Source organism: Ixodes scapularis, unplaced genomic scaffold (assembly GCF_016920785.2).
Source record: "Ixodes scapularis isolate PalLabHiFi unplaced genomic scaffold, ASM1692078v2 PGA_scaffold1__304_contigs__length_218370807, whole genome shotgun sequence".
Lineage (NCBI taxonomy): Eukaryota > Metazoa > Arthropoda > Arachnida > Ixodida > Ixodidae > Ixodes > Ixodes scapularis.
In genome coordinates this window covers 15,528,372-15,600,460 of record NW_024609846.1, presented here as the reverse complement: position 1 = coordinate 15,600,460, position 72,089 = coordinate 15,528,372, and the positions used below count along the sequence as shown (strand labels likewise).

The 72,089-nt window shown below is 45.7% G+C and overlaps 1 protein-coding gene across 1 annotated transcript; it reads left to right on the top strand.

Moving 5' to 3' along the window:
- Nucleotides 1-17,725: 17,725 nt before the first annotated feature.
- Nucleotides 17,726-57,802, top strand: LOC121836174 (chymotrypsinogen A-like). The gene is made up of 7 exons (XM_042290995.1): nucleotides 17,726-17,798; nucleotides 29,081-29,261; nucleotides 41,323-41,452; nucleotides 50,357-50,492; nucleotides 53,782-53,895; nucleotides 55,971-56,158; nucleotides 57,581-57,802. Exons 1-7 carry the CDS (start codon nucleotides 17,726-17,728, stop codon nucleotides 57,800-57,802), a joined length of 1,044 nt encoding a protein of 347 aa, XP_042146929.1.
- The last annotated feature ends 14,287 nt before the right edge of the window (nucleotides 57,803-72,089 follow it).

Here is a 72,089-nt window from a genome sequence, read left to right as displayed (position 1 = left end):
AAGAAAAAACGATGTACCAGGCGCGGACAACCATGCAGAGGTCTCTCTTTTCTAGCAGCGAGCACAAATTATTGAAAAACTTTAGCAGACTATTTTTTCAGGCCACGCTATATTTAGCGGGAGCTCGCGCTGCGACTTCGATGTATTTTCTTAATGCGCGCGCCTGAAGTGGCAGCGGGCCTTTGAAAACGATTTACAAAAATGCCCTGTTGTGTGCCTAACTCGCAGAACATGATGGCCAGAAAAATGTATGAAATTCATATTTAAACATTACCAACAATCACCTGAGGTAAGACGGCATCAAGGGTGGCTTCAATAAGAAAAAGTTTTAGTGAGTCGCCTTGAGCCACTTCGATAACCGTACGGTCCTACCCTACAACGAAATGTAAGCTAGACTCGCTGTTTACATTCATTATCGAGTACGGATATGAAGCGAAAAAAACAATATTAAACCACTTTTTGACGAGTCTAGAGTGTCGTGTTATGGTTTAACGTTGCTTGTATTTTACCATAGCACGGGCCGCCTCTTCGAAGTATTTGTGGTGTCTCACAGAAACCAAATCAAAAGCAGACAATTTATTTTAACGTGACACAGAATTATATTTAACATTGTAAAAAAAAACGTTTAGGTACCCTACGCCACGCAGTTAGCACGAAGAAACGATCGCCGGCGTTTCACACTTTTTTTTTTCTTGTTAGAAGTGAAGGATGTTTACGAAACTGTTAATGCGAGAATCCAACCTAAGCGGTAGATTTTCGTGCGAGCCAATACATGGCTGCGGAAATTAGCAAAAAGGGCCCATAGGCGCCGACTACGGGGGGGCATCGGGGCTCGTGCCCCCCCCCCCCTGGCGAGATCCGGGAGAAGGGGCAGAACCTCCCACCGGGCCATGATCCTCACGGACATGCTGTTTACGCGCCATGTAACGAGCTTCTAATAGTGGCATGTAAACAAAATAACGCCCACGTTGCCTTTTTTGACAAAATACATGGGAAATGGAATCCCAGCGTGCTTCCATTAGCTTCAATCTCCAGTTCTGGCGAAAAGCTAACACGCAGCAATCCCCCCCCCCCCCCCCCCCCTCGGGAAAATGGAAAGTCTACGCCGCTGCCCTACGCCACGCAGTTAGCACGAACAAACTATCGGCGGTGTTGCCCACTTTTTTTTTCTTGTTAGAAGTGAATGATGTTTAGGAAACTGTTAATGCGAGTATCCCAGCTAAGCGGTAGATTTTAGTGCGAGCCAATACATTGCTGGGGAAAATAGTAAAAAGCGCCGACGTCGTGTTTGCGCTGACAGTGTCGCGTAATGTACGCATACCGCTGCACAATCAACGCTAACGGAATGAACCGGTAAATTGAGTGGCCCCCCAAAAAGTGGTGTTATTTTGTTTGGTTTTTATCGTTGAAACGTTGTTATTTTTTGTACAAGCAATTCCGTAAAGAGTGCTTCCATCGGGCACCAACTTATCAATTTGTTCTTATACACTAAATTCTGCATGGCGCTTGCGTAAAAATGTCAATATTGCGTTCGTGCCAGCTGTTTCACGCACAGTAAGAAGACCCGTTCATTGCTCGAACATTTAAACAAGGCCTTTCTTACGCCAAATAGACATTTTGCCAGTACGCTCCATTACTGGAGGTTCATAAAATAATCTACGTTGTTTATTTGGAAGAAAGGAAGTGGTGGTGAAGGGGAGGGCGAATTGAATACAAAAGACGACTCTAGGGAACCTCGAACTTTGTAAATATTTCCCACAACCTATAATGCTGAGTTAATTAAACCCCTATTGCTTTGTCTATTTCAGAACTTGTTAAAAGTCGCGCTCAAGGCCAAGACCAACGAAAAGTCGGATGCCCCTGTTTATTTGAGCAAGAAGCGTGTATATGCGAGATAGAACTGAAAAAGCACACGAGTGTAACCGTAGCAATCTCCGACCAAGCCTGAACCTCACTTTTTCTGAAACCATGGAGATGACTGCTTTTGACGACTTGATAAAGCAAGCCAAAGCCGTTAATAAGTGTGATTTGTTGTCAGCTGTGATAATCAAGGCGCTGCGACGATCTCTTGAAACCTTTCATCTATTAAAACAAATTGTGTAATAAATCCACTGCCATATTATGCTGAATTGCGCTGATTTTGTAGCGGTATGCGTGCATTACGTGGCATTGTTAGCCCGAACGCGACCTCGGCGCTTTTTACTATTTCTGCCAGCAACATGTATTGTCTAGCACTGAGCTCTGCCACTTAGGTTGGATAGTTGCATAAGAGTTTTCTAAACATCATTCACTTCTAAGAAAACAAAATGAGAAAGACCGGTGATAGTTTGTGCGTGCTAACTGTGTGGCAGTATACCTAAAATGTGTTTGCAATGACAAATTACAAACGCGTTTCATATTAAAAAAAAATCGGCTACATTTAATTCTTTTTTTATGTTTTAAAAATACTTTAAAGGGGCAGCACGTGCTATAGTACCGATTTAAACAACGTTGAACTATAACACAGCACGCTTCTATAGCCGCACTCGATAAAGCATGCTCACAGAAAGGTTATAGCTTATATATTGTTGTAGGGTAGGCTAAAGAGCTAAAGACGATACACTAAAACTTTTTAGTATCGACACACACCATTTCTCACCTCAAGTGGTTGTTGGGATGCGTAAATATAAATGTCATCTACATTCGTTGGCCATCATATAGTGTGAGTTACGCACACAATAATTTGTGCTCGCTGCTAGAAAACAGACCTAAAACAAGATGCCCGCGCCTGGTACATCGTTTTCTTTTCGATCGATCCCAATTTGAGGCAGGTTTGAGCGTGATCAGCCGTTTTTTTTTGAAGATGGATTGTTTTGGGAAGATGTAATCTTATCCTTACATATTCAGGAAGAAGAAGTTTTCGTTTCGGGCGGACGTGATTTTCTCAACGCTCCACCAAAATCAGTTTCTACATTCCGTTCGGGGGGTGTCAGCCCCCCAGCGCAACCCCAATCATCGAGGAGAATGCCATGGGCAATCAAGGGACCCTCGGATACCGACTCTGAACCTGGCTGGGTCCATATCGGCAAATTCAGAAATCGAGGAGATGGAGTCAGCGGTAAGCCTAACATCTGGCACCTGCGGGCCCCAGACCCCGGCGAATGCAACGCAGTCACCGACGTCCGATGTCACGACTATTGACATACAACTTGACACGGGACTTCTCAGGCATCAGGGAATTTCAAAAGAAGACGTAGGAAGACTGATAACTGAACTTCTGGTCCACTACGCGCAAGGCACGTTGAATCTAAGAAGCGCCATTCCACAAGACGTCCCAAAAGAAGGGACAGCGACCCAGCCAACGCCCGACTGCAAAATGGTCTACCATCCACCTTCGAATGATTTCCCGGCACTGAACGACCCGCAAGGTAAAACAAACGCATCTCTCGGAGTGTCGCAAGCTACGCTTGCCGGTGAAGGAAACGGCTTTTTAGACCATGTTTCCCAGCTAGACAATTGGCAAGTGAGCAGAAACAAGCGTCGACGCAAACGAGCTACGACGCCAACAGAAAATCTAGATGTGAAAGCGTCAGATGAGACCGAAGAAAAAACAAAAGGCCAAGCACCTACACAAACGGTGGTACTCAAGCCTATATGCCGCGAGGATGTCAAAACATTCGAATCAAGAGAGATTAAGAATGCTGTAGAAAAAGCGGGAATTACGTGCGAGGAAGAATATAGGATACAAATCCAACCCAAGACGAACACGATCGCAATAACCACACGCAACGAACAGACGACAGAAAAACTCCTTAAAATCACAGAACTGAACAAGAAAGACAAAGCATACGCCCTGCGGCCATACAAAGCCATGGGAAATAATCACAGTAGAGGGGTAATTTATCTCAACGGAGATGCCAGTAAAGAGACCCCCGAAACTCTGTTAGCCGATCTGGAGTGCCGGACGGCAAAAGTCGTTTACGCAAGGCTTATGGGAAAAAATAGCAATACTGTAGTCATCACCTTCGAGGGCACCCGGCTGCCTAGAAAGGTGGTCTTCTCTAGATAAATCTTCAACGTAAAACCCTACAGACCAAGACCGATAGTGTGTTATAACTGCCATGGCCTAGGTCATATGACCGACGTCTGCCCCTGCCACGAGCGTCGATGTGGATCTTGTGGCTACATCCACGAAGAGGATATGGAGGACTGCAAAAGGGAACCGCAGTGTCGAAATTGCAACGAACCCCATGTCGCTACGAGCAACGACTGCCCCAAGCGCAAGATTCCAGGGAAGAAATCTTCACAGCTATGACAACCACTGCGACCGCAGAGGACCAGCTATGCGGATGCGATTAAAGTAGTCGATTCGACACAATCCACGGTCAAAGTCAACAGTTGTGACCCGAGCGGTTCACAAGAACGGGCTTCAACGGACTGGGTTCCAGACTGGGCCAAGATAATCGCCAATGAAAACAAGCCAAAACAGCAGCCGCAGCTGACTGAAACGAAAGAGAAAGACACGGCACGGGTGGACGAACGGCACGCTACCAAAGCCAACTGAAACGAATAGAAACCAAGGTAGACACAGGATTCGGCGTCATATTCCAAGTGCTAGAAGAAATGCGCAAAGACGTATTTGAACTGAAAAAAGACCTACTGCCTGGACGCTAGAACCCAAACGATTGGACGGACTATCACAAAAAAAACCCGGATCACTCAATGGAATTGCTCCTCTTTCCAGGCCCGAGGGGCAGAACTTAAGCTCCGCTTTGAACACCAATCCCCGCCTCAGGTTTTACTTCTACAAGAGACCAGAACGCCCCACATGACGTTACCGTGCTATAACTTCTACACCGTACCTACAATACGAACGCGTCCTAGTTATAGGGAGAAGTGCCCCATGGAGAAAAAAGGCTGGGCAGCTGTGGGTGTGCTTAGACACATCCCTCAGGAACAACTGGACACATCAAAACTCTGCTCAGAAGAAAGAGAGGTGGTTGCGGTTCGCCTTAAAAATGGCAAGCAGCGACTTGTGGTGGCCTCAGTCTACATTAGACCTAAGGCCAAACCAGAAGAAGGAGAAACAAAAAGCTGGATCCGCGATCTGTCAGAGCTGGCCGATAAAGATCAGCTGGTCATCGGAGGTGATTTTAATGCACAACATAGGAATTGGGGTTACCGTATTAACACCAGGAAGGGTAGGGACATCGCCGAAGCCATGGAGGAGATTGGGCTCACACTACAAAACGAAAGTGGTGTTAGGGCCAGGCTAGCCAAGCAAGCCCGGCAACATGACACCACTCCTGACCTAACGTGGGCCTCAAAGTCCCTGCCTATCCGATGGACTCCATGGAGGGACAATCTAGGCAGCGATCACTACCCCATAGATGTTACCGTAGAGCAGCATAAGGACGGCAGGACCAAAGAAGCACGACCGATCATCCGATGGAACCACTTCAGGGAGATACTACTACAGAACCTTGACGAGAAAAGCAGCTTTGAGGCAAGCATCCAGCAGGTGAGGTCAAAGGCTAGAACCACAGTCATGGTCAAGCCTGGAGACCCAACACCAGACATGCACCTCTTAAACTTGTGGGCTAGCAGACTGCAGGCCTTGCAACGTTTCAGAAGGAATAGAACCACACGACACAAGGTTAAGCTCAATCTAGCGTCGGCAAGAGCAACCAGGTACAGCAAAGAACTCAGCCGACACAAGTGGAGGTCTCACTGCGAGTTTTTTTATGCAAGAACAGGACTCGGCCAGGCCTGGCGCACGTACCGCGGCTTGGAAGCGAAGAAAAGACGCACAAGAAATGCAGCGCAGAATCTTGCACTTCGGTTAAACATAACGGAAGACGAGCTTGCCACCCAAGCCGCTCAGCTAATCTTCCCTCAGGCAAACCTGCATGACAGAACGATGAGGCACAACCGGAGAGGTTGGAGGGTTCGCCCGCCGAAAGAACCTGGCATGGATGAAGCGATCAACATGGGTGAGTTCCCAGAGGCAGTGCACACGACCAAAACGAACAGTGCACCTGGGCCAGACGGCGTCACTTATACGGCTCTCAAGAACCTCCCGGCTGCAGCTAAATAGAGCTTGCTTGAACAGTACAACCGAATATGGGATACAGGGGAGCTGCCCAGCCACTGGAAGCTGTCCTTGGTCACACCTATACCCAAGCCAGGAAAACCGCAAGATAAGATTGAAAACTTCAGGCCGGTCTCACTGACATCCAACGTATGCAAAACGATGGAGAAGATAGTGCTGCGTAGAATTCAGTGGTACCTGGAGACTTACGACAGACTTGATGACAGGCAGACTGGTTTCAGGGAGGCAATGGGCACCCAGGACAGTCTAAAACTCCTTTACGAGGAAGTGATGGCCGACAAAGATGCGATAGACCCAAGGCTTATTGTAGCGCTGGATATAAAAAAGGCATTTGATGAGGTTCCTCACTGGGCAGTCGTTCAAGGTGCCAAAGGCTGTGGTATGAGGGGTAGAACGCTTCGGTTTATACGTAGCTTCCTCACAGACAGAAAGTTTCAAGTGAAAATTGGAAAAACAAGGGGACAATATATGTCCAACAGCAAGGGGGTCCCGCAAGGGGCTGTAATATCACCAACCCTCTTTAACATGGTGATGGCTGGTCTTCCAGCCAGACTCAGACGCGTTACGGGCCTTGGATTTACTATATATGCCGACGACATCACCTTATGGGCAAAGGGAGGAGCAATGGCTAACCAGGAACAAACCATGCAGCAAGGGATAGATGAAGTCCTCGAGTATCTCCAGAATGTCAGCATGCAAGCGTCGCCTGAAAAGACTCAATTCATGGTCGTGGCCAGGCCGAGAGATCATCGAAAAGGCGTCGCGGACCAAGTAGACTTACACATCCAAGGACAGAAAATAAAGAGAGAAAATCAAATAAAGATACTCGGCGTGACGTTCGAAGAAACCGCCCGCAGTACGAAATGGTTACCAGCTCTAGAAAAATCATGGGGACAGACTCTAAAGCTCGTGCGAAAAACGACATCCAAGTCCTGGGGAGCCGATGAAGACAAAATCAGGATTTTGACAAACGCGCTACTAACGGCTAAGGCGCTATATAGCTGTAATTGGCTCAATCTAACCAAAACGGAATGGAAGCGATTAGAGCGACTAAATCACCGCACCATGAGACTTGTCACAGGACTTCCCAATTATACAGCCCTGGAAGACCTAAAGAATAATGCAGGAACGAACCACACTCAAGACCGGGCGGAGGTGCAGAGCATAGCGCACTTTCAAAGGCTTGAGAGAACGAACCACGGCAGAAAGCTACTTGAAAGCATGGGCTACGAGGCAGAGGGGAGACTTCCATTGGAAGACCCGGCACCATCGTGGCAAGACACAAACATCGTTGATCATCGACTCCTGCCTAGGGCGCATAACCAAGGACGTATAGCACGATCGGCAACACAACACGCTAAGTGGTGCGACGAACACGCGCACGAAGAGGAAATCAGATACACGGACGCATCTAAGACTGACATAAACACGACCATGGCTTGGATCGACCCCAAGACAGGGAGAGAAAGCACCACGAGACTACCGGAGAACTCCTCCGTGCGCGAAGCAGAACTGAGGGCAATCCTTGAAGCGACCATCGAATACTGAAAAATACGGAAGGACCAAGGAGAGCGAGAATTTTTACTAATTCACAAGAAGCACTCCGGGCGTGTCGAGACAGCAAACCCAAAATCAGAACGGCCAAGAGAATTAAAGCGATTGCCAGAGACCTAAAAGCGAAGGGCATTGTGCTGACATTAGAGTGGATTCCGGGCCATGCGCAGATTCCCGGGAACGAGTGGGCTCACCGAGTCGCAGCGGAGGCAGCCAGCAGCAACAGCTCCGCGACAGGCTCAACCACTCGGGAGGACAACGAGGAAACGGAAGACCCTGTGGAGCAGGCCGCACTGGCAAGACAAGCTAGGAAAGCCTACCTCAGGGGACTCGTACCGAGAGAGGAAGACCCACTACCAAATGGATATCGAAGATGGGAAGCGACCAGACTTCGCAGAATCAGAACCGGCACTGCACTAACGCCCGCCAAACTGGCAGCCTTTGGGCTACTGGAGGAAGAAGACCCTATCTGCAAGGCCTGCAGAGAAAATAAGGTGGCAGGTATCAAGCACTTACTGTGGGAGTGCAAAGGCCTGGAAGACCACAGAAAACGGCGTGGGAAAAATTACCCGCTCAGGACGAACCAAGGAGGCTTAGCGACTAGACTCACCCCAGAGGCCAGGAGCAGCACCGAAAGGCGATCCTAGTCTCCCTGGTTGAATTCATCAGGGAGTATGGGGTTCATCAATTCATTTAATAGCACCATAGTCATCCACATCCCCTCCTTATAACCCTCCATCCCCACCCCCTCGTCTCAGAGCACACCACTCATAGACGGGAATCCTATCATATAAAATAAACATGTTCTCTCTCTCTCTCTCCTACATATTCAAGTCACCACATCTCGCGCATGTGTGTGGAGCTCCTTGATCAACCGAGAATATCTATGAAACGTTCCTTCGATGGGTGCAGCAGGGATGCACCGCAGCTCCCATGTATGCGTTTACTTTGCCACGAGCTAAACCGAAGAACTTCGACAGCTCAAATTCGGTGACTGCGAGGGCGCAGCCTTGCAGCTCCGTAAAACCTACCCCCGAGGGGCTAGGCTTGGCGAGAGCCAAAAAAAATAGGGCAGATTACGCGATAGGAGCTGAAGATACCTGTAAGTCACGAGGTCGCTGCTGCCGCACCATCACCCGTCGCTCTGAAAGGGGATTTTCTCGGCTTATCCTCTCAGAAGAAGCCGGCGCAAAAGGGGACATTTCCCCTCGCCTCCCGGTGCTACAATACAGAAAGAAAGAGGGCGAGGAGAACTTTCCGCCAGGCGGAAGAATATTTCTGCACGTCCCTCTTTAAGTCAACGATCCATGTCGGAAAGAGAATGCGTGGTATGGAACGTGGTTATACACGCATTTGAGAATTTGACCGCAGCGCCGTCTCGTCTATAAACGTTGAGCCAATGCACGTAAAGTTTAAAGCGATTATATAAGTATTTGACCGCAGCGCCCTCTCCTGTATAGACGTTGAGGGACCATATGCAACGTTTCATCCATTTCATTCCCAACTCTTGAGTTACTACCACATCTCAGAGACCCCTACTCGTCCCGCAGTCGTGGCAGAGTGCTTAAGGCGATGGACTAGAAGTCCATTGGGGTCTCCCAGCACAGGTTCGAATTCTGTCAACTGCGGAAACATTTCTTTATTCTTTTAAGAATACATATGGGGTGGCAATCGATGTGAGCACGGACACCGGACGGACAAGGCTAGTCCCTGAGGAGCTTCGCCCCTAAAATTGTGCTCCAAACTGAGCGCGTAGGTGTCGCTCATTACTTTCAAGTATTCAAGCAACATATGTATGGCCCCTGTGAACATGTGGAAAAGCAACTAAGCAACTGCCAATCATTGATTTCTATTGTAGTAGACTCGATCGCGGATAGGGAGCCCGGCGGAGGCACCACTGGCGGTCATTGCTTGACACCAGACAATAGACCCTTTCCTAAATTCCGCCTATCCACTTCTATAAATATCATCATCTAAACGTACATCATCCGTGCATGCTAATGGCGGCATTCGATGGCTGAACAGGCAAGACTTTGAGGATGGACACCTCAACATTCCAGACGTTAGTTCGTGTGGTTCGATGTCAAGGAGACGGGACGTATGAAATTCTATGCACTCTGCTTTTGAAGGTGTCATATAAATCCTTGAAATGCTCAGCTTCGGCACGCCCAGGCAGCTCAAGACAATTAAATGTAAAGAATTTTTTCCAAGGCTTTACTCAACGAAACACCTCCAGACCGAGTAGCAGTTTCTTCACTTCATCGGAACTGAAACAAATCGACAAATATCTACAGCGAAGAACATCGTAACTTCCGTAAGTCTACCCTTGACTAATAGGTACTAGATTTTGAGCACCATTAGCATACACAAATTTAGACAGGTAGTGGAGTTACTTGATGGCATTGAATTTGTGACAAGGTCTATTGGCAACGTGCGCGATCGAAAGCGTCGCTGTGGTCGGCTTGCCAGGATTGGCCGAATGCTGACTATGAAGTCAGCAAAGGATTCATTATCGACGGAAATAAGAGGAATAAGAGAGCTTTAATTCTGACGGTGTTGGCAGTGCTGCTTTGAGAGCGCAGTGATTTCAGGCTTCCACCATGCAAGTTACAAACACCCTCAAGCTTGTTCTTTGGAAGGTAATGACCTCACGAGACGGAACCATATGAGGGCGCCACCAAAACATCTCGCCGCTAATACACGGAAGTCTATGGGAGAAACAGACTCAAGTAAGAATATTGAAGCTTGTACGCTGTGCTCGAAGGCGAGTATTTTATGTTATGCTGCTAATATTATATTGGATGTTTGGAGATCGATTCTGTATCTGTAAAGTGAGACAACGCCGAATAAGAAAATGAAATGTGCCAGAGCACCATCACTGTGCCGGCATCGCACGCTCCCGTTGCTCAATAAATAGAGAGTTTTAGTAGATCGTGTTTTCAGCTCACGCTATTTGTAGCGGGAGCTCGCGCTGCCACTTCGATGCATGCTCTGAAGCGCGCGACCGTAGCGGTCGCGGGCCTTTGAAAACGATCTACTAAAACTCCCTAATGACCCGTTCAACAAATGAACGACACGCTCTAAGCTTTGGTTCCTGACAAAAGCCCTCACTGAATTTCGAAGCAAAAACTTGCACCAGAAGTACTCCGGACAAGCGCTTGAAACGATGCGAATGCCCCGAGTAAAGGTCTTCTAACTTATCCTTTGCTAAGCTCTGATGACTTCGCGATCACGAATGACTGCACATTGACCCTCGCAACCCTTGTTTCAATGAACCGTGTCACAGTTTACGCCCAGCAAAGTCGGAACCCTCGACTCTCAACCACGAAATATTTATATGAAAATAATTGGTATTCAGGGCTTTTGATATTTGCGCCCAGAATATTAACGGTGATTCCCGGAAAACACGATTAAAGTTACATTGTCACAAAAAGCTGCTAAGGTAAAGAATTGCAGATTTCACCGTTTCCACCTCAAGGCCGGTTCACACATACAGCGAAGCGCTAAGTTAGCGCGTGCGCGCTGCAAGGAGCGCTCATGCGGCGCTTCATAGCGCGTCATGTAGCGCTCGGTCAGCGTTTCAGAAGCGCTCTTTTAGCGCTCTCCCGCTCCTTGTGCCCTGCTTGCTGCTGCGGATTAGCGCGTGCAAGGCGATTCCGTTGTTGTTGTTTTTCGTTTGGCATTGAAAGACGAGGAAGTAAAAGAGCCACCCTTCAAGCAAGCGGTCGGGCAGATGATCCAGAGTCATGGACTTTGAGCGACTAATTGATTGGGTACGATGTCATCGATTTATATTCGACACGCGTGACCCTGGTTTTAAAGACACGCAGTTACAAAATAATCAGCTTTGAAAAAACTCTCGTCCCTCAGCCTGGGAACAAGGCTCGCCATGTACCCGTCGGTATCTCGGCGGCAAAAGATTTCGCGCACCCAGAAGGCTTTACTGTGCATGAAGTCGTCTACACACATATGCACTAATTGCGTATGTAACAGCATTTGTCGCGTTGCTATTTCAGCGTCCCACATGTTCTCCATAGTGCTGCTGATGCACCCAACAACAGGAACCGGAACCGCAGCCGCACGCGGGAATCTGCAGCAGTAACCGCGGTACAAGAAGCGCTAACACGGCGATACCAATGCGCTAACAAGGCACTACTGAAGCACTAACAAAGCGCTTCAAAACACTAATCGCGCGTAATATTAGAAATAAGTCACGCGCCAGAAAGCGCCACAGGAGCGTTCCTTGGAGCGCTCACGTAGCACTAACTTAGCGCTCCGCTGTATGTGTGAACAGGCCTTAAGAGTATCATGCATTAGCTAGTGTCAAGGGATGACTGCCGGTGTTTGCACTCGACCCCAGAAAGACCGCCTCGATCTGCGTTCCAGCCCACAACAATGGAGATGAGTGCTACTGAGAAACGCTTCGACCGCGCCCATGATGCGGGTGTGGCGGGCGCTCCGCGAGCTTGCAATACTGCGAACCCAGAACAATGGCAACGGCGGTGCAAGCCTTCCACCTCCAAACCAAACTCATGACAATACAAAGATCCCACTCAAGCGCGCATTGCAAAAAATGTTAGGCATTGTGTTATTGTATTCTTGCTTCTCACTAGATTGTTTCCTCTGAAGAAAACAAGTGATAAACAATATGAGTTGAACAAACAAGTTGCAAGCTTGCTTCGTCGTCTACAGAAGGTTTCTCGATATTGTAGCGGTTACAGAGGAACTCCCACGATTTGTCTAGCTACCTAATCCAAAGGCATCATCTGAATGTTAGATCAGCTGAATCCAAGATAGACGAACGCTTGCTCGTTTTCTAGTCATGTATATGTTCGTTTGATGTTATAATGTTAACGAAAACTTGGTACAGACATGAAACTCATTTTTTTTTATTCTCCCCCAGTATACTCATTTTTATCAATCGTGATTGCGTGCGGCGGGGGGGGGGGGGGGGGGGGAGGTTTGCTATGCTTCTTTCTCGCGTGATGAATTTAAAAATTGTTCTTGAACATACATTTCTTGTGGATGACTATATATTAGTGTCTTAAAAATGAACTCATATTTTTTCTTTTATATATCGTCCGCCCTGCGGAAATTTTGTATGATTTCTGACATTACCAGATAAATAGCTGTGTCGCGCAAATGAAAGCAAATATGTCAATTTTGTCGTTGGTGATTTAAATATTAATTTGTTGAAAGATACTTCCATCAGTGCCGTCTTGTTATTGTTCTTAACAGCGAACAACTTCGTTTAAATGATTACTCATCTCACGCGCACTACACTTTCCACATCAATGTCAACTGATCGTTTTATGACAAACTATGAGAAGGAAAAGGTCAAGGCTTGTGTAATAAGTTCAGATATTAACGCCGATCTGCCCATATTTCTGCTATAGCTGACGCAACACGAGAGGAACATAAGCGTGACACAAATTCTCTGACTGTCCAGACGTTCAGTGATTATACCTAATATAATTAAAAGTAAAATCTCACCCTTCTGGCCATTCAAATCAAGGGTGTCAGAAAATGCCAACATTTGTTTGCTCTAGTGACGGCTGACTCCTGGTTAGTACAGTTGGTGCAGCCCTTCGCGAGTCCAGGAGAGGTCCTTGGTCGCTTCCTGCACCTGGTGGATATTTTCAACGGCAACAAGTCGCCGAGAAGGCGAGAAGCGCGCTCCATTTCAGGATAAGTAAATTTGTTCATGCGTCAATCTACTACGCCTAGAAATTTCCCGTGAATTATTTTATGCACTTCATTTCTCCAATTGTGTGCAGTGTTAAAAAGGGTAATAAACGTTATGTTTTCAGGTCAGTGGGTAATTCCCGCTCTAGTGAAGCACTTTCTACAGTCTTGCACTCACGCCCCTACCTCACAGGAAGTTGAAAAACACCTTCAACAAAAAAGCAATTTGTTTGACTTAGGTGCGATTTCTCGTACGTAAATTGACCTTATATAATTTCAATCGCTTTACCTTAAAATATTGATTTCTGCTTTTCAGTGCGTGTACAGTCGTATAGTCGGCCAACTGTTGAGCTGGAATTTTGCAAGGCGTGCGAAATGTGCTCATCGTTACAGACTCACACTCGCATTTATTTAAGTACTTCTTAAGGTCATAATGGGGCATTTCATAAAGATGGGATTGTAAAAAGAACATTTCAATATTTATATAACATATATCAACGCGAAATATATTGAACCACTCTGAAGCGATTATCCAAAGATAAATTTACAAGAGCTAGCGAGAAAACTATCGCACACACATTGGAAACGTTCAAAAGAAAAAAATCGCAACTGCTGCTGGAAAACAAGCGCTAAACAGGCTTACAAGCATTGATTTATAGTGCAGATCCACGCAGCAGTCACATGAAGTAATCGTGACCGTTGTCGTTGGAGTTATTTCACTTGTTGTTGTTGCAGCTGTTTCACTTGCCAACTCATTCTAGTCAGTTGGCGTCAGGAAAAATGGGAAACCTTTTAACAAAACGATATCTAAAATTTGTTAGGGGAGTCATGACAACAAAATGTGAGCGGGTGGTAGGATGGTAACCTTGACAAAACTTGGGTGACCCATTGAAGATTTCAAGCGAATGGGATACCTAGAGATATCATCTCTGATGGACTCTATAAAAAAGGCCGTCATAGAACACTACCTTTGCGGTGATCGAACTTCATATCCTATATGTAAAAAACCCCGGGTCAAAATGACGAGGCCACATGTAGTCAAAAAGCCGTTTGACAGAAGTAACTACCTGACAGCCCAGCCCCTTCGAGTAAGGCCTAGCGAACAGCTCGACATTTTGGCGGAGTGAGAGAATAGGGCGCATATTCCTATTTGTCGTCTTCCACGTGCCATCTGACAATGTAAACCTCCATTTCCAAACTCTGGTACTGTACCTATCTGTACATACTATGTACACATAGCTACGGGGGGGGGGGGGGGGGGCATCGGGGCTCGAGCCCCCCTAATGAAATCCCGAGGGGGGGGCAGCGCCCCCCCCCCCCCCCTGGGTCTGGGCCATGATCCTTACCGAGACGCTGTTTACGCGCCATGTAACCAGCTTCTAATAGTGGCATGTAAAAAAAATAACGCCCACGTGACATTTATTGACAAAATATATAGGAAATAGAACCCCAGCGTGCTTTCGTTATCTTCAATCTCCAGTTCTGGCGAGAAGGTAACGCGCACCACAAGCCCCCCCCCCGTACGCCGCTGTACGTGCATGCTAAGTAAGTACGACAGTGGGTGCGCCCGAATCGCCGCGACTGCCCTCAAAGGCGTTTCGCTAGATTCACTGCATATTTACAGCAGGCAGAGAACGCCGCCACAAAAAATCGTCATACAGGAAAAATGGGCAGGGTGGCTTCAATGAACACAACGTATGCATGTCGTAAATGACGATGAATCGCTGTGTACACTTGTGGTAAACCTGGGGATTCAAAGCGTTTGGCCCAGGTTGCCCCTCCGACAATCGTCAGTGGTCATCTGCACCGCGAGGGGGCCAAGGACAACTGGCCACGCGAGCGGCGGTCAGCCGTTGATGAAGGACCATCGCAGCGGATGCGCGGAGGCTTTTTGGGATCGCGGCGCGGGCGATAACGGTGATTGAAGGTCCTCGTGTTCTTGAACCGGTGTGCCTTCTCACTCCCCGAGGCGGGTAGCAGCAAGGGAATTCCCACACTCTCTAGGCTCTTTCGATTTGCCTGCACTGCCTGCACCGGCGAAGAAAAGTGTAGGGAAGTGTACTTCCGGTATGTGTCTTGAGATACGACCGGAAGTACATCTCCCTACACTTTTCTGCACCGGTGCCGGAGATGCAGGTAAATCTAACTAAGCTGCTGTGGACACCTACCAAAAGCGTTGCACCTGCACCGACGCTACCAATATTTTATTATTTTTCGAACGCTCCCATGCTTGCTCTTTCCCCCGCCGACATGAGTTATCGATTCGCGCGCGTGTATAAACCTTTCCTAAAAACGCTCCTAGGCCGCCGCCATTTTGCTGATGCTAATGCGGCTGGTGCGACTCTCGCGCCCTCTATCAGCTAGAAATTTTCTGCACTCTCTTGGACTGTGAAGACCCGCTCAGCGCGGTTCTCTACCTACGTTTTTGCGGTTTTGCATTCGACGTTTCCTCGCCCTGTTGAAAGTTTCCGCTTAATATTATTATGAGTACTGCGTACTCTTTCTGTGTTATCTTCCATTGTGAGAAATAAGGCTGGTAAGTGCCTGCAATTCAAGCTTTTCTGCTTTACATTCACGGGAAACGAAGGAGGTGAATGACGTCGAATGACCCTCGACGCTATTTTGGGAACATTGGTTTCCCCCTCTTACAGATAATCCGCGTAGAATCCTCAAGTAGTCTCCAAAATAGCTTTCCGGGTTGGGGTGGCAAACGGATCAGTCGCGTTCGTTCCCTTGCCTTGGTGTGGTTCTGAAAAAAGAAGGCCCTCCCCAAAACGTGCCCAAAACGAAGTCATCTCGGATTTCGTCCAATCGTCAAGATGTGACTGTCGCCAACTGTGACTGTGTTATTTGAGATCTTTCTCAAATAAATTATTTTCGGATGGCGCTGTATCGTGTGGTACGTACGATATATTGTTCAAATGTTAACACTTCCTCAATTATATGTCCGGGTTCTGTCCATCGGTAAACACATATTTGTGGGCGTGAAAAATGCATGCCTTTCAGCCCTCTTCTGTTGCAATTTATTTTTGACAGAAAAGCACTTTGTCATTTCACACGCGGCGAATCCTGCAGTTTCAAAACTTATCGTAAGAAAAAAGAAATACACAAATAACTAGAACTATATATTCCAGTCGCATTCGTTACGTACCCAAGAAGAATAGTTTACAGTTTTTTGTTTTATTTTTGCTTTTTTGTTTTTTTCAATTGTGGTACAATTCTTTCTCAATGTCCTCAGAAAAATACACGTACCATGAAACACAAAATATAGCGGGAAAAAACGAGAATTTAGCCGCCAGCAGTGTTTGAAACTGCGCATACGCAGGCTGCGCCGGTTGAAATCACAGTCCGCTCGGTTAGGGTTAGGGGGGACGCCGGTGAGAGTCTAGCCTCAAACTCAGTGGCTGGGCTCGAAAACGGTTTGTCTGGGGTTGAGTGTTGTTTGGAAAGGTGCATACCTGCACTTGGCAGGCCTTGGACACAGAACGCGGATCCAGGTAGCTGGGTTGCACGATTATTACGATTGTTGTCGAACCGATGACGCCAGCTGCTTCAGTTGCTTCTGTAACACATTAGATACACGTCAGCTTAATTCTCAGCTTCTTCAATTATCCGGCAGTATGCGCCGCCTGGTATTTATGCACCATCTTCTTAGAGTGAAATTTCTAGAGTAATCGCTCCATGGCTCTAAAGCAAACAAAAATAATTAAATAACTTGTGATACGATAATTGTTCATGAAACGTTCATTAAAAAATTAAGTCAATGTTGGTTTTCTTGTAAATAATGGTCTTCTGTGCATAAAAGCATATTCAAGTCAGTTTCGAAATTTCCATACGAAAACTCACATTTGCGTGGATTTGTGCGACGGTTTTCATATCGGTTAGAAAGAAAAACATTTATTTTATAAACATTACATATATAAATTGACAAACAGTCAAAATAATTACGTTCGCATTCAGAGAACACGTCAACCGGCATTGCATATTTTTTTTATTTCTTTACTGAGATATGTCAATTCCATGGCTAATTAGCAAGAGGTAGTTTATATGGTTTCTTGCGTTGTTAAAATTTCGCAACTTGTAGATGGGCGTACGCTGGAAGCTTCTTCGCGTGGTAGGTTGCGTAGCCAGTCAGCTGCAACTCCTCGTTTATTTTCTTCTTATATGCTGTGTGGCCTTTCCTAAATGTCAGTTATTTGTTCACCTCAGCCTTTTATTTTTATTTTTTTTTTTTGCACTCGCCTTGAGTAAACCAATGTCATTTGAAAGTGAAATGCCTCACGTCAAGACATTTAACAATGACGAAAGAGACAAACAATTGTATTTAGAGCTGTTTGCTTAAATAAAAGGGCAAAGCGTGCTTGAAGCGCTCCGCCTTTCGAGAGAAGCCGTAAAATGAAAGCCGACGTCTTGATCCTGATTCTTTTCTACTTAAGCCACAACTCCGCATCTTCTCCACGTTCAACCGGTATGTATCTAGCATGCGTTAACGAAATGTAACTGAGATGTAGCGCGTTTTCACTACTAGAGTTATACAAACAATTGTAAAGTTCAAGATTATACAGCTACATTGTGCTTAATATGCTATACTCAGCGTATTTCAGTTGGATTTTGTTTTGATCTAGAATGTAGACCCCAATAGGCCAAGTCGATGGGGTAATTCCCCATAAGTATCTCGCAAGCAAGTTCAACTAAGAATTATTTTCCCTAATTAGGAAAATGCTCTTAACATACGGGATGAGTAGCCGGCACCATCAAACATCAACGCAGGAATTTTGTACAGTTTGTAGTTTCACGTACAAGTACTATTGTAACATATTGTCACGGTGTGAGGCGAAGAAATGATAAATAATTAACTGAAACGAAAGGTATATCGGCAAGCTTTAGCTAAACAAAATAAAAAGCCAGCGCCGAGACAGACGAAAAGCGGGCGGTGATTTCTCCGCGTAACAGAAAGCGAGAGAAAGCGAATCTTCTAGAAGTCCGTGACCAAGCGTTGCTTTTCGGCCCCTGCGCCCATTATCCACTTTTTTTTTAAAGCGCATCGTCCCAATTCAACGCGGAAGAAAAACAAAAATGACTAATAAAAAAAGGTGGTGAGACAGAGAGTGAGAGAGAGAGAGAAACCAGTTTAGTGAAACGCCAGTCAATGAACGTCCCGAGAGAAGTCCATTTCCCCCGTCGCCCCTAGCCGTCGGCCGGAATGCCTCAGGACACAACAACAGCAAGGGCTTGACCAATGATCTCCTGCTGGACTTTGGGGTCTGGGCTGCGAGCAAAGTCTCCCAGGATTCTAGAGTGCGCGAGCTATCGTACTTAGCCGGACATCTCCATACCATGTGGTCCGAATTCGCTGCCTCATCGCTAAGTTAGCACTTTGACCTGAATACATCTGGATGCCACTTGCCGTAGAGTACGGGGTTGGTAAATATTAAATAACCACGTCTGTAATTTCCTCCACATAACCTCCTCTTTCTCAGTGAGCATTCTGTCGCTCCCAGATAAATTTGTCGGTTTAGTCTGCAGTATAGTGATTTCCTGATATGCGCGCACATCCTCTCTGCTGTTGATAGTTCCGGGCACTTGGGTGGTTCCGGGGGTCGACCGGTAAGTGAAACTTCGGCCGACCGAATGAGCCTCCTCGTTCTTTCTAAGTCCCTGGTGAGCTGGTGCCCCAACGAACAGAACTAGCTCTCTGGATCCTCCTTAAATGTTTAATAAACACATGGCAGTCTCCGTCACCCTCCTCGATTCTTAATTTCTCACAGCGTATTTGGAGTCGCTGATGACCACCTTAACCCACCCTTTGCCTGACAGCCAAGGCTATGGCCACTTCTTCAGCTTCTACCGTCTCAACGCTACTGACTGTGCAGCACGTCACCGGAGTGCCGTATTCCCTAACCGCCACGGTCGCCGTGTGCCGCTTTGCTCTCATAATCTGCAGCATCCGTAGATAGGACGTCCTGTCGACCTGTATACATAGCTTGTGATGCCTCTGCCCTGTCTTTACGTCTGCCTTCGTGAAACGCAGGGTTTCTGGGTGGCGGAGGGATTCTTATCTTCTCCCTGATCTGTCTCGGTATGTCTCTTCAGGGGACTTGCTCCTGCTTGGGCACGTAGCCGCAGTCTAGAAGTTTCCTCCCCGCTTTAGATCCGAGTATCCTTTGATGCTGCGCGGTAACGGCAGCCTCAATCAGCTCTCCGAGAGTGTTCGATGCCCCTAGCCTCAGAAGTCTGTCGGTGGACGTGTTTGAGGTGAGTCCGCACGGCGCCTTGACACTTTTCCTGATATTGATTTTAAACTTGTTCCTTTCCACTCCGTTTAGTTGGAGGTAGGGTGCGACGTACACTAGCCTATTGATTGCGAAAGGTTGCGCGTGTCTCAAGAGACTCGCCCCCTTCATCCCAGCGTGCCTGTTCGCTATTCGTCTGATGAGACGACCCATCTGATTTGCATTGGCTTTTAATCTAGCAGGCGTTGTATGATTCTTCCGGTTCGCCTGCATCCTTAGCCCGAGGACGCGGATACAGACGACCGCGGAGATCTCTTCGCCTCTGACGTACTAGTGGATGTCCGGCTCGCGCTTTTGTGAAGCCGCCGTTTTCCGGGGGGCATGAGGAACAGTGCTTTCGACTTTTCTGTCGAACATTTGAGTCCTTTGGCTTTCAGGTACTCTTCGATGATATCAATGGCACTTTGCAGGGAAATTTCAATTTGCCCGTAACGGCCCTTTTTTATCTATAATGTTAAGTCATCCGCGTATAAGGTGTGGTTTAGATTCTTAATTTCCCCGAACTGTTTGGGGAATCTCAACATCGCAATCTTAAAGAGGGTCGGTGATAACACCGAGCCCCGCGGCGGCACCCTCTTGTTCAGTTTAATGTCCTCAATAGACACTTCCCCTATCTTGAAAGTGGCTTTCCTATTCATAAGAAAGTCCGTGATGTAATTTTACACTCTTTTACCGACCATTGAGTGAGTCAAGATTCTCCAACATCGACTGGTGTCTCACGTTGCCAAATGTCTTTGCCACATCTAACCCCCCCCCCCCCCCCCCCTCGCTTTCATGTCTCGCGTTTGCTTCATTATAATTTGCTATTTGAGCTGCAGCATCACGTCGCATGCCGACAGCTTTGCTCGAATACCGATTATGGTGTCCGGATAAAGCCCATTTTCATCCATCTACCTACTCAGCCACGTCTGAACGACGTGCTCCATAAGCTCACCCACGCAGGAGGTGCGTGATATCATCCTGACGTTGTTGAAGCCCAGTTTCTTCGCCGGGTTAGGAATGTAAATAAGGTTTGCAAGTCTCCAGTCCTGCGGTATCGTCCCGTTCTACCAGGACTCCTGCATGTACGCTGCGAGGTTGGCGATAGACCTGTCGTCTAAATTACAGAGAATTCTGTTGCTCACCCTGTACGGCCCAGCCACTGACTTAGACCTCAGCTGATTAATCTCAGCTCTGCCCTCAGCCAGGGAGATTGAAATGTCTAGTTCCGAATTCTCTTGCCTCCGTTGTCGGGGAGGGGTTAAGATCCAGCGGGATTGAGGTACCTGTTCCGAAATTTCACGTGTTCATTCTTAGTTTCGTCAGATTGATACGCCAGTCTTTCGCCCCTGTTGTTTGTACACTGACTTTGCGCTATCCGGATCTAAGAGGTGGCGAACAAGTTGCCAAGTGTCCGCGGTACTCAAAATCCTCCCCGTGTGATCGCAGACGTCCCCAATTTTGCTTCGCGGGTGCGATTGCGCGCTCTTCAATTCCCTTTTTAAAGCCGCTATCTGTGTTTTGATATTCCGGTTCCATTTTTTTGTCATTGCCGGTCCTGCAACCCTTTCTTTGTGATCCAGATATCCATTAATCTCTTGTCTACCGCATCGTCGTCCCTTTCGGTTTTCACGGCACGCTTGCGCGTGAAGTCTCTAAAGTTCCAGCGCCATGCCCTGTTTTAACTGGATCTGTAAGACATGACTGCCAATTAGCAGATCCAGCCGACTTCCTAATACTTGTTGGGTGAGCTGTCCATAAGCCGATCCCTCTGCTCAGCTGCCTGGTCCCTTTTCTCCTAATTCTTCCTAAAGTTCTTCAGTGAGTTTATTATCCCCGTGATGCAGTCGCTCTGAGAGATTCTTATCTCGCTGATGGAACTGCTCTGGGAGAGTTTGAAGCATTCCTAAAATGCGTTCCTCAAAGGCTTTGCGCCATTCGTTGTCCAGGCTATATTTGGCCTCAAAGTTTGCCTCCAAATTCACTATATTTAGGTCTATCACTGTCTCTTTGTCCTTATCTATTTTGGGTTTGTCCACGTTCTCCGCCCTCTTAACCGGTGGCGGAGCCGCACTCTGCTGCTTTGTTTTTTTTTACATTTGGCTCCGGGACTTGAGATTGTTTCGCAGGTCCTGTATAAGGCTTAAAAGCTATTTGAAGCTCCGCAATCTACCTTCTCATCGCCACGAGCTGTTCTTAAGCATGCGATTTTCTGCCTTAACCTTAAACATTTCTTCAACGCGTTTATCCTAGAAGGCCCTGTCTACCCAAACCACTTTTCGGCTCGACGACTTGGGTCTCGCTGGGTTGTTTAGGGCAGCACCTCCGGTGGTCCCCGCAGTCCCGGGTTCGGCCTTCTGTTGCTTCTCTTCTTGCCGTTGCGGCAACCGCGGGAAGGAATCCGATCTCCTTCTCGACACACTCTGGTTCTTTTACTCACTCCTGGATCTCCCCTCATGCTTTTCCCATCTGCTCCTCCCCACTTCGGCCTCCTTTGCCTTCCACTCTTCCTCTTCCCCGCGCAGCTTGGTTTCCCATTGCCTCTTCAGTATCGCCTAACGGGTACTGAAAGCTTCTTCGCTTTTGCGGTCAGCTGCCAAATTAGCTTTACCGCACAGCTTAAACTTGGACTCGTATACGTGATCTACGGTGGGGCTGCCATTCCCAATCCCCGACCATTAAATTGGGCGCGGACGCATACGCCTGATCTGTGTCCTAACTCGCCACATCGGCAGCACATCTCGTAGCGTTTACTGCAGACCACGCGCTCCAGGGGTACACCGTAGCAGTACATTCACATCGACACTGTCTCGTGTTTGAAGGTTACGATTGCCGAACTGGAGTTGCCCAGCTTTTGAACGCCTAGTATCGGTGGGTTCTTCGGGTGTCCAAAGGCCTCCCTCAGTTGCTGTATTGTCAATCTCAGGTCGATGCCGGGTGCCCCAACCCGCCCGTTGTCCTCGTGCGGCGCGAGGTACGCCGTGATTTCGTAGTCGTCGTCGTCGATCTTGACAGACCTAATCTTCCAGCACCCCATGTCCGGGGTGCTGGAATTCAGGGTGCTTTTCTTATTGCCAGCAATCAGCGCGTCCTCTGCTTGCCCCTTAAGCAACGGAATTTGCACTGCCATGCGCACCGCCGCACTCAGCCTGGCAATCGGAACTTTTGCGAGCGCCAGCCCGTTCTTCGGCCGAATAAGTTTCTTGTAGTCGGTCGCCGGTAATCGCGGGAGATGCAACGCAACTGAATGCTCCGCGACATTGTGCCCATCTTCTTATACGCGGCGTTCGCCTCCCCCGCCATCTTCATGCTCTCCCCGAAATCGGCTCCGCGACCTGCCCTCGCGTCGCCATCTTGGCATCTTCGCCGTTCGTCTCTCGCGAGGTCCTGCAGCTCTCTGACATGTTTTCCCACTTTCGTGACCAATCCGCGATTCTCAATTCTTCGGGAGTAATTTCGGTACCCTCTACAGTGACCTCCATGGTCATCGTGCCTCCACTACGGGGTTCCGAAGCGAGGGCCGGGAATTTCAGCCGTCGACAAGCCGCGCGTTCGTTTACCGCTAGCGTTAGGCTTACCTAAGCGGAACACATGGTTGACACAAACATGACCGTAAAATTTTCAAACGTCCACTTACAGTAGTAAAAGAGTTCTCCAGATGGACCCTTGTGACTTCCGACAGGTGGTCGTAAACATTATTTATACAAATCGGCACAATTTCCATTAGACGAAGCAGCTTTTACGGATCCGACGTGAGCCACGATCACACTCCCTGGACCCCTCGTTGCTCTCCTCTACGGCGAGATGAAATAAACATGCAGCGTCACAGGCCTAACGCGCGTAGAACGGCTTGAGTTGGACAACGTGGACCACTCTGAGACGTGGCTGGTTGGGTCCTGAAGGTCGGGTTCCGTAGGAAAGCACCTCGTAGTTCAAGTCCCCAATGCGGCAAAGGATTTTTTAGAGACTGAAGTAGGGTTTTAATTTTCTTTCTGAGGCCGCTGTGGCGAATGGGCATCCACACTCAAACCCTGTCTCCGGGCTGGAACTCAACGTCGCGGCGGCGAAGGTTGTACCAGCCAGCGTCCACACGTTGTTGGTCCTTTATCCGATAGCAGGCTAGCTGGCGTACCCGTTCTGCCCGTTAGGTGACAAGCTGGGCGTCGTCGGTACCGTCGTCCGTCGGGTCGCAGGGCAGCATGGCATCGAGCGTTGTCGTCACTTTCCTGCCGTGCACCAGCTGAAAATGTGGCAATACCTTATTCCATGTCTTGTGTTCCACGTACACGTATATCTAGACCATGTCGGCGATGGTATGGATTAGTCGCTGCGTCAGCCCGTTTGTCTGCGGCTGGTATGCCGTGATTCAGCAGTGGTCGATGTGGCTCAGGCGGCGTATTCCTTGTGTGTGTATCCAGGTGGCGTATCTCATGAACGACGAGCCTTGGTCTGTAATCATGAACTGGGGACCGCTGTGTCGGAGGATGATAGACTAAACAAAGAACTTGGCTTCTTTCAAAGCAGTTCGCGACACGAGTTCATTCGCCTCGTCCCGCCGGATGGGATAATCTGTAGCCACGATTATCCAACAGTTTCGCTCTCGCGACGGTGGAAAAGGTCCAAGTATATCCCATGCAATCTGCTAGAACAATGTAGTCAGGGGCGCGATCGGCTGCAAGAGGCTTGTCGGCTTCGACGGCGGTTTCTTCCGTCGCAGGTACTCGTGGTACGATCGTGTGTAGAGGCGGGCAGTAATTGGGAGCTTTGGCCAAAAGTACTTCTCTCGGATACTTGCGAGAGTCCTGCTGTAGCCAAGGTGACCAGATGTCGGATCATTGTGGCAGGGTTGGAAGATTTCTTCTCGAAGATTTGTAGGGGTTACGTCGTGTTAATCTCTTCGAAGTTCACTTTGTAGAGAATAACTTTCCAGTCGACAAATGTTGGTAGGGCACGTGAAAAGGCGGGGAAAGTTGTTCGCCTCGTTTCTTCAAGCGACCGATCAGTACGCGAGGTACAGGAGTGTCCCGCTAGAGCGCTGCCATGCCGTTAACGCTCACTACGTCAAGAAAGCGATCCTCGTCATCGTCGTTTTTGGCGCAGACTGCAGCTTACTCGACGGGGGCTGTAGAAGGCAGTCAGTGTCGCTGTGTTTTCGCCCTTACTTGTAGACCATGGTCACATCGTACTCTTTCAGTCGTAGGCTCCATCGAGCGAGGTGTCCCGAAAGGTCCTTCGGGCTCACTCACCATCCTAGCGAGTGGTGGGCGGTGACCACACCAAAAGGGCTCCCGTATAAGTAGGGGTGGAAATTTATAATGGCCCAGACGCCTGCCAGGCATTCCTTCTCGTTCGTCGAGTAATTTCGTTCCGCGATCAACAACGTCCGTCCAGTGAGGACGTTCACGCTCTCGGTACCCTCTTGTCGTTGTACCAGTACTGCGCCGAGTCCTGCATTGCTGACTTCCGTGTGGATTTTGGTTTTCACCGATTGGACGAAGTGGCCAAGAACCGGTGGCGACAGCAGTCGTTTCTTTAGCTCGTCAAATGGCCGGTGTTGCTCTTCTCCCTATTCGAAGTTCAAGCCGTCGTTTCTTAGGTGCGTGAGTGGTGCAGAAAGCTTGGCGAAATCCCGAACGAACCGCCAGTAGCACGCGCAAAGTCGCAGGAATCTTTGAACGGCCTTTTCGTTGGTGGGAAGTGGAGCTGCCACTACGGCGCGAGTCTTCTCAGGGTAAGAAAAAACACCTTTGTTGCTCACAACCTGGCCTAGAAACTTCAGTTCGCCGTAGGCAAACCAGCACTTCGTCGGGTTGAGGGTGAGTCCGTCGGTCCTGATTTCTTGAAGAATGGCTCGAAGGCGCCGGAAATGCTCGTGTAAGTTAAGCGAGATACCACGACGTCGACGAGGAAAAAGAGAGAACTCTCTCCTTTGATGCCTGCCAGGACGGTGTGCATGACACTTTGAAAAGTTGCTGGAGCCGTGCACAGTCCGAAGGGCATCACCTTGAACTCGCACACTCCATCGGGCGTGATGAAGGCAGTCTTCACTCGGTCCCGTTCGTGGACTTCGATCTGCCCGTAGCCACTCTTCAGGTCCATCGACGAGAAGTATCAGGAGTGGCGCAGCCAGTCAAGTGTGTCGTCGATGTGGCGGAGCGCAAACACGTCTTTCGTGGTCACCGCGTTAAGCCGCCTGGATTTAACGCACAATCTAAGCGTTCCATCCCTATTTTTCACCAGAACGAGCGGTGAGGCCCACGGGTTGATCTGTTGTACTTGTTCATGAATGGCCTCTCTTTCCTTCGGGGAGACCCGGTACAGTTGCCGATGCACAAGGAGCGCAACGTCCTTTGTAACGATGCTATGTTTCGCAACTGTTCGGCGCACTTTCGACTGAATCGCAGAGCAGTCGCTGAATTTGGCAAAGAAGTCTCTGAGCTATCGTCGTTCCATGGCACTGAGCTTGAGATTAACGTCGAGCTACGGCGGCGGTGTACGGCACGGATGAGGTGGCGAGGGCTCATTGGAGATCGCGGCCATTTCGGCGACGTTCCGGACATTGTCGGCATGTCCTACAATGGCACATTTCGTGAGGTGCTGTGCCTCCTGTCGGAGGTACGTTACGAGAACTACAGTGCGTTCATCCTGCAGCTCTGTTACGCCCCTTGCAACGCCTATTCCTTTGCCGAGAGGCTGTTCAACTTCTCCTTCCAGAAGAAGTTTTCCATAGTCGACAGCATCGGCCACGACGGGCGCAAGAACACTCGACCGCGGCACCCGGTTCACGTGGTGCGCAATGACTCAGTCGGCGCCTGGCGTCGTTTTGCATCCCCCCGAACGTAGGACGGGCTTTCGCAGCTTGAACTTGTTTGCTGCAAGGACGATGACGGCACCGTTCTCACAGAACAAATCCACGCCAAGAAATACGTCTGTCGCACAGTCCTGAAGGATGACGAACTTGACTGGACAGGTTTTCATAAATTTCGACGCAGGCAGTGCACCTCCCAACAGGAGTGACGAAGTGTGCTCCGGCGGTGCGTATTTGCATGTCTACACACGGTATCGTGACCTTCCGAAGGCGACGAGAAGGCTTCTTACTGAAAACTATGTAATCTGCTCCGGTGTCCACGAGTGCCGACGCGTCGTTGCCGTCGATAGCAACGGTGAGGTTGTTGGGCACAGTTGCAGAATCGCTGTTTTGATGCTTGTCGTCCCTAGAGTAAGAGACAAGTTTGTGGCTTTTGACACTAAAGAACACAGGCGTTCCGCCCTTCAATCCTGCGCAATCCAAACTCGTTAAAAGGGCAACAGCATCGTCCCTAATGAGAACCTCGCTGGCAAAAGCATGCCACCGTGTTGCGGATGAAAGCTTCCTCACGCAGGTGAATCGTCTAAAACGCGGAGGGTACCCCGATCGCTTTTTGGTGGAAGTAGCGGATAACCTTTTTTCCAAGATGAAGAAAAAAGATGACGATCATATTCCTTCCAGACAATTAACAATACCTGCGGTGATTCCTTGCATTTACAATCTATCTCACAATCTAAAAAATGTTGCGGGACATTTTGAAGTACCGGTGGTGTTTTCAGCGCAACTCAAGCTGACTCATCTATGTTCAAAAATAAACAACGAAAAGGGGGAGGGTAAAGTGTGTAAAAAAAAACACGCTAGGCAATAGGTGGAGTGTGCAACGTCAGTGGTATATAACATACCACTGAGTTGTGGGAAATCGTATGTGGGCCAAACGGGGCGTTGCATGAATGAGAGGGCCAGGGAACATGCCTGGTCAGTGAAACAGTCCCCGCCGGGCAATCTTGCGGTGCACTGTAAGAGGCGCCCATGTGGCCCGGACTTGGAAAAAACAAGAGTTCTGGGAAGATACGCTAACAAAACAGCCCGAGAAATACATGAGGCATACCGCATAAGAGAGCAAGAGGAGGGTTTGTGTATTAGTGTGCCGTCACTGCACATTATAATTAAAAGAGTTTTTCTTTTTGAGCCAACACCCAGATAAACGGTATTAACAGTCAACGTTTGTTTCAGTACACCTTTACTTGAGAATGCGCTTCGTATCTGTCCCCTTCTTCATCCTTGTTTATTCAGCGCTTTCCATTCAGTCACTCACAGACTGGCTTTGAAACGCAAAGTCTGAGGTAACTAGCCGCTGCAACAAAAATTACTGATTACTACATTTTAGCAGAATCATCTCCTCCTGCGGCTTGAGGCATATGCTCACACCATTCTTGGTTCAATGAATTCCGTCGAAGCGGCCGTTGCAATCAGTGTGTGTCTACAAATATTCCCATTTACACAGGCATGACATTAGACAATGCCACGCGCGTAGTTGAGCGAGAACGTCCGTGGCCGAATGGTTACCGCGCTCAACAGTCGCGTGAAAGATCTGGGTTCCAGTCAAGGTAGCGGAATGTTCTTTTATTTATTCTTTCTACTCGTCGTTCTTGCATGTTCGAGGACTTTCTCGTCTCATCGTGTTACGAATGTTCTAGGCGCCGAACGTTCTAGGCCAAATGTTCCAGAAACCCACACCGATACAAAAGGTGCTCCGTGTGGCGGGCCGGTGTCAGTCTCGCCCAGCGTTCGATCCTGCTGTTACGCCGACTTCGACGCCCGCGACGCTTTGTTGCTATCTTCTACTCCCTTTTTTGTTTCGTGCACAAGTTCGCCCCATTAACCGTTTATTTATACCTGTTTATTCCTTTTTTTTTTTGTCACCACCCGTGACATTCTGGTGGAGGTGCTGGGTAGCAAACTTCCCAGTTCCTTGTGTTGGCCTTGAGTCCGGCGACTTAATCGGGTCTTGGTCGTGTCTTCGTTGGGTCGTCATGGGCTTGCTTCAGACTTGCCCTGCGTTCCCTCGAGGGGGTACGCTGGAGGGACATCGGTACCCCGCACCTCCACCAGAATAATACGAGTGGGGACCAAAAGAACAATAAAAAAACAGAAATTAATAAACGTTTAATGGGGTGAACAGTTGCGATCTAACGTTTGTCTCGTCATTCAAATTGGTTTGCAAAGACATTATAGTTCTACACTTCACTTAATAAAGTTAAAACAAGAGTGCAGGCGAGATGTTTAAAAACTGACATTTTAAAACAGGGGAGTGGGAAGAGTGTTGTCCCGTTCTGTTTCCCTGCTCTGGTTAAAAATGTGAATACTTCACTTGCGTTCTATTCTGTTCTTGTACTAAGGTTTTGGCTAATCATTCTAGTCACAGCGTACTGACCGCATCTCGTCTATGTTCTGACACTACAATTCCAAGTAAGTACTTCGTGCAACTAATTATAGTTAACCATGAAGAGTCGAACACTTTCATCTAAAAACCACTCTACTAGCTCGGTGTTTTATATCCCGGATCGCAATTAAATGCGTCGCTCGGCTATTTTCTCTCCGTAAAGCGTTACCTCCTACTAATACCACGTAACCATTACCAATAGAACGTTTCAAATCTGTTTCGTGCAGAGAATTGTGGACTTGTTACAACAACGCCAGGCTCTGTGATAAGCGAACGCATTTTGAACGGCACAAACGCGACTCCTGGAGCTTGGCCATGGATGGTTGAAATTTTAGGTGCAAGCGGACACCGCTGCGGTGGAGCGCTGATAAGCTCCCAACATGTGTTGACATCTGCTCACTGTCTGACGTAAGCAATTTTAGATATACTATTCTTTAAGGTTCTCATTAAATAAATCCCAAAGCAGTCTAAAACAGTTTTTTTATGTCAACAATAATCAACAGTTTTACAAAACTCAGGAAAAACGAAATGCCAGTGACACTTCCATTGAAAGTACTGCCGTATTTTCCAGACCGTGGTGTGCACACGGCTCATAGTTCGCACCTCGTGCCTAGAAGAAGACGTCAGTTGCGAGTATAAAGTATAAACAGCATGTAAGCGATTTGTTGAGCGACGAGACAAGCGACGGCGACCCGCTTTGCTGCTGCACGGTCACTCGAGCGACGAGGGAAACCGCAAGGAAGCAACAGGACCAAGTGACCAAGAAGATGAGCGACTTTTTCTAGCAATCCAGAAACCGAGCGACGCGACAAAAGAGAGTGAGAAATCTTCGTCGCTCGTCGCTGACTCTCGTCGCTATCGCCGCCGCTAGTCTCGTCAATCGCAAAATCGCTTACATGCGTTCAGCCCCAAACGTGAGTTGTGAGTGAAACATCAGTTCTGAGTTAAACGTCAGTTGTGAGTTGAAGGTAGGTTTTGAGTTAAGCTTCAATTGTGAGTACAGCGCTTGTCCTCTACGTTTTTTGCTTGTCCTTGTCCTTGGCGCTTTAGTGTATATTGCTTAGTATATGTAAAAAAAAAACAGCTCTCCTAACAGCACGCCTTAAAGAATGCCTGCTTTGTTAGTTCAAAAAGAAGGTTGTATTATACATAAACGATCACTAACCGACTCCGTAATTCACAAAATCCGTCATGATTCGTCATAATGAACGATCTTTAAAAAACGAAAATCAATCCTTCTATTGTACGCATCCGGAGATAGTCCCCTATAAACCTGAAATTTTCGAATATATATATTCCGCGGACTAGTTCGGAAAGCACGGTATCGGACATGGGACGCGTTGTTTAAAACGCGATCGTTCAAATTTGTTTAAAAATACATTAACAAGTCGCTTTCCGGGTGAAAAAAAAACAGTGTTTATTCATTTCCCCATGCTCCCCTACAACACCATCACACACTACGGAGAACGCAAGCATATCGTAATAGACCCTTTCCCAAAGCCGCGCCTTCGCCTGTCCGCCAGCCTTCGCCAACATACCCTGTGCGTGTATTGGACACGAAGGCTGCGTCATCGTTCGGCGAGCACTCGGATCCAATCACACGTTTCGGGTCCCAGCAATGGCGACCGCCAATGTTGTTGGCAGAACTTTTGAAAAGAGGCCATTGTGGTAGGAGACGTAGAGGTCGCTCCTCAGTCGATACACGTCGGAAATCGATTCATGAATCCGGCGGTAGTGCATAGGGAGGCGGCCGAAGATGTGTGGGTGCGATTGCTGGTAGCGATGAGTATGTATTTGATTCATTCTTTCCATTTCTGTACATCCTTTTGCCTCTGCAGTCATGGTAACCAAACCGGCTTTTGTGATATTTCCTGTCACGGGTATGCGTGGTCCGCGTGTAACATATCTATAAAGCATAGATACCGCGCGCGCCGCAGCTGCAAGGTGAAACCCTCTCCTCGTCTTGGTTGCATGCGGCACCACCAGATGGCTGTTCGATATGTGGCTATTTAGAGCTATTGGTAGCTTTAATTATTGGCCGAGTGGGCTAACGCTTTAAGTGGCCGAGTGGGCTAACGCGTCCCAGCTCGAAGCGTGGAGCGAAAGCTTGAGCTGGGAACCTTCTGGTTTCAATCCCCCCCGTTTCGATCTGGATGAGTTCCGTACCAGAACGCGCTCGTGGAATCACTGCTGTGTGATGCACGTTAGAACCCCCAGGTTAGCGGTTGCACTGGATTGGCTAAATTTCTCATCGACAGGTATAAGACAGATCACCCGTTGAGGCGTCTATCATCAAGGTTGTATAAATATACAAAGCAAACAAATTTTTTTTGTCTATTTGTCACAGTGGGAGATAACACAAAGGGGGTACGCATTACGCATAAAAAATTAAGTAGAAACTTTCAAGAGGGGCGAGAAAACGTCGAATGCAAAACCGTAAAACATATATAAAGAATCGCGCTGAGCGTGGTTTCACAGTCCAACAAGCGGCAGAACATTTCTAGCTGATAGAGGGCGCGAGAGTTGCACCAGCCGCATCAGCATCAGCAACATGGCGACTGCCTAGAGCGTTTTTCGGAAAGGTGTATAGAGGACGCTATGTCTGAGCGGGAAGAGCACGCGCCCAGGTGCCATAGGAACGATACAAATTGTCTCCCTTTTTGCCTCCTTAGTTGCGCTGTATGGACGGCGGAACCGCTGTTGCCTGAGGTTACTCGGGCGCGCGCCTGCAGAATATTATCTGGTCGATCGCATTGCAGCGTTCGTCGTGTTCCGTGTCCTCTTATGTATATATATAGGGTGGTTCAAGTCACCAGGCTCGATCCTAAAATGGACCGTAAAAATCTACTCCTGCACGTAGCCACCTAAACTTTTTGTCAAAGGTGTATTTCACAGGTCGGTTTTTTCTTGTAAAATTACAGAGCGTAGTTCTCTTTTAGTAAAAAAATAGGACCAAGAAACTTGCCAGGGTCTACGGCGGGCGGTGACCCAGACGACTAAGTCCAGTAGCGGGGTGTGTTTGCCGTTCGTTTTGATAGATGGCGTCGGAAGCAGCGTCTGAAGGTGCAGCCGATCAGCGAAAGATAGCAGACGACACGCAGACAAAATCCGTTGGCAGCAAAAGCGCCGCCGTTATGCAGACGCGTTTTTTTACTTTAAGTTTTGCTTTTATTGTTCACATTCATTTTTTAACCGAATGTACATTTCAAAAATATGATATTAATTTTTATAAACCACGGTGGTCTCGAGCCGTCGCGATTAGGAGGTAGCGCCATCTATCAATACGAACGCCAACACACCCCGCTACTGCACCCCTGTCGTCTGCGTTGCTGCCTGCCGTAGACCCTGGCAAGTTTCTTGGCCTTATTGTTTTACAGAAACAGAGCTACGCTTTCTAATTTAATCAGAAAAAAACAGACCTGTGAAATAGACCTTTTACAAAAAGTTTAAATGGCTACGTGCAGGCGTCGATTTTTACGGTCCATTTTAGATCGAGCCTGGTGATTTGAACCACCCTATATATACATATGTTTTTTCGTTTTTTTTTAACTTTACAGATTAGTTTAAAAATGCCGTGAAAGGTACACTAATGCGATTTGTGCAGGTGAGTTATACGGCCAGGCTGACGAAGTCTATAGGGAGTATTCCCTAGACGCCCTATTTGTGGGTGCTGTTTAGAACGCATGCTCAGAACAAGCTCACATTAATAGGCTGCCAAGACCGGCAGTCTTGATAGTGCGAAATGCACGTTGCAAAAGAACTGTGGAAGCTCGCCCTTTGCACGCGCTCAGCAGTCGCGCACACAGTTATGGCCGCCAGTGAATACTTCCTATAGGGGGCTAATCGTGATAATCGGCCAACTAATTGATTAAAAATCCAAAATTAACTTTTTAAAAGTATAAAAATAGGACATAGTCTTCCAATTAGAAACGTGATCAGCGACATCGAAAACTACTAAATCGACTCCTTTTAGAAGGATATAACGCAGGGGCAATATATTAGGGCCTTCCGTAAAAACGCTCAATTTGGACGCGTTTCTAGGTTTCGATTACTTATCGGAGCGCATCTCTGCGCCCGCGGTCCTGCACCCCAGTGGCTGAAAAAAAAAAGTCAAAGATGCTTACTGTCGGAGTTACTAATACGAAGTTTATTACGACGTCTCGAGCGGGGACCGCTCTTCATCATATATCAAAAAACACTAAATATAGGGTATTCAAAATTTAAAAAAAAACTCTGTGAAGGAACGAACTACCGCCCTTAGTGGACGTGAAGAGCTGCAAAAACGTACTAATCAGTAAGATAATTAACTAAAGTTTATTCATTAATGTTTTAGTTAGTGAAAACAAACATGTGGTTAAACTGAGAAACTTGCTAAGCATCATCCGAAGCTACTAAAACAACTCTTTTTAGAAACATATAAGGCAGCTGCAGGAAGGGCATTTTATGGTGCTCCGAAAAACCGTTCAGTTTGAACGCGGCATCGGAGCTCATCTTTGCACCCGCGGTCCTGCTCCCCAGTGGCTGAGACGCGTAACACACGTGCGCCAAACTTCCCTCCATGCTACTAGAGAGACGAGGGCGTGGCTTCGCGCCACGACCTCCGGGGGGCTGGACCGCGGGTGCAAAGATGCGGTCCGATAAGAAAACGAAACCTAGAAACGCGTCCAAAAGAAGCGTTTGTGCAGAATGCCGTAAAATGCTCCCCCGGCGTTGTATCCTTCTAAAAAAAGTTGTTTTGGTGGTTTTCGATGATGCTCAGGAAGTTTCTAATATGAACTATAAGTCAACTTTTATTAAGTAAAATTATTAACGAATATTAATAAATAAGTCCACTTATCGATACAATTAACCCCCTATAATATGCCCCCCAGGTCGTATAACTCGCCTGTACAAACCACATGAGTGTAACGTTCCCGGCTTTTTTTAATCAAATCTGTGAATTTAAAAAAACACCTGGGGTACATCTATCTATCTATCTATCTATCTATCTATCTATCTATCTATCTATCTATCTATCTATCTATCTATCTATCTATCTATCTATCTATCTATCTATCTATCTATCCAACTATCTCTATATCTCTCTCTTTCTCTCTCTCTCTCTATCTATCTATCTCTCTAACTATCTCTCTCTCTCTCTCTATCTCTCTATCTATCTTTCTCTATCTATCTATCTATCTATCTATCTCATATCTCTCTAACTCTCTATCTATATATCTCTCAATTTATCTATCTATCTATCTATCTCTCTCTATCTATCTCTCTATCTATCTATCTCTATCTCTCTATCTATCTATCTCTCTCTATATATATATATGTATATACATATATATATAGAGGTGAAGTAAGGTAAATATACATCAATGGACCTGGAAAAGTAAATAAGTCAAAGATGCGTACCTGTCGGAGTTACTACTACGAAGTTTATTACGACGTTTCGATCGGGGACCGCTCTTCATCATATATCAAAAAACCCCTAAATATAAGCTGTTGGAAATTAAAAAAAAAAAAAAAATTCTTTGAAGAAACAAACACCGGTCTTAGCGGACTTTAAGAGTTGCAAAAACGTACTAATCAGCAAGATAATTAACTAAAGTTTATTCATTAATGTTTTAGTTAGTGAAAACAAACATGTGGTTGAACTGGGAAACTTGACAAGCATCATCCGAAGCTACTAAAACAACTCTTTTTAGAAATGTATTAGGCAACTGCAGGGAGAGCATTTTACGGCGCTCCGAAAAACCGCTCAGTTTGAACGCGTCATCGGAGCGCATCTGTGCACCCGCGGTCCTGCCCCCCAGTGGCTGAGACGAGCAACACATGTGCGCCCTAGACGCTGACGTCACGTGAAACGCGTAAGTCTTCGGCGGAGTACAATGGAGTCTTTTCCAAACTTTTGTACTGATCAGCTTTCTTTAGTGAGTTAATTCAACCAGGAGGACGCTTTAGGTCTCAGATGGTGTTCATATGACGTTCCTTTAAAGGGTAACTGCAAAGAAAAAAAGTTTTTTTTTAAACAGCCTAATTGGGACAAGCATGTCACAAAACAAATGTTCCGCGAAAAAAATGATTTTTTTTTTATCAATATTAACGCCACAGGACGTAATTTAGTAGAGTCAGAACCTCTCCACATTTGAAACTCCCGCTCTTTCGACCCCCACGAAAGAGGAGTACGCCCCGCCCCTCCCTCTCCTTGCGTTGCGGAGTTGAACGACGCAGCGTCTCGACTTCCGGCAAGATCTGGCAACTACGCCAGGCCGCGGTATTGTTCTGGTTTGACGCGGTTTGCGCATAGAGTAATATAGTAAACGTAAAGAGAGGACACAGGAGCCGATTCGCGGCCCAGATAGTGCGTTTCATACCCTCCGCTACGTGGCGCTTTTCTGCAATTTGGTTAAAATTAATTAAAACTCTTTCTGTGAAAAGTATTTATTTTTTAGTTGGCAATGCTTTAAAATTGTTTAAAGTACTTACAACGGCTAAATAGTTTAAATCAAATACGCCACAAAAAGCACGTGATGAATGGCGCCTGCCATGGCCTGCCTGCCTGCACGCCGTCGCTTCTGCATCATTCTGCATGGCCTTTGCTCGTCCCTGCGTCGTTCGTCTGTGCCGTGCGTGCCGTCCAGCTGTGCTTTCTGCTGCATCATGTTCGGTCGACTTTGCATCAATCAAGGTGACGCATGACCGCCCGCGTGCTGGCATGCTCGGCGTGAATTCGTGCAGCCGATCGGTTCGAGCTTCTCGCGCTGTTCTTTCTGCCGGGCTGTCTGGCTGCACTTGAACCTGTGTGCATGTTAATTTCCGATGAGATTGTTTTAAAAAAAGAATTTAACTTACGACCCAGCACACGACAGTGTCCATGGGTTTACAGATGACCGTGTTGAACGAACCTCTAACATTGCAGATAGAGCCTTGGTTGTTATGCTGTCTGAAATTTCCAGGAGGTGCGTTTAGCCCATTGCATACACTGTTGTGCACACTCCAACAACGTCTTCTGTTTAACGCAGTCTCCTCATTTCTCTCATTCGGGAGCTTAAAGGAGCGATGCAACAATTTTTGTACTTTGCGCAAATACCGCTTAAAACGGATCCCTAACGTTAATGACCTATGAAACACGCGTTCGTTTTTCCCCCCACGCAATAGAAGTCCCAGAAAAAAATTTAAGAAAAACGAGCAGCGTTCACCCCCTCAACTCGCAGCCAGAACAAGCGGCCACGTGATCTGGAGCCGATTATTTGCCGCCAGTGTTGATCATAGCCACGCGCTGGGGTTGGCAAAGCGCAGGACACGCGCTGAGTTCCAGACATTGTTATGGCTCGGCTGTTGTCGTCGTTGCAGCGATTGGACACGGGTCACTACCCGAATGCTTCTCGAGCTAGCAATTATCACGAGCCCAAGTCGAGTGCCCACGCAATGCTCGGGTCCAATCTATGAACCGCATTCAAATATCGTCACTTGGGTGTGCTGCGATCCCCGAGTTACGTCATCAAATTTTACAAAGGAGAGATTGAATGAAAATGATCGCTTTTGTCCTTGAAATTACACCGCAACAAAGTAGTTTCTTGGCCAGTGGCGTTGCGCGTGAGTATCCTTGAGTCCCAGGTGTGCCAGTAAGCTCGTGTAGAGAGAAAAACATTCCAATTGAATATCGTTGCACCGCTCCTTTAAAGGGGCGGTGCAACGATATTCAATGGGAATGGTCTTCACTTTACACAAGCTTACTGGCACTAGTGGGACTCAAGGATATTCGCACGCAACGCCACTGACCAAGAAACTCCTTTGTTGCGCTGCAAGTTCGAGGACAAAACCGAGTGTTTTCATTCAATCTCTCCTTCGAAAAACCTGATGACGTAGCTGGGCGGTAGCAGTACCACCCAGTGACGATATTTGAATACGGCTCATAGATTGGACCCGAGCATGGCGTGGACACTCGATTTGGACTCATGATAATCGATAGCTCGAGAAACATTCGGGTAGTGTCCTGTGTCCAATCGCTGCAATGACGACAACAGCCGAACCATAACAATGTCTTGAACTCAGCGCGTGTCCTGTGCCTTGCCAACCCCAGCGCATGGCTATGATCAACATTGGCGGCATATAATCGGCTCCAGATCACGGGGCCGCTTGTTATGGCTTCGAGTTGAGGGGTGAACTCTGCTCGTTTTTCTTTATTTTTTTTTCTGCGACTTCGATTGCGTGTGGTGAAAACGAACGGGTATTTCGCAGATCATTAACGTCAGGGGTTCGTTCTAAGCGGTATTTGCGCAAAATAAAAAATATCAGTGCATCGCCCCTTTAAGTCTGTTAGCTTTACAGTAAAGGCTGTGGTCTGTGGTTAGGGGGCTTCAAACATCAGCTTGGTGTGTGTGGTAATAAGCCATTTCTTGAAGTTCACAACGAACACGTTTACTCTGTCTTTGATGTTCCACACCTTCCCAAAACAACCAAGAGCAATCTCCAAGCCCACAAACTTTGCATTCGAAATGAGGTCATTGAGTGGTCTTCTTTGTTGAACTTTATTGTTCTATCCATGAGATGAGCCTGCAATTGGCTCCGAAACTTACAGAGAGAAACATTTTTTCAAGAACCTTTCTGTAACATGGAAGAAAATTGTCCCCACAGGTCTGCTCTTTCTTGCAATCATATCCCTTGTTTATGCCAAGGAACTTCCTGAGGCAGCCATGGCTACAGCCTTTTTCTGTGATAGGATGTGCATACCTTTTGACTGTCTAAATAGCTAAAAAATTCAAGAAGACAGGGCAGAAGTTGCATCATGCCAATCTGAAGGGAGAATCTGAAATACTTGATTTTTTCCACCAGTAACTCGGATGGATTTCAGCATGGCAGTTCCAAAGTAGGAGGCAGCCATAAGCCATCATTGGGTGGCAAGTTACTATAAAAAGTTTCCTCATGCTCTGTGATGAGCTTTCAAGCAGCCATGACTTGAAGTTCTTGCTTACACGACGCCTGCAGCAAGACACACTTGAGAACGTTTTTGGAGCTATATACGACAAATGCTGGGCTGCAACACAAACCCAAATGTGGATCAGTTCACCTCAGGACTAAAACACCTCTGGATAAAGAAACTGTTCAAACTGTCGGACAATGAAAACGTAGAGGATGACAAGGCTGACCTCCTAAAGGAGTTGCGAATATCTTTGCACCATGAAAGTTTAATTTCAGACATTGTGGAATGTCTTCCAATTGATAACTTCCCGCCACTAGAGGATATTTCTGAGCTGGCATCAGACATCAGGTCTAACATAATTGATGACTCGTCCACTTTTTTTATTACGTTTGGGGCTATTTGATCAAGCTTTTGCTTGAGCAGACAACTTACAGCTGTGGCTGTTCTCAGCTGCTATCGGATGAGTCTAATAACTTGACCAGGCCTCACCAGTACTGTCTTGTTCCTAAAGCATACCACGTGCCTGGAAAATTCTTCGGGAACTTAGTAGTACCATCACAGGCTGCCTTTCATTTTATTCAGCAACTAGAAAATGACTTTCTTCCTATAATAGAGAGTGTGACACATGTTCGAGGAGTCTGTGCCGCCTTGTATAGCACACTTTGAGGTCTGGGTGGTTTTAGCCTTTGCCCAGAGGAGTACCACAAAGGGTTTTTAAAGTTGTTTTGCAGAATACGCTTGTGTTGACATGTTTGATTTCTTAACCGGAATTTGGACAAAGTTCGGTTGCACACTTCAGTGGTTAATAAGAACGAGACAGGTTTAACTGTTAATAGTGTATTAACAGAGGCGGTTGCCAAACCAAAAACAAAAAGTGCTTAAGTGGGCGGTGCAGCTTGCTCTCCAAATATTTGTTTCCCCTTTTTCCAGCGAATGCGTATCACGGCTCGCTAACAAAAATATTTGTCCACTTTCTACAAAATTGTGATAGAAAATAGTGTATAGAGGCTAAAAATATTTGAAAGAAAATGTATCCACTTTTGTATCCACTGTCCATAGTCTTTTAGCCGCTTTTTTCTGAAGCCATATTTCTTTTCTGAACAATTTCGGGAAATGTTTAGGGACGTTGAATCTTGTCAGATTTCGAATAGAGTTCTCTTTGTTTGGTAATGGCTTGAGGCTATGCAAATTGGTGTTTTTTTATATTTGCCGGAAATCGGGAATTTGTACTATCCGGCGTGTGCTTCGCACTGTTATTATACTCTTATGACTGGTAATGATAGCGATGTCTTATTTATTTTTGCACTTACTTCCCGTACCCGAGTCGGCGTGAAAGTGAATGTATCATACAGCATGTTCTCCGTGGAAAGGTTTTGTTAACTTGGTTCCGTTAAGAATCTATTACGAAGTGTACGATATGCCGAAGTCCTTCATATTAATTTATTTTTGTGAGTATCGATCTCTTTCGTATAAAACATACAGAGCTTCTGAAGTAAATCATGTATACATGAATGTGGTCCAATAAAATGTGTTCGAACCACTTACTGTTGTTGACCCCACAATGCTCCACCAGCCAGGAGTCAATGCGGCGATTGTGTAACTTCAATGCTTTACAATAGAAAAAGAACAAGAAATATATATACTTATGCTTTGTGAAGTAAAATGAAATATTGTTTGATACATTTTGCACGCACTCTATCGTAAAAAATAAAGCAAAAGTGCGTCAGTATTAAAAAAACAAAAAAAAAAAAAACACAGCGGCTTTGGGAGTCAAGGAGCTCCCGAGAGCCGAGCGAGGCGGGGAGGAAAGAGAGAGAGAAGGGTACCGGAGAACCGGGGCAGAAACGCCCAAACCGAAACCGAAACTAACTTGACCGGAAACGGAATCAGATTACACTTCCTACCGCCCGCTAGGAGCGCTACCTGTCACTGGTCTATCTGGGCCGCTGGGGCCTATGGCAGTGTCCGCTCTTTACCTTGTGTATATTACTCTATGGTTTGCGAGCACATGTAGCGAAGACGTGACCGGAGAAGTGCCCCTGTGATGTTCCCGGAAGACGGAAAGTATCGTTCGTAATCGTCGTGCGCGCTTTGAAAGCGAAGGGAGTCACAGAATCCACGAGTGCGCAACCACAAGCCAAGGTTTACGAAATTGCTGCGTTTTTTCGGCGATCTCGTTCTGTTTGGTGCAACACAACGATGCGACAGAGCTGAAATGTTCGTGGTGTGTGTAATGCGGTGCTAACACGGAGCGCAAATTGGTTGTTGTGGGGTTGACGTTCAACCAGTTAAGTCCCGTCGTCGTCAGCTGATCCAGTCAAACTGGTCCGGGAGGACGCTGGGAGCGTTTTTAAAAGTAAATCTGCCTCGTTCTGTTTCAAAATGTGGAAGTTTCCCGACGCATACCGTGAGTAAAAAGCTGCGGGCGTTTTCAACAAAATTACGTCGTTTTAATTGAACAATGGACTCCGAATTGTTGTTCTAAATCTGCCGTTTTTATGCTTCGTGTTGGACTGCGTTTGCACAGCGACGTGTTGCATCGTGCGGTATGAATAAATTTGGGCACGATTTCGTACCTGCCTACAGATGCATGAACTGAGACCATTTTTCCGTAGTGGACATAGCGCTTTTTTATTTTGTGTCTAGTCGCGGACGTTAGGTGCACACGGGGCGAATCTCGACGGCCTCCAGAGCGATGACGAGAACGTAACTAGACACGTCGGTCGCTACGCGAACGCTCGATTGCCTCCAGCCAAATAGCATTCCTTTTGGGGCGACATGGCTGCTGGAAGGCTCACTGTCGGGATCACGCATCTGACATCTCCGAAAAGTCAGCATTTGCACGCGCAAACAAACAAACAAACAAAAAAAAAAGCACGCTAAGCAAGCAAAGAGAAAAACGAAAGAACCGCGCTATGAAAGCCAAAACCCCGCGTCGCTTCCTATCACTAACACCTGCGACAGCTGCTAAACACACACTACTTCACTTCAAGAAGTCTCACTCAAGCACCTGGGTCAGCACGAAACGACGAAACACTGATCACTTTGGCGAAACGATTAGTCGAGGTAGGCGAGACAGGCGGGAGCAGAGACTTCGGCGGCCATGAAAGAATGGCGAAGCTTTTGTTTGTATGAATCCAAACGGAAGTGCCCGTCTCGTAAACCTTTTGTAAAGAATAATAGCTCTCATCACATGGGTTATTCTTTAAACGTAAAAATAGGCCGCTCAAAAGGAAATTGCAACATATAACAAAGGTTTAACAACCACGATCTAAGCTGTCAATCACACTCTTAGCCAATGAGAACCTTTTGGGATTGACGTCACATAATCACAACTTCGTGGCGCGCGATTTAAAACGGACGAAATAGCCGCAAACTAAAATGAGTCTCACGCACTAAATATTGCTGTAAAAAATGTTTTTTCTCGCGGAAAAATTGTTTTTTGACATGCTTGTCCAAATTAGGCTATTTAAAAAAAAACTTTTTTTTCTTTGCAGTTACCCTTTAAAGTAGAAAGTAAACATAGAAATATTAATGCTATGTATAATCAAATTACAGCGAAACACCCGAGAAATACATTACAGTTTTGCTCGGCAGCTATTCGAGCCAGCAAGCAGAGAAAGAAGGACTGAAGGAAGAAATTGAAACCATCTGCATATACCCTCAATATGAAAAGGACATACATGAGGCAAGTGACCGCATGAACGTTCTCATGAAAATTGTTACCTGACCAATATGTTGTGAATAAAATTTAATAGTAATCAAACTTAATTAAATTAACTGAACAACTCAATTACTAATTGTTATAAAAACAAAGCAATTTAAATAATAACTATCGATATGACCTGCTCTTGCACCATATGCTATATATGTGTCTGAATCTCACTTTATTTCTCGTCAACGCTACATACATTATGCACTTTCTGTAAAGTCCATGCGCTGATAGTCTATATTATTATGAAATGTTTTTGTGATGTTAGCGCTAAAGGGAAGACTAAAAATGCCAGTTATCTAGCAGCTCAAAAAATGTTTAAAGACTATAGAACAGAAAAATTTTAACGTGTATGGACATTCGAATGCTTCATTTCGAGAAGCAATGCTTAAGCGAATTCGGTGGGTCAAATAATAAAACCTCTCATATCTGTGCTTCAACGGGCGACGTTGCCAGTTTTATGAGCAACCTGCATTAACCAGGTGGCACGGTAAGTCTTTATTCGAAGTAGCACCTCCCGCCGAAATGTTCACGCTCTTCGGGTGGTAGGGAAGTAACCGCCCCACGGCGACACCGGTATCATGAAGCTTTTCGCGTGCCTGGATTTGAGAGCGCTTGAAACTGGTGAATCGGTATTACGTGATTTGTATTGTGAGTTAAGTTTAACTGTAGAATTAATGTGCCAGGAGTTAACGATAGCGTTGGTCGACTGCAAGCAGTTACGCCTTTCTGCCCGCGATCTTGCTCTTGACGCGAGAACGGCGACGTGCAGCCAACCCGTACAAGAATTGGCCGCCAATAAACTGCGAGCGCTCTACATGCTTCAAGTTCCTCCCTGTCTCAAATCCAGGTTTTCTGGAAGATCTTCTGGAAGCATAGAAAGGATTTTTCGTTGGTTTTACGGCAGCTTTAGGGCAATGTTTCGAGATTCGTATGCCCTATTGAGGCAGTCACTTAATTCAGGTAACGTTGCGCAGATTCTCTAGGCTGGTGTCCGAACTTGCGTTTGACTCCAAGCAAGTGTGTTAAACAACATTGTGCACCCAATTGTGCTCGCTTATGACGAAAGAACACACTGACCAGTGACGTCATCAATCGGGGAACCTGGATCGTTTAAAATGTTCGGACATTCCCTTTACTTGTACATCCTTTTTTCAACCTGAGCTTAAGATACGTTTAACAATGTTGTGAACGACTATTTCTTGTATACAGAGCATAGAATTATTATCGCAAATATTGCAAAACCTTCACTCTAGCTTAATGCAGTTTCAGTGCTACCTCATAGATGGCGCCTGAGTACCAGGCAGCGTGTTATCTTGTCACAAGAAAGCGCAAGTCTGCACAACGCCCTTGGTTGCAGAAAAAACGCAAGGGTGTGTGTAAGCCGGCCTTGCGTAAACCACCATGCCTTTACCACCAAAGTTTTACTGCGTCCGTTACCCTTTGAGAATATCGCGCGTTCCAATGAGAGCCAGCAGCCTTCCGGTGTAATAAAAGGCTAGTATTAATATTTAATTGATTGTGTAAATATTAGGAAAACGTTTTCATGACGACTATAATATGATGAAATGTTTGACAAAAAAAAATTCAAACATATTTCATTCCGTGAGTCCAGAACTTGTTAGAATGAACTATCCATTTATCCATCCATCCACTAATCAACAATAACGATCAAACAATTATTCTGCCAAAAGGGGTTTGGAAAAGGGTTTGGCAACAATTCTCCAGGGTTGCCAAACTCAACATCAACAACTTATTTACTGGCGAGAAATCGTATCGTCCGGAACGAATGGTGTTTAGCGCACCACTGCTTATTGCCGAACATAAATATTTTTTCTTTTGTTTTCAGAGCTTGCAAAGTGAGAGACAATCTGAAGTACAGCTGAAAGTAATATCATGCGTGTACATGCAGAAATGTATTGACTTCACGCGGAAAAATCTGCGAAGTACAATGTGTAATGAATGTTTAAATGTTTTCTGTGAAACCTTGTTTCCTACTTCACACTTCTCAACTGCTCAAAGAGTGCTTGGTAGCTGTCAAATTGATGTCACTATGAAGTATGTACGTGTTTTGTTTTTGTTTTATCCTCTACTTCTAGCATCATCTCGCGGATTTTGAATCAAAAAAGTAAAACATAATGAATAAAATGATCCTTCTTTAATAAACTACGTACGGTTCTTTCATCCCTAGGGCTATAAATGAATTCCGGAAAACATTCAAAATATTGAAGTTTTATCCTCCTCCAGAATTGCCCAATTAAAACTTTTATTATTCTGAATGTCGCCGATTTTTTCATGCACAGGGCTAATATTAAATTAAATTTTTATGTATCGCAATATCCTAATCTGAAAGTATGTAACATTGTTCTCATTATATTTAGAATTATATCAAATCACTTGTACCTTTCTCTTTTTTAGACTGACATTGACGTCGGGCGTCGGAGTACAAGGGACGTCGGCGTACGTGGGGCGTCGGCGTACCAGGGGGGACGGGCAGGTGACGCCTTAGGCAACAGCGGGAGTCTTCGCTTGCAGGCCCAGTGGGCTCATTGATAGTTTCGTTGACTTATTCTTCTGTAATAAGTTCACGAATCCGTTAGACGTCCAAATTCTGGGCTGGTTGACCTTTGGTGTGGCTGCTTGCTCAGGACTCGGTAGTCTGCACGGACGGTCTTCTTGAGCCCGGGACTTGGCTTCCGCAGCGAGACCTGGGAGAGGCGTCCTTCATCGGTTTCGGTACCCCGCACGCACCTCCACCAGTAATGTCATGAGGTAATGCGAAGGATTAATAATTATTATGTTCCTCGCGTCTTATTTTGTTTAGAGCGCAGCTCTTAGGCGCCCGTTTCCGGCTTGAGCGGCGTCGCCGTCGGCGTCGGCGTCGGCGTCGCCGTTGCCGTCGGCGTAACCACGCGGTGCATTATGGGAAATGTACCATAATGCACCGCGCGAGCCCGCCCCCCCCCCCCCCGGGTCACGTGACCTGGGCGGGATCACATCGTCATCAGTGACGGATGCCGACAACGTCACCATAACGCGACGTTATCGGATGCCGTTATCGGCATCCGATAACGTGACGGATGCCGATAACGGCAATGCGGATGCCGATAACGTCACCAGTGACGTCACTGATGATGTCATCAGTGACGATGACGATGGCAATGCGGATGCCGATAACGTCACCAGTGACGTCACTGATGACGTCATCAGTCACTTTTAGAGCGGAGCTCTTAGGGGCCCGTTGCCGGCTTGAGCGGCGTCGGCGTCGCCGTCGGCGTCGGCGTAACCGCGAGGTCACGTGACCCCCCCCGAGGTCACGTGACCCACCCAGGTCACGTGACACCCCTAGGTCACGTGACCCCTGAAATCACGTGACCCCCTTGAGGTCACGTGACCCCCTTAGGTCACCTGACCCCTTGAGGTCACGTGACCCCCAGAAGTCACGTGACCGCCTTGAGGTCACGTGACCCCCTAAGGTCATGTGACCCTTCAGGTCACGTGACCCCCGAGGTCACGTGACCCCCAAAGGTCACGTGAGCCCCTGAGGTCACGTGACCCCATGAGGTCACGTGACCTCAGACGGTATTAACAGTCAATGTTAATTTTTTTTTTTTTGAGCCAACACTCAGACGGTATTAACAGTCAATGTCTGTTTCTTTCTGTCTCTGTCCCCCTCTTAATCCTTGTTTATTCGACGCTTTCCATTCAGTCACCCGTAGACTGGCTTTGAAACGCATAGTCTGAGGTAACTAGCCGCTGCAACGAAATTGAGTGATTACTGCATTTTAGCAGAATCATCTCCTCGTCCGCCTTGCTGCATATGCTCGCATTATTCTTGGTTCACTGAATTCCGTTGAAGCGGCGGTTGCAATCGGTGCGTGTTTACAAATATTCCCATTTACACAGGCAAGACATTAGACAATGCCACGCGCGTAGTTGACCGAGAACGTGCGTGGCCGAATGGTTATCGCGGTTAACGGTCGCGTGTAAGATCTGGGTTTCATTCCAGGTAGCGGAAAGTTCTTTTATTTATTCTTTCTACTTTTCACTATCGCATGTTTGAGAACTTTCTCGTCTCATCGCGTTACGAATGTTCTACGCGCCGAACGTTCTAGGCCGAATGTTCAAGAAACCCACGCCGATAAATAAGGTGCTCCTCGTGGCGAGTCGGGGTCAGTCATGCCCAACGTTCGATCCTGCTGTTCGGCCGACTTCGACGCCCGCGACGCTTTGTTGTTATCATCTCCTCTCTTTTTGTTTTGGTCACAAGTTCGCCCCATCAAACGTTTATTTATTCCTGTTAATTTATTGGTCTTTTTGACACCACCCGTGACGATCTGGTGGAGGTGCTGGGTAGCAAACGTCCCAATTCCGGATGTTGGCCTTGGGTGCGGCGACTTAATCGGGTCTTGGTAGTGCCTTCGTTGGGTCATCGTGGGCTTGTTGTCGGACTTGCCCTGTGGGCCCTCGGAGGGGTACGCCACAGGGGCATCCGGTGCCCCGCACCTTCACCACAATAATACGGGAGGTGACTAAAAAAACAATAAATAAACAGGAATTAATAAACTTTTAATGGGGTGAACTTGGGGCGAACAATTGCGATCAAACGTTTTTCTCGTCATTGAAAGTGTTTTGCAAAGACATTATAGTTCCATACTTCACTTAATAAAGTTAAAGCAAGAGTGCAGGCGAGCTGTTTAAAAACTGACATTTTAAAACAGGAGAGTCGGAAGAACCTTGCCCCGTCCTCTTTTCCTACTCTGGTTAAAAATGTGAATACTTCACTTACTTTCTATTCAGTTTATGTACTAAGGTTTCGGCTAATCCTTGTAGTCACAGCGTACACACAGCATCTCGTTTATGTTCTGACGCTACGATTCCAAGTAAGTAGTTCGTGCTCCTTATTATAGTTAACCATGGAGAGTCAAACACTTTCATCTAAAAACCCCTCTGATAGCACTCTGTTTTATATCCCGGACCTCACTTAAATGTACCGCTCGGCTATTTTCTTTCTATAAAGCATTCCCTCCTACTAACTCCACGTAATCATTACCTATAAAACGTTTCGAATCCGTTTCGTTCAGAGAATTGTGGACTTGCTACAACAACGCCAGACTCTGTGATAAGTGAACGCATTTTGAACGGCACTAACGCGACTCCCGGAGCATGGCCATGGATGGTTGAAATTAGAGGTGGATTCGGACACCGCTGCGGTGGAGCCCTGATAACCTCCCGACATGTGTTGACAAGTGCTCACTGTCTGACGTAAGCAATTTTAGATGTACTATTCTGTAAGGTTCTCGATGAATAAATCCCAAAGCAGTCTAAAATAGTTTCTTTATATCAACAATAATCAACAGTTATACGAAACTCAAGAAAAACCAACTGCAAGTGACACTTCCCTTGAAAGTACTGCCGTATTTTCAGGACCGTGGTGTGCACACGGCTCATAGTTCGCACCTCGTACCTAGAAGACGATGTCAGTTGCCTGTATAAAGTATAAACAGCATGTAAGCGATTTGTTGAGCGACGAGGCAAGCGACGGCGACCCGCTTCGCTGCCACTCGGTCAGTCGAGCGAGGAGGCATACCGCAAGGAAGCAACGGCAGCATGTGACTAACGATGTGAGCGACTTTTCTAGCAATCCGGAAGCCGAGCGACGCGGCAAAAGACAGTAATAAATCTTCGTCGCTCGTCGCTGACTCCCGACGCTATCGCCGTCGCTAGTCTCGTCGATGGCTAAATGGCTTACGTGCGATTCACACCTAAAAGTCAGTTGTGAGTTAAAGTCAGTTGTGAGTTAAACGTAAGTTATGATTTAAAGATCAGTTGTGAGTTAAACTTCAGTTGTGAGTACAGCGCTTGTCCTCTGCGTCTTTTGCTTGTCCTTGTCCTTAGCGCTTTAGTGTATATTGCCTAGTATACGAAAAAAAACAGCTCTCCTAAAAGCACGCCTAAAAAAAATGCCAGCATTATTAGTTAAAAAAAAAAAAACAGCTTGTATCAACGCGTCATCGGAGCGCATCTTTGCACCCGCGGTGCTGCTCTCCAGTGGCTGAGACGAGCAACACATGTGCGCCATAGATACTGACGTCACGTGAAACGCGTAAACATTTGGCGGAGTACAATGTAGTCTTTTCCAAACTTTTGTACTGATCAGCTTTCTTTAGTGAATAAATTCAATCAGGAGGACGCACTAGGTCTCAGGTGGTGTTTATATGACGTTCCTTTAAAGTCGAGAGTCAGCACAGAAATAGTAATGCTATGTATAATCAATTTACAGCCACATATTCAAGAAATTCCTTAGCGTTATGCTCGGGAGCTATTCCAGAAAGCAAGCAGAGAAAGAAGGACTCAAGGAAGAAATTGAAACCATCTGCATACACCCTCAATTTGTAAAGGGCGTTTTCGAGGCAAGTGACCGCATGAACGCTCACAGAAAAATTGTTACCTTAATAAGATGACAATAAAATTTAATACCAATCAAACTTAATTAAACTAACTGAGCTACTCAATTACTAATTGTTATAGAAAAACAAAATTTTAAAAATAACTATCGATATGACCTGCTCCTGCAGCATATACTATATATTTGTGTAAACCTCACTTTATTTCTCGTCAACGCTACATACATTATGCACTTTCGGGAAAGTCGATGCGCTGATTGCATATATTATTATGAAATGCTTTTGTGACGTTACCGCTAAAAGGAAGACTAAAAATGCCAGTTATCTAACAGCTCAAAAAATGTTCAAAAGGCTAGAACAGAAAAATCGAAACCTCTGTGGACATTCGAATCCTTTATCTCGAGAAGCAATGTTTAAGCGAGTTCGGTGGGTCAGATAATAAAACCTCTCATATCTGTGCTGCAACGGGCGACGTTGCCAGTTTTATGAGCGACCTGCATTAACCAGGTGGCACTGTAAGTCTTTATTCGAAGTAGCACCTCCCGCCGAAATGTTCACGCTCTTCGGGTGGTAGGGAATTAACCGCCCCACGGCGAAACCGGTATCATGAAGCTTTTCGCGTGCCTGGATTTGAGAGCGCTTGAAACTGATGACTCGGTATTACGTGACTTGTATTATGAGTTAAGTTTAACAGTCCAATTAATGTGCAAGGAGTTAGAGAAAGCGTCGTTCGACTGCAAGCCATTCCGCCTTTCCGCCCGCTATCTTGCTCTTGACGCGAAAACGCCGACGTGCAGCCAACCCGCACAAGAAGTGGCCGCCATTAAACTGCAAACGCTGTGCATGCTTCAAGTTGCTCCCTCTCTCAAATCTAGGTTTTCTGTAAGATCTTCTGGAAGCATAGAGAGGAATTTTCGTTGGTTTTACGGCAGCTTTAGGGCTATGTTTTGAGATTCGTATGCCCTATTGACGCAGTTACTAAATTCAGGTAACGCTGCGCAGATTCGATAGGCTGGTTTCCGAACTTGCGTTTGACTGCAGCTAAGTGTGTTAAACAACATTGTGCGTCCAATTGTGCTCGCTTATGACGAAAGAACACGCTGACCAGTTTAACAGCACTTTAACCGTTTTTTCATTAACTGACCAGTGACGTCAACAAACCGGGAACCCTGGATCGCTTAAAATGTTCCCATATTCCCTTTACTTGTACATCTTTTTTTCAACTTGAGCTTAACATACGTTTAATAATGTTGTGAAGGACAATTTCTTGTATATAGAGCATACAATTAATATCGCAAATATTGCGAAACCTTCACACTAGTTAAATGCAGTTTCAGTGCTATCTCATAAATGGCGCCTGAGTTCCAGGCACCGTGTTGTCTTGTCACAAGAGAGCGCAAGTCTGCACAACGCCCATGGTTCCAGAAAAACGCAAGGGTGTGAACCGGTTTTGCGTAAACCACCATGCCTTTACCACCAAAGTTTTACTTTGTTCGTTACCCTTTGAGAATATCGCGCCTTCCAATGAAAGCCAGCAGCCTTCCGGTGTAATAAAAAGCTAATATTACTATAAATTCCTTGTGTAAATATTATAAAAACATTTTCATGAGGACTATAATATGATAAAATGCTTGACAAAAAACAATTCAAACTTATTTAATTATGTGAGTTGAGAACTTGTTAGAATAGCCTAACCATTAATCCATCCATCCTCTAATCAACAATAACGATCAAACAACTATTCTGTCAAAAGGGGTTTGGAAATGGGCTTGGAAAAAATTCTCCAGGGTTGCCAAACTCAAAATCAACAACTTATTTACTGGCGAGAATTCGTGTCGTCCGGAAAGAATGGTGCTTAGCGCACCACGGCTTGTTGCCGAACGTAAATAATTTATTTTGTTTTCGGAGCTTGCAAAGTGAGTGGCAATCTGGAGCACAGCTGAAATTAGTATCACGAGTGTACACATAAATGCATTGCCTTCATGTGGAAAAATCTGCTAAGTACAATGTGCAATGATTGTTTCAATATTTTCTGTAAAACTTTGTTTCCTACTTCACACTTCTCTATTGCTCAAATAGTGCTTGGTAGCTGTCTAATTGACGACACTAAAAAGTACGTACGTGTTTTGTTCTGGCTTTATCCTCTACTTCTGCATCCTCTCGTGGAATTTGAATCAATAGAGCAAAAAATAGTTAGTATAAATTATGCCTCTTTAATAAACCGCATATGGTTCTTTCATCCCTAGGGCTATAAACGAATTCTGGAAAACATTCAAAATATTGAAGTTTTATCCTCCTCCAGAATTGCCCAATTAAAACTTTTATTATTCTGAATGTCGCCGATTTTTTCATGCACAGGGCTAATATTAAATTAAATTTTTATGTATCGCAATATCCTAATCTGAAAGTATGTAACATTGTTCTCATTATATTTAGAATTATATCAAATCACTTGTACCTTTCTCTTTTTTAGACTGACATTGCCATCATAACACTGAAAAGACATGTGAATTGTTCAGAGACACTTAAAACAGTTTGTCTGCCCGACATCAATGACAATCCAGATAGTGAGGTTCCCATGTATGTTGCTGGATGGGGACACACTGAACGTAAGAGCGACTAGTAAAGTTGTCATTCAAAACACCTAAGGCTAATATTATAAAAGAATACGACCATTTTAGAGGTTTCTGTCTATCCACATCGTGTCAAGCTGCTTGCGTGTACCGTAACGTTCCGAAAGAACGCCCACTCAAAATGAAGAATTAAATGGTGAAAACATGGAGTGGGCTATCTTTAACGGTGGCACAGCAAAACTTCATAAAGAATTAATGTTAAAATACCCTGGCACTGGCTACAAACCACGTGACGCGGGAACTGATACCGCAGATCACGGACACGGCAAATTCGCGTTTCACGATGCGATAAACACGCGGGAATTTACTACGAACACCTGTGCCACGGGAAAGGATACCGCAGGTTGCGGACGCAGCAGGTGCAATTTTATGGTGCAATAAACGCGCGGTAACCTTCTACAAATTCGCCTGCCACATTTGTCAGACCTGCCGGTACAGCGAATTCTGCGTTTGGTGCTATTCCTCTCGGATATTGTTCCCACTCGGGGGCGTGAGTTCTCTTGGAACTTTACGGCAATTTTAGTTAAAGGAAAGGAATCATAAAGAGTTGATGCCACCGTTGGTATTTCCCGGCGTTGGCGTTTTCTTCTTGAAAAACCAAAACCTTTCTTTTTGGGACCTCTCTAGTTTTTAATCCCTATTATTGAACTCCCAAATGATGTATTTTTCAATCTTCCGGCTGTACACTGATGACTTTATGGTTTACCGAAATATTGACATTTATTCAGAATACACCATTACACAATGTGACCTTAATCGAATTCTCAGCTGGAGTAATAGCAGGAAAATGGCAGTGGGCGTTTGGACGTGCTACCATGTGCAGTTTACGAGATAACACTTTCCATTCCTTTGCGCTTAATCTATAAATATTTAACTTGTAGCGTTAGGTGAAGAAATCTAGTTCTTCGGCGTACATTCCACTGAAAATATTTCTGGGGGAACGTACCTAGGATTTACAAAGTACTCAAAAAACATCCACGACTTTTTTTTTTAACATCCTGCTACTACGAAAGCATGAGTACATTTCAATTAGGCCAGGGTATTTCTGTCAAAAGTGCCTTTGGTTAATACTGATGTATAATATATACTCAAACAAAACTAAAATAGAAAAGAGTAAGTTTTGTACTAAACTCCATCTTAACCTGCGATGAATTGGTGCCCGAAGGCCAAGGCACGACCTCAGCAAAGCGCGCATCCGGATTTCAAAAGAGTGCGCGAGAGAACTTTCGATACGCATAGTACAAAAAGCACTAATTTTTCGCAAATGGCTCTCTGTTTTGAAAGGACGCTATTTTATATTCGTGAAGGAAAGGTACACGGTATTCAGTCTCATAAACATTGATGCCATATTTCGTAAACACGTCAACAGTTTGGAGAAGCTTGAGGGCGCAAGTCGTTTAGCCAATCCAATGCAATCTTTGCGAACGCACATGGACCCGTATCGCCCGTACACACGTACTCCGAACATACGCTTCCTTGTCGAACACTCGATCCGATTCATCTTCATTTCTTAATGACCACTGGTTCTTATCGCGGGTTCTCTTCATCACATCGCATTCAGATGATATTTAGTCCCTTCAGTAGTCTTCAGTAGTAGCAAGCGTACGCAGTCAGCAAACAAATCACGTGGCTTTATCGGGTTCCTTATTGGACCCAGCGGCCTGTACCACTGGGCTTTAGTCCATCGTACGATGACACGGAGTATAGTCATACATCAATTCGCAAATGTCCGATCAAGATAGCGAAGTTAAAATGTAAACGTTGTACGGTAATTTATGTTTCATATAATCCTTCTATCCAACAATAGTCCAAGAATGAAATCGGATACACAGTAGCATAGCGTGAATGATTTGGAATAATTTGTTAGCTTTCCGGTGATAATCCCTTTGGGCGCTGCGGTATATTCCTGTAAAAACATATTAGATTACACCTAACTACCAGTTAGAGTTCGTTCATTACACGAAATCACAACAGTGCTTTTTATTTGTGGTACAACAGCATATTAAACTTTTCAGGTATTACTAAAAGCGCTTTTCCAGTACACTGTTACGCTTCCACCAAGAGCCTATCAAATTATAATTTCATAGCATACATAAAATCTGCATTTTTGCCATCTTTTTGATTTGAAGGGACTTTTTAAAACATTAGAAATTCAATGTGCGGTGGAGCAGCACCTATACTAATTTTCCTACGGTTTTAAAATCAGCGGTCATCGTAAAAAAAATCCACAATTTAATACTTGCTCCTAAGAAAATGTTTGAAATGTTACATAAACCTCTGGCACTTTCTTTTCCTTTTTTGTTTCTTGCAATATGCTTTTTTTAAACGTGTTTCCATTGTCATCACGTAAGCTTACTTGGTGCTCTGTATGAGCCGGACGGTTCGGAACGGAAAAGTTCCGTAAGGAACTATCTCATGAAAGCACTTTGGTAGGAATTATACCAGATACCAGATATTTATAGAATAACTATGAACGCGTCCGAGTCAGCTACAGTGATTATAGCGTCAAAAACGAAATCAAAGGTTCTGGCAGCAAATCAAAGTTGAGGCCGCTAAATTCCTGTCAAAGAAATTTATGGTTCACTTATTCATATAAGCCGATAAATAAAAACACTGTATTTCTTCAGAAAGCCCAAGGCAGTTGTTTTGGGATAATGCTTTTGGCATACGCGTAAATCGAGTAGAATTCATCCCCGTTTATAAAAATTTTTAAAAAAGCAAACGAAACGTAATTTAGGTGTTCTTTGCTAACTGGTAAAATCGGCATGGCGTTATTAAGCGCCGTAGTGATGCGAACGCATTAAATTCGATACAAAACTGAGCTCTCGCTTGCTGGTATCACTAACTTTTCTTCGTGTAACTCAATACTAGCCAAATCCTCGATGCAAGACCCAAATCTAAAAAAACCGTTCTAAAAAGTGTCCATATTGGTTTACAAAACGTCTAAATACATTGTGGTTATAATGTGTATTCTGAAGTCCTCACCGTGTGTATCAAACCTGCAGAGGGCAATTGTGATGCATGGTGCCAAACAACAATAAAATCGCCTTCGCTCCGCATACGACCACGGCACACTGATTTTCCAATGCTTTAATAAATTCTATTAGCAATATAGTTTATTATAATACATGCATATTACTCGGGGCTACACTCGCAACAATTTGTTGTAATCATTTATCCATGTTGATGCGCTCTTAAATGCTAGCACCTACAGAATCTAGCTACAATAATATATATATCTTTTTTTTTCTACTCCTTTTTGCAGCGATGATGTGGAATAACCAGTCTTTGTCTGAAAATATGGACGAGTCACATGCCAAAGAAGATTTGTTGATAGCAACCTTCGGCTCCGAGAAAAAATCCCAAGAAGTAACTGAAGGTGGGGTATACCGATGCACTCAGATGTTCTTAAACGTCGCTAACTGGTCAAAATAAGATTTTCTTTACAATGCGAAATGATTGAAAACGATGCCCGGACATCATCCTCAAACTTCGAAACTTGGGAACTCAGCTTTTGTGAAGTAAAAAAGCAATTCCCCAAAGCCGAATTTAAGCTTCCGACGCGATCCGCGCTAGTGCAGTGACGTCAGAGATTGAATTGTCCTGCAACTCAAGTTTCTTTCACGCCTCCAAACCATCCCGTCCCGAAGTCTCCAAACCATCCCGTCCCGAAGAGAGTCTGATCGCGTTCCGCGATCAGACTCTCTTCTTCGCGCCCGCCGCCTGCTGCTGTGAGCAGACGGCGCTTCACTTTCGAGTTTGAAGTTATTTTAGGCCCCTTTCAGCGATCTCAATTTCTTTGAAACGGTGCGAGGTCGAAGAGGACGCGCAGTGGACTTTGTCAGCGACGTGAGGGGCCACGTCGCGCCGGTTCTGCGTGAAAGGCTGCCCCGGCGGAGTTACCACCGAAACTACGGTAAAACAGATACCGAACGCAGTTGTCGTGGCCGCTTGACGATTTACTTTTCGAACTCTGAGAGGTAATCGGGCATTTAAAGAAGAGAACTTCGGCCCATTCCCCGACTCACCGATCATCCTCATTGCCACATATGCCGTGCGCCGCCAGCACCGCCATGCTTACTGAGGGATGATACAAAGCCGGCAGGCGACGCTACTTCAGACTCTGATTTTCGGTATTTCCAAAACAAGGGCCGTAGTGCGTTCACAATTGCGTTAAAAACATGTTCTACGATTGTCCCTATTAAATATTTAAGAAATGTCACTTACAAATCTTCTAAATTTCATATTGTTCGCGCCACAAATGAAACGATACGAGGAGGGCGCCGAAAAGAAGGCGCGCTCGCTTGTAGAAAATGTTTTTTTTTTTTTTGCTTTGTGGTATTTTTCGTGCTTTTAGGACTACAATTTGTATCGTTTTCAACAACAAAAAATACGACGTTTGGGGTGTCAGCGCCCTTTTAGGAATGTTGCTGCAGTATTGGCTTGCTATAAACGCGTCTAAGAGCTTATGTTAACGTATCCATTTGGTTAATGCTTCTGGGGCAGAAACTCTCCAAATATCTAGTACAAAAATAACTTTATCTTCACTAGGTATTTCCCTCACCTTATACTGACATCCTAGTGCCATTGAGAGCGTGATTCCGTGATACCCTTCATGCTAAAAAATAACTGTAGATATAGGTATGCAGTACCTCTAGACATATAATACTTATAGTATAGCTCACTAGAACAAACTTAATTTGAAAACTCAGAATCAGGGTTCTCATGGCGAAACTCTGTTTGAACGCGTTGCTAAAGGTGTTCCAGCATTCCAACTCTCATGATCTCATCATTTAATTTCCGGGGGTTTAAATCCAGCTACCCTACTTTTAGCGACGTTCAAGACCTATATTCGTATTCATAACTAACAAGATTCCTTTTGATAATAATGTAATTAGTACAAAGGTGCAAGCGAGCTGGACAAAAATAACGCTAATAATCCCTTCGGATTATTAGCGTTAGGAAAAACATAAATCCCCAAACACAGCTTGGTGACCCTTGCGCTACTTCAAAAAATCCTTCTGGTCCTGGTATCGAACCAGGGACGTCTCTATTTCCAGTAGAGCGCTCTAACAACCATGACCAGGCGGATTTTCCAGTCGCGTGCAGGTCACTGAGCTCTGTCTAAAATTTGTGCTTCTCCTTTGTACTACTTGCTTTCCTTCTCCAGGGATTTAATATCTTTAAGACGTTTGTTTGCTTAACGTTTGTCATACGACAAACGTTAAGCAATTTTGCCTGGAGAGAAAATACAGATATACTAAAGTCAATCTCGCAGTCAAAACCGTTCTTGCGTTCTTTAATTTTTCTTAAAATTCAAATCGTGAAGACCAATCTCGTAAGATAGAGCTCATTTAGAGAAATTTTCACGGTTTCCAAACTCAGTTAGAATTACGAAAAAAATGTTTCATGGTCAGCTTAATCCCTCGGCCTTCATCTGATTTTATATTTCAGACACAACCGAGTATTATGACTACTATGGTGCGGCACCAGTGCCCCAATTCAAAAATACAAATCCTGATATACTCCAAGAAGCCCGGGTTCAGTTAATCCCAAATGAGGAATGCGATAAGCTGTATAACTACTCGTCACCTCATGCAAATATCGTTTGCGCTATGCACGACTTTGGATCTGTATGCATGGTGAGTATAACCATTTCTTAGTATGATATGCACCATTAAGTTAAGATAAGGCAAGTCTGAAAAACTAAATATACCGATCGTCTTTTCGACGACATTTAAAAACATCTACAGTCAATACAAATATCTTACGTACTGTTCGCATGCGCTCAATGGCCCTAAAAACATCTGGCAGCCCAAAGAAGACGGGGTGCAGCCAGTCCCGGTAATATTAATACTGTAAAAACTCAGAATGCACCATTTTCTAGCGTCATCAATCAAGAACGCTGTCGATTGTGCTCACTGACAGAATGAAAATGATAGGGAGTGTCTTCACAACGCTCATTTGCCAGCAAACTCTCAGCGCCTTCAACTGTGCTTTGGCAGCGCACGCGACCTTGAGGTGCACGAGAGGTCAAAGCGTTGTTTAATGTCGGAAGCTCGCGCTGGGGGCGGAACAACTGAAGCTCCTCCCCGCAGCTATCCTGCACCTTGATCCCTACAACAACTACTTTCCTCGATATATTTCTTTTTTGGACCGGAAGTCATGTGACTTGTCTGTTTTTTGGTTCTTGGTTTTTCTCTGATTTCTTTCGTCAGGATAGACTGCCTCCATGACTATTATTTAGGCATACGAACAAACTCTGAATATTAAGCATTCTTCCTATACTTCGTTCACCCCTAAGCTGGCAGTGTGGTGAAAGCTACGGGCTTGCCGGGTCAATCAATCGCCTCCCTCTCATCATCTGACTCCGCTCTCGTGGCGCTAGTATGGGCGGGAGCGCTATCGTGTGGAGAAAAATAGACGTATAACTGGTCAAGCAAGCACGTCGATTCCACTACACTGCCCGTTCAGAAAACACCTTCATATAGAAACAAGCCCTGACAAAGAGGAGTCAAGGTGCACTCAAGCTTCTTTACGACCCCCAGCGTAGCTCTTTCATGCAGTGGTATTTGTGGTGAGCACGAAATTTTGATTGGTAATTTTAGAACTGATTGTTAGAACTTCTAAAGATTCAAGAGTATCGGACAGAAAAGTGTTATTCAATCAAGATAGACAGCAATAAGCAGACCCGTCAGCCTTTTGGTGTTTATACTGGTGTGCCTATACTGCTTTCAGTAATATTAGAAATTGTAAATTAAACCCATGCCACCACTCAAATATTCGTTAATGTGGTTAACGTAAATTTTGAGTTACAACTCGAATTAAAAGTGTGTCGCCGCGCAGACACGGTGTATTCCAAGTACCTTTCAATGAGAGTGCATTGATTAGTAAATACAAGCCACAGGTGTTTTCGACACAAAAATGCAGGGCGTCAAACTTGCGAAATGGCTGCCCCACACTGCGCTATCTCTTAAGCGTGAAAGAACGTAAATTAGCTTCTGCGTGGATTTCCGTTATTTAGCCCTTCAATTTATTCTGTTCCCCTTTCATTTCTTAAACAGGGCGACAGTGGAGGCCCGTTGGTGTTCAAGGCACAGGATGGCCGCTGGACCTTGATGGGACTAATAACCGCTACTGAATGGCCATGCAACGTCACCCATCTCCCAATGTACTTTGTTAGAACTAAGCCCTTCGTGGACAACTTCATCTTTCCGTGCGTTCAAGATCCTAGTAAATGTACATGTAAGGCAGCAAACAATACAGAATCCTTCACCTATATTTAATATGTTTTAGAAAAATCTAAAAACCTTTCAGATCTCTATATTATTACAACAAATACTGAAATCATATGTCTAAGCTTCGAACCAAATCCCTTGTATTGCATGGATGTTTAGAGTGTTGCAGAAAATAAAATATCCTTCTTTGTATCTAGTTACCCAGCGTCTCCGCGTGAAGTCTACATATTTTGCACAGACTCAATTACCAAACTGATTAGAATAGCAACAGCAGAAATATGTTTCTTCTGCATGAGGCTCAAAGCAGCAAAGCTAGCCAAGTTCAGACACACCTCAACCCTGAATGTAATGATGGTCGACCACGACGACGACGGAGTGGTATTGAGTACTGATTTGGCTGGCCTAAGGCGGGCTGCTTTCTTGCTCTTCCTGACTTCCCGCGACATAGTAGACCTGTGGCTCCTGCTTAACCCCTGGCCGTCCCGAAACCTGGCCGGGACGGTGCAAGGCGGCTGTTCGGCGGACAGCAACCTTTTTGTAATATTAATGTTTTATTTTCTGGTAGTGTCCAAAAACAGCCATGAAAGTTTTCTTATCGGAACACTGAAAGAAAAAAATAGAATCCAAAGCATTGACCGAATACATTAGAACACTGAACAGCTTCACCCTTAAAGAGTATAAGCATTACTGAAAAAAATGAAAGCCGGTTACAAGCCTCTGTAACGCCGAATTGGAGCGCAGCTCTTGAGGAGGAGTAGGGAAGGGTACTGAGGGGAGAGCATACCCCACCTCCCTCCTCCTCCCTCGTGATTCTGCCTGCTACTCCTGAACGAAAGGGCTCCGGTTCGAAGCCGGCCGAGGGACAATAGAAGTATTTTAAAATCATAGTGTAATACGCCAAAACAACTGGGACAAAAAACAAAGGGAGCACTAGACAGGACGCGGCGTAACTTTCAACTGAATTGTTTATTTGAATGACAGAATTAAAAAAAATACATAAAATATAAAAGCAGGCACACTTGGCAGAACACCAAAGATATGGTCTAAAAACACCCCCCCCCCCCCCCCCTCAAATGCCAGCGTCATTGGTTCTTCAAATAGTAGAATTCTTTATCAGTCAAGGACAAAGAAGGAGCGCTTATACAAGTATTGTCGTGGTGGGACCTAATCAGGAAGGCCTCGTGAATTTCTCTTGCTGTTTTTGTTTTGTAATTGCCCATGACACAGGTGTCACCAAAGATGGGGCTGCACTTTTCAGAGTTGGGCCGCAATCACAACGGTCACAGTGGACGGCTAAGTGGCCAGACGGGGACTGCCTAATCGCCAACGCATGCTTTCTGACCCTATCATTAATGTACCTCCCAGTCTGGCCAACGTACATCTTACCACGTGACAAGGGGATTTTGTACGCGACACTGGTTGCGCACTCGCGGAACTTAGTGACATGCCGTTATTTGCACGACTCTTGTGGCACATCCAATTCCTCTCCTAATCTGCTTATCCTTTTACACAGTGAAGATAGTTTATTCGATGCTGAAAAAAGGATTGGTATGTCAAAGGGATGGGCCACATTCTTCAGATTGTGGGACATCTTCTGAATGTAAGGCAAGGCAACAGGCCTTTCTACCCTCTTGGGAGCCCTTTCGCACACTGCGCTGTTGTCTTTTTTCATCTTTTTTTCTAAGGACTCTGAAACATCTCGGAGAACATGACGGGGGTACCCTGCCTCTTCCAGTCTGCGGAGTTGAGAATGAAAACTGTTTTTCATCCGGTGGGGGCACGATTTCTTTAGTGCGCCCTTTAGGCAAGATGAAGCAATGCCCCTCTTCACTAACTTGGCGTGCGCCGAGCTGAATGGCAACATTCCTTTCTTGGAACGGGGCTCATACGCCCAGCAGGTATGCTCCGCACCGAAAGATAACCCAAGATCCAAAAACTGCAGTCGACCAGAGACCGATGTCTCGTGGGTGAATTTTAAGCCGAAAGCGCAGCTTGCGAACAGTTTAAAAAAAAAAACCGGCGATCGCTTGATCATCCGCAATTACAGGGCGGGAAACACTCACCAAATAATCGTCTACGTAACGAAAAATTTTAACATGTTCCTTCTGTTGAATTTCTCACCAGACGCTTCTTGACGCGCTTAATTTTTGTGCTCTAATTGGCAGTCAAAGACTTACATACAGAGGAACTAAATTGAAATTTTGAACGTGCAAAAGAGCAAAATAAACGGACTAAATATTTAAGCCAAGAAAACTCACGCGCCATACGTGAATCCGCACCCACTATGTATACCAAGGGATCTAGCGACAATTGATGTAGCCTGGTCTTTGAAAATAAGACGAATATCCCCAAGAACGGCAAGGTCATGAACTGTAGATACGCGCTGCGTTATGGCTTCTACGGGTAGTGCATAGCGAAAATCAATCTGGTCACGCTTCCTGGACAATGAAAGAATTTCAGTTTTATGCGCGTTAAGAAATATGATTGCTTAGGGACCATATTGACAGATGATTTACATCTTCCTGCAGTAATAAACAATCGTCAGAACCACGAACCGATAAATAAAGCTTAATATCCTAGGGGGGAAAACGAAAGCAAATCTTAGCACGTCTAACAGCAAAAGCAATATCATTTATAACAATAAAAAAATAATTGACCCCTGAGTAGAACTCTGTGAAACACCTGAGGTTGAAGTATAATGGGCAGACAATGTACTTCAAATGCGAACCCATTTTGACGTGAAGATAGACATGATTTTCTGAACTCAGCGAAACGTAGCATGGTTTCTTCAGCGAAGCCGTAACAGCTGGATTGGATGGACGACAATGACGCCACGACACCTGTGACCTACCAGATCCCAGGCGTTAGCGAAGTTCGTCTGATGCCCCACGGCAGTAGTTTTACTTCGCTTTTGAATATCATAGCTGCCTATGTTTCCGTGTACCATATTTATGTGCTGTTCATGAATTCAATGAAAAGTAATGTCTAAAGGCGGCTAACGCACTTTTACGGCAATAGCCGTCGTCAGGACAGCTTCGCAGCATATCCCTTGTTTTGTGTGCGTACGTTGCGCCCCGATAAATGTGCGGAAATTTTCTCTACTAAATTTAGCAGTGAGCATGACGTGACATTTTTGCGCCATAGTGCCATAGGACGTCGCGTCACGCGCCTCCACAATCTCCGCTAAATCTACGGGAGAAAATTTTCTACTAAATAAAGCGGGTAAATTTTTTTGCTAAGTTCAGTGGAACGCGTTTTTGCTTAATTTAGCGTGCATTTTGTGGCATTCTGGGAGCGTGTTTCGCTATCCTGGGCTCCAAATATATACCCAATTTCCACGTGCCCCCGCGGTTTTTTTATTTCATTACTTGCAATTTTGCACCGCCAGTCTTGCTCTGTAGCGCACGTGGTAGCTTTAGCGCACAACCGTGCTTCCCACGAAACAAAACTTTTCCTAAAGTTTTGTGATTTAGTGAATTTCGACTACGCTCCCGAAGTTTCTAATTCAAACTATCTCTTTGTTTTTTCATATGTAAAATTGATCAACACATTTTTGTTAGTCATTTCACTTGTCGTGACAACCCCTATATTATGTCTCATGGCCGCATACTCACCTGCACAGACAGCACTAATGCAGCTTTCGCGGTTTTTTTTCTTCTTTTTAATCTAAAAAGCTTCAAAAACATTCTTTATGAAAAACGCAGTCTCAGCCGCCTATGCGTTGACTACTTTTGAATCTCTGGTAGCGCGATTTAACGGTTCTGTGAACTCCTTGTAGCGGTATACGCCTGGACGCTGTAGAGTGCACACTTTTATGTAAGGATACTATACTTCGTGCAGAACAAACGATAAAAAATATTTTTAACAGGCTCGCTGATGTTACACCTCGTCTCAGAGGATGAAACTTCCGACTCCAGCGGCGATCTCAAACCAAGCGATTTACAGCGCGCGTCCCTGGTTTTGAGAGGGTACGTCAGTGTTGCCCGACTGCGCTGGACTGTGGGTTTTCTAGTCAGTGGGCTGTGGCAGCCTGCCTAGGCGCACTTCCGGACGCTGGTGGAGGCTAAGTTGCCGCGTTCTATTTTGGGGTCGAAGCTCCTTAGGGTCTAGCCTTTTCCGTCCGGCGTCCGTGCTCACGTCGATCTTGCCGGTGCTCGTGCTCGTGATCGTGCTCGTGAGCTCACGTGCTCGTGTAGGGCAAAAGAAATGATGCAAAAAAAGAAAAGAAAAAAAGAAATGTTTGCGCAGTCGACAGGATTCGAACCTGTGCGAGAAAACCCCAATGGATTTCTACTACATCACCTTAACCACTCGGCCACGACTGCGGGATCTGAGATGTGGTAGTAACTCAAGAGCTGGGAATGTGATGGATGAAACGTTGCATGTAGCCGCTCAACGTCTATACAGGAGAGGGCGCTGCGGTCAAATGCGTATATAATCGCGATAAACTTTGCAGGCATTGGCTCAACGTTTATAGACGAGAGGGCGCTGCGGTCAAATGCTCAAACGCGTATATAACCACGTTTCATACCACACATTCTCTTTCTGACATGGATGAAGACGAACGAAAGGTTCGGCATGCTATGGCTCAGCGTGTACGCAGACAAGCAGCACCAGAGCTTCGCCCCAGTCAACATCATTCACCACATGGAGATGCAGTTATTTTACTTTGTGTTCTATGGCGAATAACATTTCTCGGTTTTTTAAGAATGCATTGTACTATTTTTGGGAACAAAAGCAAAGAAATCAAAGCTGTTTCGGTGACTCCGTGCGTGACAGAACAAAAAGCAACTGGAACGTTTGTTTTATATTATGCTGATCTTTTTTACGGCACCGTACACTCCGCCATGTCAATCTACAAAGGTTTAACTGCCTAAAATATTTTACCACACCACAGGAGAGCCGAACTGCATGGATATTCAACGCTCACAACATGCCATTGAACGAGTCTCATCAATCGAACGACATATAGTGTACGTACCCCACGGTGCCGAGTTTTCCGAACAGGATTTGAGAAAGCTCTCAAATAACACCGCATATCCAATATAGAGTGTCGACGATCAAAGCGCGTCGCATTTTGGGGCACATGTAGAAGAAAGCTGCTTTTTTGCACAGATTTAAAGGAAATGAACGAACGTGTCTATTCCGTCCCCACACCCCGGACCCGACCCTATCAGCAATTGCGAATACCTGAAATATAGACAAAAAGGCTTTTTGGAGATTATCTGAACGGAAATAATTTTCTAAGAACGTCGAACGAAGAACGTCTAGCAGAAAGTTTTCTCCGCTAGATTTTGCGTAAATTTTCCCGCTATATTTAGGGAGAATTTTCCCTGCTAAAACTAGCGGGAAAATTTCCCCGCTACATTTACAGGGAAATTGTTTTAGCTAAATTTAGTGGAAAATTTTTTCTCAAATGTAGGCGAGCAGGAGAAGGGGAGGGGTTTAGCCCCCTTTCCGTACCTTCCCCTCCTCCTCCTCAATAGCTGCGCTCTAATTCGGCGTTACAGGGAGTTGTAAACGGCTTTCACTTTTTTATTCATATTTTCTAACACCCGCCTCCTCGATGACAGCACTGTGGGAGCTGTAGTCTGTCTGCACGAGGGTCAACGGCGCTGTGAACTTGCGCGTCTCGATCACCAGCCATCTCGTTCACTGCGGCTACCTCCTCTAAACTACAACTATGACGGCGTCACGCATGCGCCAAGCGATTGGTGAGATCGGTCTATAGGAACCTCATGGATCGTCATTTAGAACGAATCGATATTCAATAAGAATCAGTTAAGTTTCAAATTGGAGAGAAATTATCAGTTGGAACCAATCTGAACAAACCAACTCGCTTTACTTCCAGTTAATACCATTTGGAATTCCAATGAGATTTTATCGGCATTTTTTGACTGAGAGGCTGACACAGCCGGAGTCACTGAAGAAAGTCGAGAGGGAGTAGGGCCCTATCTTTGGTTCTGCTGCTGCCTTTTCCCGAAAATCATGGAAGCGACGATGTCGTGAATGACTCGTATTATTGGTTAGAGTTGCGGGCTCTAGCCAGTCAGGCCCGTCATCCTAGTGATCGTCACTTACGTTACCTTTGGGAAAAGGTAAAAGTCACAAAGCGTTAAACTGAGGCAGTCGAAAGTGAACCACTCCCCCCTCCCAAATCAAGTAATATGCAGTAAAACTCAAGGGACGGGACAGACACTGAACTCGCAACTGATATTAATTGCACTAGTGCAGCCACTACCACACACGAACGCACGCATGAACACACACGCACGTACGCACACATGTCGCTGCTAAACGCCAATTAACTTACCAGTACCAAACAAGTGATTGTGCTGCTTCGCATTCGGCCTCCCAACACGCGTTCGCGCCCTCGTCGAGGCGGTTGATGGCATCAAGCAGAGGTGTCTGATACCTAGGAGAATAGAAAATGTAAGATATCTACTGACAACCTAAAACACGAAGTCACACTTAATATATTATGTTTTACTTTAGTGCGTAAGAACTTAGGATGAAACACAAGGTGCTCATTTACCACTTTGTGACGCTTTTCGAGTTTACCACTGAGCTTGACGTTTTTTTTTTGTTTTTTTTTTAAACAGGGCAGAACTTTCTGTTTTAGTCTATAATTCGTTTAATACTCGAAAATCGATATAAAAATAATTCAAACTGTCGTCCCCGATCTGTTGCAATGCTGGATGGTTACACCGAACCTTGCCACCCATCCGCTCACGAATACCTGTGCGACGGTAGCACCTGTACTCTTGGGAATCAGGAAGGCCTCTTGCCAACGAGTAAATCTCTCAATACAGGTAACTATGTAGGTGTGGCCCTCTGACGGAGGTAATGGGCCCACGATGTCAAGATGAATGTGATCAAAACGGTTGGTCGGTTCTTCGAAGGATATAAAAGGTGCTAAGGTATGGCGATTAATCTTTGATGTTTGACAGCCTACACATGTCCATGTCCATTCCCTGACGTATTTATTTATGCCGTGCCAAAAGAAACGTTTAGTGACCAAGCGTTGTGTCACGCGTATGCCGGGGTATGACAATCCATGAAGCGCATCGAAGACCGGGCGGCGGAATGCCACAGGGACAACTGGACGAGGCGCTCTAGTTGATATGTCACAAAGAAGGGGATAATCACCAAGCGGGATTGTGATATTCTCAAGCTTCATCTTGTTAGAAAACTGACTAAGCAAAGGAATGGCATCGCCGCTCTGCTGTGCAGAGGCTATTGCATTAAAGTCAATGGAAGTTGGAAAGGTCTTGCAATTGAAAGTAGCTGAAATGCGCGAGAGATCGTCTGCTGCTGGATCGTGGGGTTCCTTAACGTGTCGAATGTATGTTGTGAATTCAGCAATGTATGTGAGGTGACGTATTTCTCGTGGTGAAAAATTATCGCTAACAGATTTTAACGCAAAAGATCAATTTTTTTTGTGACCCGTTTGTATAAAAAAACCTCGGCCTTCCAAAAAATGTTTGAAGCGCTTGATTGCCAGGTTGACAGCGAGGAGCTCACGGCCGAAGGTGCTGTAGCGGCACTCTGCAGGTTCCAGCTTCTTGGAGAAGAATGAAATGGGCTGCCAATCTGTTCCGACATACTGCTGCAAGATGGCCCAAACAGCAGTATTAAAAGCGTCAACCATAAGATTGAGCGGGGCATTCGGCCTCGGATGGAATAGGGGAGTGGACTTGGCTAGCGTTTGTCTAGCTTGGTCAAATGCTTGCGCCGTTTCGGCAGACCATTGACGCGTTGCCGAAGGTGTGTGGGTGCCTCTGAGGAGGTCAGTTAATGGTTTGAGTATCTCAGCGCATTTAGGAATGAAACATCGGTTAAAATTAGTCAAAACCGTGAAATCCCAAAGTTACCGGATGGAGGTAGGACGGGGAAAATCTTGAACAGCCCTGACTTTGTCGTCGAGAGGTCGACGTCCATGCTGCTCGAGGTGGTGACCGAGAAAATTGATTTCGGTGACACCAGTTCGCACTGGGCCTTGTTAATTATGAGGCCATATTCATCAAGCCTATGGAAAAGAAGTTCAAGATTTTCCAAGTGTTCTTTAGGATCGAGGCTGTAGTTGAGCACGTCATCAAGACTTTCATAACGAAAGGAAAGGTCTCAAGTTACGTGGTCGACAAAATACTGAAACGTTTGAGCTCCATTTCTTAGGCCAAATGGCATTCTTACGTATTCAAAAAGACCGAATGGGATAGTAATGGCGGTCTTGGCGATGAACAAGTCGCTGAGATGTTTCTTCTTCGCTCTTCAGGTTGCCCTGTCGTCATTGCCTGCTGGATGCTGTGACAGTGCAGCCTCGTCGCTGCTCGCGTCTCCTGGCTTTTGTGCTGACTCCGCACAATTTTCGAAATCTTCGCATGCTGCTATTGGCTCTCCGTCATCTTACTATCACCACGTTCAAGCACCAAACTTGGATCATCGTATGGACGGAAGTTCCGTGGCGACACCTACTTCCACCGCCGAGACTACAAGACCACCGTTCCAAGCATTCCTCTTCAGTGGTCTTGGTGGCAGCATGATGAACAAGTCGCTGAGATGTTTCTTCTTCGCTCTTCAGGTTGCGCTGTCGTCAGTGCCTGCTGGATGCTGTGACAGTGCAGCCTCGTCGCTGCTCGCGTCTCCCCCCCGAGCAGCGAGATTGTTACTGTTTTAGACTTTAACAAAGCTAATGATGAGTCAATTCTTGACGAACCTAGTTTTGGCTTTGATGATTTCGAGACCTTTAGCCGTGACTATAATGTTGATGTGTTGCTTAGCAAATTTTGCTAATTAGTAAATGATTGTATTAAACGATTTGTATCAGTCAAATATAAAAAGACAAATCAAGCCCAGCCATGGATTACTGGAGAGGTATTGCAATTAACTCGCAGACTAAAAAGAAATCGGAAATTAAAACTTAGTGATAGTCCTTCGGACGTCAAACGGTTTGAAAGCCTAAAAAATAGTTTAGTGGAAACAATGAGAGGTGCTAAATATACTTATTTCAACGTTACATTGACTAACTTTATGAGGTCGAATCCGGCTAAGTTTTGGAGGTCGATCCTTCCTAAGAATGACATTTCCCGCAGTTTTATTATTGAAGATGAATGTGTCACTGACCCCGTAGACATTTCGAATGGCTTTAATGCACATTTTCAGTCCGTATTCACTGAAGATAACGGTTGTGAACCTTCCTTTTCTTTCAATCTCCCGTGTTCGTCGTTAAAAAAACATTCCCATCAGTACTTCTGGCGTCCTCCATTTGCTCCTAAAAATTGACTGCGAAAAAAGCGCAGGTCTCGATGGTGTTCCTAATTCATTTCTTCGGCGTTACTCTCTTTGGACATCGAGATACTTGGCCTTAATCTTCGAGAAGCATCTCTCTTCTGGAAGAGTTCCTAAACTTTGGAAATCAGCCAGAGTTGTTCCCATCTTTAAATCTGGAAACAAACGGAGCCTTCTCAATTACAGACCTATTTCATTGACCTCTAACTGTAGTAAGCTCCTCGAGCATATAGTCTACTCCCATGTTTCCGAATACCTCGAATGTAATTCAATTATCTGCCCTCAGCAACACGGTTTCTGTCGTCATTTTTCAACCATCATGCAACTACTGGAATTCACTCATGATATCGCCACGACTTTAAATAATAAAGGACAGGTTGATGCCATATTCATAGATTATTCGAAGGCATTCGATAAAGTTTCTCATTCCAAACTACTGTTGAAGTTAAAGGTCATACTTAAAAATCCCTTTTTACTCGACTGGATCACTGATTATTTAAAAGACCGGTCACAGTTTGTTTCGTATGTGAATGCTAATTCATCAGAAGCTACGGTTAGTTCAGGTGTTCCGCAAGGATCCGTATTAGGGCCCCTTTCATTTCTCTTGTTAATTAATGATATTGTAGATAACATTCCTCTTAAAGTTCGTCTTTATGCCGATGACTGCGTCCTATATAACGATATTCATTCGGCTAATGACCAATGGTTACTTAATAAATCCTTCGCACGCCTTTTTAATTGGACCAAGCAATGGCAAATGGAAATAAACTTTGAAAAATCTGTGTTTATGAAATTTACGAATGAGCTCCCCTTTTGTATGTTTTGATTCACTTGACCCACGGACTCTGGGCCTTTTGATCGCCACCACAACCTGCCGGGCGAGGATGCTTTCACGCAGCGTCGCGAAGAAGGTAATTCTCGACGATGTCCGGCAGTTTTTCGGGGCTGTTGCACCGTCGCAAGGACACGCCATGCGGGTAACAAAGATACTCCGGTCAGAAACGTGGCGCCAACAACGCCTTCTCACTGACTTCCTGCGTGCTAAGTGGCCTACTCACCAAGTCTTCAGAAACCAACTGGCGATGGCACGGTATTCTACAGAGAGCCTGTGGAAATCCTGGTTTCTTCCTGCCCTGAAGCAACATCTCGCACTGAGGAAAGAAGAACACGCCAAAAGATGGCCACTCCAGACCTTTGGTCACGTCCATCTCTCAGAAGCGACAACATCCATTCTCGAACAAGGACCGAAGTATGCTGCACCACCGCAGCTAGAGGCGGTAGACAAGGTTGCATTTGTTCGCACCATTGCGTCCCGAGCTCACGAAGAACAGAAATCACAAATCATCACGGAAGGCATTGAGTGATTCGCAAGCCAAAGGTGCTCGGCACGTCCAGGCTTGGGCTTTGGCAGCGCGGTACAAGAACTACGAAGCAAAGATCTTCGGCTGTGTGTCTCAGATAAGGAAGGAGGTTTCGTAGTCCTTGATGTTGGGACCTACGGAGAGAAGGCCAATGCTGCAGTAGCAAAGAACTTCATCCAGGTTGATGGGAAACGAAGCCAAAAAGCGAAGCTTGCCGTTAAGCGGCTGCTTGAAGATCACAATCTACCCAGCCTAGGCACGAAAGTGAAGGCTACGAAGGGCGGTCACCTTGACGTTTTCTTCTCGGCCAAAACACATAAGGTGGGGGTACCGTTTCGTGCCATTGTCTCCGAGAGGTAAACCTGGCAAGCTCATGTGTCAACGTATCTTGCAAAGCACCTGTCCCAGGTGCATTGCGATGACCCGTACAGAATTTCCAACTCAGAAGAGCTCATTGCCTATCTTCAAGTACATGGATCTCAGGTAGTATCTGGATTTTCCATCGACATCCAGGATATGTACTATTCTATTGCTCACACTAGCCTCATGCCAATTCTACGAGAAACCATCGAGGAACACGGCGTAACGCCTTTTCAAACCGCAGCAGGGATTAGCATAGACGCCTTCTTGGAACTGCTTGGGGTATATTTAACGGCGACCGTGATCTCGTATGAAGGTCTAGACTACGTCCAAAGAAGTGGGATATGCATTGGGTCTAGAGTGGCACCACATCTATGCGATTTGTTCTTGGCGGCGTGTGGTAGGCACATCCAATCCACACTGAACGATGCTAGAGTAAAAGCCATCTTCAGGTACGTGGACGACTTCTTGATCCTGTGCAGCACAGACATCGAAAGTGAAGAAAACGGATGCAGGAGCACGATCATGAAAACATTCCACGAATGTTGCCCCGACCTGCTCTTCACTCATGAACTACCCGTGGGCAAGTCTATTAAGTTCCTGGACCTCGCACTTGAGTTTAAGGATGGACATGTATGCTGGAGGTACGAACCTCGTTCCAGTAAAGGTTTTTTTCCGTTTGCATCCTGCCATTCGAAAACCGTAAAATGGAGTGTTGCCAACACGGCACTCGTGGCAGCGCTGCGCAAGTCATGCAACCATCAAGCTGACGCCAGCTTTCAGAAGCAGATGGCCCGGCTTCGTGACTCCGGGTACCCAGGTGTCCTCCTTGGAGCCGTATGTGAGGCAATTTGCAGGAACTTTTCAAGAGGATCACCCAGTACCGAGCGAGACAGACAGACTTCACGAGCGAACTTCGCAGTAGTCCCCTACATCCGCGGTGTCACCCACCGGCTCAAAAAGATCGCTGCACGACAAAACGTCAGCGTGGTGTGCTCGGCACCGAACAGAGGGAACTCTATGTGCCGCCAAGTAAATCGGGCCACGAACCGCCAGCCAACCTGCAATACTGCACACAGGAATAAGTACACCATGTGCCAGACCGGTGTGGTGTACAAGATTCCTATGTCATGTGGGAGCTGCTACATTGGGCAGACGGGACGCTGCGTTAACGACAGAGTCAGGGAGCACGCGGCGTCGGTGCAAGGCACGGGAGCAGGGCACCTTGCTGCCCATTGCCGCACGTGCGGGTGCAGGCCACAGTTTAGTAGCGTCTCCATTATTCACAGACACAGAAATGCTTTCGCGCGCGAGATCCTCGAGGCCCTGGCCATTGAGCAAACCGGCGACGACTGCGTGAGCATGCCCTCCATCACGGTCAGCAAGAAAGAAAGGCAGTTTTTGCAGTGTGGCACGGCGCCGTGAAAGGGACTAGGAGGGATATGTTTCGGCGGTGGTCTGTGGGTTGGACCAAAATTAATAATTAATAATTTAATGTAATTAATTAGTTTCAATTTTAATTTAATATTATTTAATCAGTATTTTTATTTATTAGTGTACTGTAAGGATTTAGGGTCATTCATTGGCATTACTTTAGGTGTGAATTTGTGGGTCACAGTGATGAAGAAGAAATATAAAGTCTTAGTTGATAGTCAGCGGTGTGTATGTCTCTGTTTCTCCCTGTCTGTGTTTGTCCCTCTCGTTCTAGCTGACCATTTACCTAAATTATGTACCAACTAGCTCAACTTCAGCCTGTTATTAAGAAATCACCTTTCGTTTTTAGCTATGGCATTGATGAAATAGTACTAAACCAGGTAAGTGACTTCAAATATTTAGGTATTATTTTTACTTCCAACCTAAAGTGGGATAGGCACGTCGACTATATTTGCTTTCGCGCCCTCAGAAAATTGGGCTATGTTAAACGCACGTTAAAAAATTCGTCTAAAGAGGTAAAATTAACCGCTTTTAAAACTCTCGTGAGGCCGATTTTGGAGTACGGTTCAGTGGTCTGGGACGTTCATTTAAAAAAGGACATTATTCTCATTGACTCTGTTCAGGCTAACGCTATCCGATTTATTTCCAATCGATATGATCGACACTTTTCACCTTCATCCGCTTTGCCAACATTAGGGCTAGAATCTTTATCGTTAAGGCGGACTATAGAGCGATTGAAGTTGTTATATAGAATTGTTAATAATGAAAGTGGCATTGAATGTTTGAAGTATATTTCCTTCTCAGATATTTCGCGCACTAGGCGTTACCATCCTTTAAATATTGTACCCTTTCATTCTCACGTAAACTGTTTCAAAAATTCCTTTTTCCGCGCACTGTTGAGCTGTGGAATAGTATTGACAGTTCTACGCGTATGCTCCAGTACGACGACTATGTTATAAAACTCCCGAAAGTTGACTTCCTTTGATGTTTGGTGCTTCTGGCGAATCATTATGCTGTTGAATATGTTCTCGTTTATTGTTCTCTCTACTCATGTTTTTAGTTGTGTAATCCACTCCGGCGATGACCTCAACTGAGGTCGCAGTATACATCAATAAATAGAAAATAAAAAATATCAGCAGGGTGTACAGGTACGCTTTGACGAGGTACGCTTTGACGAGGTTAATTTTGGAAAAGATTTTAGCGCCATGAAAGGATGCCATGAAATCTTCAATGTGTGAAAGAGAATAACGATTAAGTACTGCTGAGTTGTTCTGGGCGCGGTAATCACAACAAGGTCGCCAATCCCCAGGTGTGTTTTTTCGGCACCCCGTGAAGAGGCGATGCCGATGAACTGCGTGAGGGACGTTATGATTCCAATTCAAGCATGTGGGCGAATACTTGTTGTGGAACCTTCAAGCGATCCAGGGCGTAGCCGACGAGGTCGAGCATAAACAGGTTGGCCCGTTGTAACAATGTGGTGAATCATGTCATGTTTTATTGGGTGTTGAAAGTTATGAGAGCGAATCAACGATGAAAAATGCTGCAGTGGCGTCTCGTGCCTCGGCTCCGCCTCTTGGTGATCTCTAGGACATGAATCAGAGGCAGTGAGTCCTATTCCCTGAATCTCGAGACCAGTGGTTCGGTCTACTAGGCTCTTAAGTTGAAATCCGTGAGAAAGTCAGCACCCAATATTGGGTAGACAACGTCCGCGACTAAAAATACCTATCGGAAAACTCTCAGTAGTCCGATGTTGATTGTCAAAACTCGCTCACCGTAGGTTGCAATGCATGTTTTATTGGGAACCTAAAGGCAGGAGTGAGGGTACTGAGGCTGACGAGGAAGCGCAGATGAAGTCAGTACGCTTACTTCAGCGCCAGTGTCGATAAGTAAAC

Excerpts from the sequence above, each read along its gene's own strand:
- LOC121836174 (XM_042290995.1), top strand. The coding sequence starts at position 17,726 with ATGAAAGCCGACGTCTTGATCCTGATTCTTTTCTACTTAAGCCACAAC. Across the intron at positions 17,799-29,080 it reads ATCTTCTCCACGTTCAACCG|AGAATTGTGGACTTGTTACA; the intron begins GTATGTATCTAG and ends TGTTTCGTGCAG. Across the intron at positions 29,262-41,322 it reads ACATCTGCTCACTGTCTGAC|CGAAACACCCGAGAAATACA; the intron begins GTAAGCAATTTT and ends ATCAAATTACAG.